The sequence below is a fragment of the Lygodium microphyllum genome, chromosome 4 (genome assembly GCF_053477565.2).
Source record: "Lygodium microphyllum isolate KBCC chromosome 4, Lygodium_microphyllum_v1.1.10, whole genome shotgun sequence".
NCBI classification, from domain to species: Eukaryota; Viridiplantae; Streptophyta; class Polypodiopsida; order Schizaeales; family Lygodiaceae; genus Lygodium; species Lygodium microphyllum.
In genome coordinates, this window is record NC_141138.1 from 24,617,033 (window position 1) to 24,689,121 (window position 72,089).

The following is a 72,089-nucleotide window of genomic DNA, read 5'->3' on the forward strand; positions in this document are numbered from 1 at the left end:
ATGCAAGATAAGAGACTTGAACGAACCCACTAATAGGAGAAGACCCTCAAATTTCAAACACGTGGCCAATGCTACCGAGTATCAAAAGCAATCCTCTTGGAGGGCAAGGAGATTGGCACGATAAGGGACTTAACTTACTTGAGTTGATTAGTTTGATCGATAACCTAGTGGACCAAGCCGACGAGATGTCAAGACCAAGCTCCAATCATGAAAATGACCAACTTGACTTGGGAGAGTTTCCAATCGATATCCAACAAATGATCAATCAATACAATTTACAAACCAAGATGGAGCATCATGGTAGGCTAGCTAAGGACATCATAACTGACCTTGAGGAAGAGCAGAGATTGTCCAAGAAGGTGATGTAGGGCATAGCTACTTACAACTAGGAACATTGAGCTCAAAGATGAGGCAACAAATAGAAATGTGAGAGGTCTAGTGAGTCTTAGCACTTGCCAATCAGAATAGGACAGGACCCAATGTGGAGAGGGAACGAGCATAGAAGCCAATCTCACATTCAGTGAGCTTCTCACAAAGAGACTTATAGACATCACAGTTGTAGAGCAAAGTGGAGCGTCCCTAACAACTTCATTGTTAGCAAGACAAGGAATCACTCCAAGTTCGAGGAGCCAACAAAAGATACCCGTAGTTGCCAAGCAACTCAACCATGCTCAGCATGCACAAGCTTTCAGTCTTTGTCTCAGAGATAAGGGATAGGCGTGGTATACTAGTATAGATTATGCTGAATGCAATAGCTTTAATACCCTTAAGAGTCTCTCCATCAAGAGATTCTCTGAGGTGGGTACTCGGATAACCTTATTGTTTGACTAATGAATGCCAATCAAAAGGAGAAGGAGGACATTAGAGATTACGTCAGCCACATGTAGAGTCTCTTTAAGAGAATCTGAGCCCCGTAGAGCGACCTAGTGAGGGAGAGGTCTCCATTGTATTCATAAGGAATTAGGAGTGAAGAGCTCTACAAAGCCTTGGTAGACAACTCGAATATGCAAAGGGATGTGCTAGCTAGGGGAAGAAATCGTACACATAAATGACCTACTCAAGGAGAGGAGATCAAGAGCCACAAGCTGAGATAGCACAGCCTCGAGCCTCAAAGAGAGCTATAGCCGATAGCGAGAGATCTAGTCAAAGCAACCAAGAGAAAGGGAAGAATTGGTGGATGTAAAGCTAGAGCTAGCTAAAACCTAGGATATGATTAGAAGACCTGTGCAACCTCACGTGCTTGTGAAGGGAACCACCTTCCAGGTGAGTGCACAGATCCTAGATCCAAACCTTGTGCCAACAATGATAGGTTTGGTCACAATACTGTGCATTGCCAACTACTAAATGTCCTAGGAAAAAACCATCTACTAGCTTAGCCATCATACCTTCTGTGGCCTTGGGACTGTTTGGAGTCAAAACACTTGATGGTGAGGCCACTCCCATCTCGTTGAACGTCATGACTACGACACAAATGAAGCATGCCGATATTTCATTGCTAGGACCTAGCAACCTAGATGTGGCCTCTATAGGAAAGAAGACTGGAGGAAAAAGAGGGCAAACACCAAAGTGACACTAAAAATGGATAGTGTGACCACACTAATGAGAGGAAAGCAAGTGAATAATGACCTGCTTATGACACTGCTCAAGATCGATGGCAAAAGAGTGGAGGGTAAGTGACTAATGACCTGCTCAAGATCGATGGCAAAAGAGTGTAGGGCAAGATGAAATGCAAGTGACGAATGATGTGCTTATGACATTGCTATCAGGTCTCATAACGTTGCCGATGGTGGATTTTCTTAGGCAAAGCCCTTCATTATGGTGAGAATTGAAGCAATGGGTAGAGGGATCTAATGAGCTAGGATTAGTCGACTCGCATGAGAATGACATAGCCATGCAGATACCAAGCCTCACATTGAACTCAGTGCCTAAGTGCTTGCATGTGAATGCTTTCTGGGAAGGCACGAAGATGCATGCAATCCTACTAGTGGCAACACTAGGAGATGTCATGAGGAAGGGGATTGTAGACATGGGACCAGGAGTTAGTGTACTTATCCATGCAGTTTTGCAAGTTTGGGGTAACTCGTCGGTGGAGTCTGTAAGGTTTAATGTCATGCTAGCTAATGGCATGAAAGGCAAGCCATTCGAAGTATTGAAGGACTAGCCCTTGAACATAGCATGTGTCCTATTCTCGGTTAACTTCATCGTTATGAGGGGAGTAGATTATGATATCTTGCTAGGTAGATCATGGATGAGGAACACACAGGTAATCAAAGACTAGGGTAATAGCCTCATATTCCAAGGTAATAGATCGGAAGCAACTAGAGTTGAGTTGGATACTTGGAAGTCCATGGCAATTGACTTAGAGGCCATCTCCTCTATCTTGAAAGGAGACACCCAAACTAGGAATGTTGAGAGATCGAGCTCCACTCGCGATATGCCAAGGTGACCGTTGTGCATTTATGTCACCGACTTGTCAGTTGCAGATGCGGTTCGTACACCGCCCATGAATAATAGCTAGACGACAACTATCCTTATCTACTCTAGTTCGTGGCTTAGTTAGTATGCCACCTTAGTTAGTTGTCTTTGGTTTAAGACCCATATATAGGGTTCTTCTACTTCTTTGTATAAGAGTTTTTTTGGCCTACACAACTAAGAAGAGGAAAACTGTTTTCAGCCTCCACCCTTGTGTGTATTCCCCCATTGTGCAAGAAAGAAAGCTACAAGTGAGACTCCTTCCTTCTGTCCCACAACCTTGACATGGTATCAGAGCCTTGTTCGTGGTAAGGAGCTCAAGAAAGCAAGCCAAGATCGCGGTGTTCTGGTTGAGACGCCCTTCGCGATGAAGCAAGAGGGCAGTATATGCTGCGGGAAAGGGCTTTAGCCCTTGGCAACCTTGTTTTTTTGATTTGAGGCCATTTCGGGGCCTGTTTTGGAGGCGGAAGTTTTCTGCACGCACTCAGGAAAAGGCCCAGTTTTATGCTGTGCGACCACTGTTCTACAGGTCGGTGAAAAGTTGCTATAGAAATTGCATCGTATGCTTGTGTGCAGAGACATTGGGAGTTACAGAATCATCCTTGTTGCCTGTTGATGCAAAATCGTCACTAGGAAGTGATTGTGTGGTCAAATACCACTTTCGTCAGTTTTGTAGATTAGCCCTTGTAAGGCTGAAGCTCTGTTCTTTGCAGTGACAGAACTTTTTGCAGTGTTCTGTAATGGCGTCTGATTCTCTCTCACAGATTGTCACTGAAAAGCTTGACAAGAACAACTTCCAAGCATGGAAGTTTAGAATGACGAATTTCCTTATGGGAAAAGGATATTGGGAATTTGTTGTTGGAAATGAAGAAGAACCAGTTCTTCTTGATGTTCCCAATCAACAGCAAATGCAGGCATTTAAAGCATGGCATGAGAGAGCCAGGAAAGTTATGTATTGGCTGTCTATCAGTATTTCAGACTCTATGATTGTGCATATTCAGGATGCAAGTACGCCAAAGGAGGCATGGGATACTTTGTCAAAAATGTATAGCACAAATACTCAAGCCAGGAAAATGCAGCTCAAGCAAGAGTTGCATAATGTGCAAAGAGAAAATATGAGCATCAATGACTACCACATGAAGGTGAAGAAGATTGCAGATGCACTTGCTTCCATTGGGTCGCCAGTGGAAGATGATGATTTAGTTTCTGTGACCTTGAATGGTCTAGGAAAGGATTATGCACAGTTTCGGACATCCATTTCAGTTCGTGAAATATTTCCTGATTTTGAGGAGTTGATTGCTCTTCTAATTTCTGAGGAGCAGAGAAATGGTGGTGCATCTTCTTCAGAAGGAACTTCAAAAGAAACTGTCTTCTACTCAAATGCTGGAAGAGGTAGAGGCAGAGGTAGAGGAGACCGATTTGGAGGCTGTGGCAGAAATCAGAATATGCAGCAAACTCAAGAAAACCAGTCCTATGGAGGAGGACGTGGTAACTCTAGAGGCAGGGGGAGCCAAAGAGGTCGTGGTGGATGGCAAAGAGGCCAAAATGCAAACAGTAGTGTTGAATGCTACTACTGTGGCAAAATGGGTCATATGGCTAAAGACTGCTATAAAAAGCACAATGACATCATGAATGGAAAACTCCAACAAGGGAATTATGCATCTTCTAGTAGACAGGGTGATGATAGAAATGAGCATTTGTTCATGGTGCAGCACATGAACAATTCTGTGACAAGTGCAAAAGAAAGCAATGATGTATGGTGTGTTGACTCAGGTGCATCAAACCACATGATAGGTCATGCAGAATGGATGGAGGATGCAAGGAAAATGGAAAAACCAGGATTTGTGGAGACTGGTGATGATACTGCACATCCTATTGTGCAGATTGGAAAATTTCCTTTGTCTATGCAGGATGGGAAAAAGAAATACCTGTCCGATGTATTTCATGTCCCGAATATCACCAAGAATCTAGTTTCTGTTGGTCAAATGGTTGAACAGGGCTTGCAGGTCAGATTTAATCCTCATGGATGCTTTGTTGAGGATATGAAAAATAAAGGTCGCTTGATAGCAAAAGGAAAGAAGAAGGGCAGAATGTTTACGTTGGATGCAGACATGTCTGAATTGAGTGCAGCAATGTTTGCACATGGGACCGGTAATGTACAGCGGCTTAAATCAATGCAGGCCCAAAATATTGTTGCAGAATTGCCCAAATTCAAGGTTGCAGAAATGCATAAGATATGTGAAGCCTGTCAATTTGGAAAACAGGCAAGGAAACCATTTCCTAGACATGTTCAAGAGAGTAAGAAGCCATTGGAATTAATCCACTCTGATGTGTGGACTACTAAAGCTGCATCTCTTGGAGGCTGTCATTATTTTGTCACTTTTATTGATGACTATAGCAGAAAAGTTTGGGTGTATTTTATGAAAAAGAAAAGTGAAGTTTTTGGGCATTTCAAAACTCTTAAAGCTATGGTTGAAAAAGAAACAGGTTTGCAAATAAAATGCCTAAGGTCAGATGGAGGGGGAGAGTACCTCTCAAATGAGTTTGCAAGGTTCCTGCAGGAGCATGGCATAAAGCAGCAATATTCATGCAGTCATACCCCACAACAAAATGGAATTGCAGAAAGGAAAAATAGGCATATTGGAGAGGTATCTCGTGCCATGCTCAATGAAAAAGACTTGCCAGATTTTTACTGGGCTGAAGCAGTTGCTACAGCAGTCAACATAATGAACAGGACTCCCACTACAGCAATACATGGGATGACTCCAGAGGAGAGGTATACTGGTAGGAAACCAGATATTTCTCATTTGAAAATTTTTGGTTGCATTGCCTATGTACATGTGCCAGATGAGTTGAGATCCAAGTTGGATCCAAAAGCTGAGAAGTGCATCTTTATTGGTTACTCTCTGCAGCAAAAAGGGTATAGATGCTATAACCCTTCTACTCATAAGTTTACAGTGAGCAGAGATGTTGTTTTTGATGAGATGAGTAGCTGGTATAAACCAGTAAATGTGATTGATGATGTAGATGCACAAAATGGTAATGCTGCACAGAATTCACAGCAGCAGTCACAAAATATTAGTGGACCTGGAGCATCCTCTAGCAGTGGTTCACATTCTTCGCCATGGACAGGCAGATTGAGATCAGAAGAATCTTCTCAAGGAAGTGCAAATAGTGGTATGCAGGTGTCACGAAAAGGAAAAGAGAAGGTAGATCAACCCATGTTTGATGTGAATGCAGGTCACTCTTATGTGGATGGTGAATCCAGTGGCTCAGAACAGAGCATTGATGATGAGTTGGGTATTCCTTCTATTGTTACACCTAGAGTAAGGAAGACCAGGGATGTTTTTAGAGTACCTGGGACTGAACCCACTTTGTGCAGGTCTACCAGAGTTAGGTATCCTGTGGATAGACTAAAATATGATGGATTTACAGCCATTCACTATGCATATATGGTCAAGGTGATACAGGAACCAGAACCCACTTCTTTTGAGCAAGCCATGGGAAAAGAAAAATGGGAGAAAGCCATGGATGAAGAAATGGATGCCTTGGAAGCAAATGCTACATGGGAATTGGTACCTTTGCCTAAAGGTAAGAATGCAATTGGTTGTAAGTGGGTTTATAAGGTGAAGCACAATGCAGATGGTTCTGTGAACAGATACAAGGCAAGATTAGTAGTCAAGGGGTATGCACAAACATATGGCATTGACTATGAAGAAACATTCAGTTCGGTTGCAAGGATGGCAACCGTAAGAGCAGTCATTGCTATGGCTGCATCAAAGGGATGGTCTTTACATCAGATGGATGTAAAGAATGCCTTCTTGCATGGTGATTTTTCAAGAAGAGGTCTATATGGAGCAGCCACCAGGTTATGTGCATGTTGTTCATCCTGAGTTTGTTTGCAGGTTGAAGAAAGCTTTGTATGGCTTGAAGCAAGCACCTAGAGCATGGTCTGACAAGATAGGACAATATCTTGTCACTATTGGCTTTCAGATTTCCAAGGCAGATTTCTCACTTTATGTGAGAAAAACAGAGAAAGATATTATGCTACTTGTTATTTATGTTGATGATTTGATTATGACAGGTGACAGTGATGAAGATATCCTTCATGTGAAAATGCTATTGAAGCAGAAGTTTGAGATGAAGGATTTGGGAGAGCTGCGTTATTTCTTGGGCATTGAGGTGATTAGATCACCAAGTGGGATACAGCTCTTGCAGAGGTAGTATGGATTGGACATGCTGTCCACATATGGGATGACAGGCTGTAAGCCTATTTCAGTTCCTTTGTTGCAGAATGTGAAGCTGAGCGCAGATGCAGGTGAGCTTCTGGAAGACCCTACTATGTACAAACGCATAGTAGGAAGCTTGATTTATATGACTATTACCAGGCCAGATTTGAGCTATGTTGTTGGATTCGTAAGTTAGTTTATGCAGGCTCCAAGGAAATCGCATTTGGATGCGGCTAGACGCATACTCAGGTATCTGAAGTCCACATTGCAATATGGACTATTTTATGAGACTGGGGTTCAGATACAGTTGCATGGATACACTGATGCTGATTGGGCTGGTAGCATTTCTGATAGACGATCTACCAGTGGATATGTGTTCTCTTTTGGGAGTGCTGCAGTCACTTGGAGCAGCAAGAAACAGCCTACAGTTGCCTTGTCGAGCACAGAGGCCGAGTACAGGGGTACAACAATGGCTGCATGTGAGGTAGCTTGGTTGCATAAGCTACTTTATGATATGCATCAGCCTACAGATAGGCCAGTTGTCATTTATTGTGACAACATGAGTAGTATACACTTGGAAAATAACCTAGTCTATCATGCTAGAACAGAGCACATTGAGGTGCATTATCACTATGTGCGAGAGAGGGTTTTACTAGGTCTTATTGATCTAGTTTATGTCAGCACAGAGGATCAGGTAGCTGACATATTTACGAAGGCATTGGGCGCAGAGAAGCTGCGCAAGTTCAAAGACGTGCTTGGTGTGCAGGAATTGGGATTGAGCTTGAGGGGGAGTGTTGAGAGATCAAGCTCCACTCGCGATATGCCAGGGTGACCGTTGTGCATTTATGTCACCGACTTGTCAGTTGCAGATGCGGTTGGTACACCGCCCATGAATAATAGCTAGACGACAGCTATCCTTATCTACTCTAGTTCGTGGCTCAGTTAGTATGCCACCTTAGTTAGTTTTCTTTGGTTTGAGACCCATATATAGGGTTCTTCTACTTCTTTGTATAAGAGTTTTTTTTGCTTACACAACTAAGAAGAGGAAAACTGTTTTCAGCCTCCACCCTTGTGTGTATTCCCCCATTGTGCAAGCAAGAAAGCTACAAGTGAGACTCCTTCCTTCTCTCCCACAATCTTGACAAGGAATGCATGTGGACCTTTGAGAATGTACATTCCATACCCAAAACGAGTGCGAGATTGGATGCACATGCTAGCCACCATTGACCTGTTGTTTTTAGATTACGAAGAAGATTATAAGCAAGCTGCAAGGATAGCCAGTGGCTCCCATAAAGCCACCGCACCTCAAATTCCAAGGGGTAAGACCCTACCACACTCCTTTCCATGTCACGTTTAACAGACTTGAACTCTAGGGGATTCTTAAGTATTTAATAAGGGAGTTAGCTGGTCACCCAGTCACTAACCTCAAGCCGTTCCAAGATCTGCTAGGAACTGAGATGGCGATGGACCAAAGTGCACGACCTAAACCTTATGTACAATTTGGGCACTAATCACGGATGGAAAGAGAAACAAGAATAGAGACCTAGATGATGACGAGCCATCAGATGGCAACAACTCAGATAATGAGTACAAGGATTGCTATTCCTCAAATGAAAACAATAAAGAAGAGGTTGAGATGATAGGGTATGACATTGACAGCTGAGTGATCAAACAAATAGGACTAGACTCTAAGCTACGGAGATCCAATGTATTCAAAATTGAAAGAGGAATCTTCAAAACCGAATGTGATTGCACTTGACTAGATCACTTAGGTGTGATGGACTATGAGTAGCAAGGCAGGGCTAGTCCTCGCACCTCTTCTTAGGATGGAGTTGATCTCAGAGAGCTGCAACCACTAGGGGAGACTCCATCCTCTAGCAAGGGTTGTGAGTTCAACTTAGAATTAGAGGTAAGCTCTGAGAGAAATCCAAAGAAACCCCAACCACCTAAAACGAGACTCACCAAAGGGGACATGCTAGTCTGCCTAAGGTGCAAAGGGTTGAAGGAGGAAAAGAGAGGACACCCAAAAAGTTTGGAAGTCAACAACAAAAAGAAACCCCAAGAGCTATCAAAGCACTTCACTAAATTCAAGAAAGGGGATAGAACAACAATGCCAATAAAACAACAACCTTACCCAATGAAATGAAGGAAAATATATTTTCATCTTGTGAGAGCCCTTGCAAGAGGGCAACATGGTAACCTAGTCATTTATGCTAAAGGTTTTAGGCTCTCAATTTATGTATGCTCCTTGACTATAGATAGTGCATGAATTTACTAAACAAGAAGGGCACCTTGTAGATGTCATAAAAAGAATGAACCCTTTGAGAAAGAAGCTCAAAGAGAAAGGTGAATGAACTAAACATGAACATTAAAAAGACTGATTAAAATATATTGGGTGGAAAATAGAATATTAAAATATCTCTCAACTTTCAAAAGTCATAATTAACTTCACTCCATCTTTATCACATCTTCTGTTAGATTTTGTAAGTAAATAAGAACTTTGAGACTACCAAAATATGTCCAACTTTAGAGACATTGGCTAAAAAGGTGGAGAGAATCACAAAATGAACTCTAGTTTCTCCAAAAAAGAGAAGATAAGAATACCATATTCTTGCACATCTGGCAAACTCTATTTGGCCCTTTTCTTAACCATATTATTAATAGAAGGGCATTTTTTGAAGCGTTTTTGGCTCCAATGTTGAACAAATTGAGAAGGAAGCTTTTGTCTTGTTAAGAAAATGTATTGAGGGTTGGTGGGATAAATATACCTTGTGACCCAAGGATGCATATGGAGGATACTGCCATGGAGACATCTATGGGAGCTTCTTGCTCAACCACCAAGACCCACGGATTACTTATTGCTTCAAGCGTTTCAAGCCAAGTGCAATGTGGCTACCTCTCATATAGTTGTATGCGCTCTCACACCTACGAGTGTAGTGAGTTTACCTCCATGCTTGATCGATTTGCCTCCTCCCTTGAGCACTCTGGTAGCTCCACGATCCAAGGTGCACGCTCAAGCAAGTTCGATCCTCAAGCTCCAAGCTTCATATTTCATTGTCTTATGCAAGATAAGAGAAGAGAAGAGAAGAAGAAGAAGAGAGGAGAATATGGAGAGCTTCTCCACACCACGGTCCCTCACCCTCACACACTCACTTCCTCACACACAATCTCTCAAGCACAAGCTCAAGCAAGCAAGTACAAAAAGAAGAAAAGAAGAAGAGAGCTAGTTTTGGCCACGCACAAAAATGGGCTTCTTAATTCGCTTTTTTCATTTTATACAAAACCCTAATCCCCTTTGAGCACTCATCCTAGGACATACCCAGGGAGTTTGTGTTCGCCCACGGTAGAAATGTCTCCCTAAGTCACACATGCACAACATCTCCCCTTGTACACAAATTGGGTCCTCAAGTGTGGGACAACACCGCAGGCTCTGACGCAACTCCAATCTCATTGGCAAACAGACACCATGCACTGCACGGTGAGGTAGACACACCCCCAAGTAGTTCATTTCCTTTTTCTTTTTTAGGTACACTCAAAAAATATAATAACCACCAACATTGGGGGCTCCCATTACCCACTCAAATCTATCCTTGACCTCCCCAATCTCTCATTCAATTTTTTGATGCTTATTCTCCATGTCCAATCTCCACAAAGCTCCATCACTGACCCACATGGCAAACCTTCAACCACCGGAGCCCTCATCAACAAATGCCTGCAAGTGCCATGGGACTGGCACTCTCAGCTCTAGGAGGGGGTTAACGTTAACCCCAATGCAAAGAAATCAAAAAGAAAATTAAAAAGACATGGGGAAAAGTAAAACAAGGTGGCCCAGTTGAAGAAATAAGAGGAAAAAATGCAAAAAGCTCAAGGACAATCTCAAAAGTTTAGGGTAGGTGCAAAAGAGGAAAGGCTCATTTTAAATATAAAAGTGCACTCTAAATCCTAGTAGAAGAGTGTCTGGCTCCCTCCTATGCAATTTGTAAATGTAGATGGGCATGGGTGAAGGTGCAATGAAAATATGAAGGGAATAGGAAAAAGGAGTACCTAAGCTAAAATAGCTAGGCAGGTTAACAGATTGTTTGCCATGCAGCATGTGTCTAAGAATGCATCTAGACAGAACATAGATGAGAGATGGTACATTGATTCAGGGGCTTCAAATCATGTGACACCCCATGGAGAATGGTTTGATGAGATGGTTGTAGGTTCACATGGTTATGTGTGTACTGGGGATGACACCCAACATGACATTCAACACACAAGAATTGTTCCCTTGTTGATGCCTGATGGCAAGAAACAGAGCATGAATGATGTACTATATGTGCCTACAATAACCAAGAATCTTTTGTCAGTTGGACAGATGGCGAAACAGAATCTGCAGGTGAGATTTAATAGAGATGGATGCTTTGTTGAAGAATATGGTAATGGCTGCAAATTGATTGCTAGAGGCCGAAGAGATGGCAGAATGTTTACTCTTGATGCTTCATTTCCAGAATTGAAAGTAGCCATGTTTGCACATGATGATGGTGCTATACGGGATGTTGAGATATGGCATAAGCCTAACATTTGACACTTGAAGGTATTTGGCAGCATTGCATATGTGCATGTTCCTGATGAAAAGAGGAATAAATTGGATCTTAAAGCTTTCAAGAGTGTGTTCCTTGGTTATACACAAGACCGGAAAGCTTACAAGTGTTATGTACCATCTACACATAAGACATTGATTAGTAGAGATGTTGTTTTTGATGAGCTGGCATCGTGGTATGGTAATCCAATTGCAGTGGCTACTGATGGATCAGCTAGCACTAGTAATGCTAAAAATACACCGACAGTGAGTACATCTATGAGTGGTCCTACAGGTGATGGGTCACCTAAAGTAAGTCCTTGGTTAGGATGCTTGCGGAATCGTACTCCTACATCCACTGACACAGATCCCCAGTGAGGGGGAGATTGGATAAGGGAAAATAAAATATGCTTGAGGATGTGACAGGTGCACTTACAGTAGGTTATGAGTCATCCAGCAGTGATAGTTTGGGTAGTGAGTTGGGCATTCTATCTGTTATGACAACTGGAGCAAGGCAGAGTCATTATGTACCGCCTCATGAGAGGCAAGCTCAGAGTGAGCCACAGTTACGGAGATATGAGAGAGTTAGAAAAATAATTGATAGGTTTACATACACTGGTTATTCAATCCATTATGTGCTGCCATGGATGAGGAGTATGCAGCCCTGGCTGAAAATGAGACATGGGAATTGGTTGAGTTGCATGAAGGCAAAGTCCCCATTGGCTCCAAATGGGTGTATAAGGTTAAGTGAAAGTGAGATGGTTTGTTAGAATGCTATAAGGCCAGGCTGGTTGCAAAAGAGTATGCACAGCAATATGGCATACAAAGGTTAGAAATTATGGCAAATGGACGTCAAGAATGCTTTCTTGAATGGTGATTTGGTTGAGGAAGTATACATGGAGCAGCCTGAAGGCTATGTTCACCCGGACTTTCCTACACATGTATGTAAGCTGAAAAAGGATTTATATGGCCTGAAACAGGCACATAGAGCGTAGAATGCTCGAATCATCAGTTATTTACAGCAACATGGATTTAGATTGGGTGATGTAAATCACAGTCAGTTCACAAAGAAGAAAGATCATGTAGATCATAGTCTGTTCACAAAGAAGAAAGATCATGGATATGTATTTCTAGTGGTTATGTAGATGATCTTATCATCGCTGGAGATGATGAAGAGGGCATTGCTGAAATTAAATCATGTTTACAGGGTGAATTCAGAGTCAAAGACCTTACTAAACTGAAGTATTTTCTTGGGATTGAGGTAGTCTCTATGCCTCAAGGTATATGGCTGCTATAGAAGCAATATGCTCATGACATGTTACAAAAGTACAGTATGGCTGAATGCAAGCCTATGGAGACACCTCTTGATCAGAATGTCAAGCTGTAGATTGATGTTGGAAATGACATAGAGAATGTGACCATGTATCGACAGATGGTGGGTAGCTTGATATACTTGACTATTACCCGTCCTAACTTAGGTTATGCAATGGGTTGCAAAGAGAAAAGGAGGCTATAAATTTTTGAAGAAGAAGTGATTTCGTAACATCTTATAGTATTATTTTGTTTGAGAGCCATGCTCCTACCAACATGAAAATTGTAACAACCAGTTGATACTTCAAAGTTATCATTTGTATTAGTCAATTTCCAATTAAAGTAAGAGGTCTAGAAGCATGAATAGAAGCTATGACCAGTTAGAAAGCCCACAAAAGGGCCAGGATGCCCAAGGGAAATGGGGAAACCCTAGCTCTAAATTTCTTATATAAAAAGGATGAGAACTAATGGAAAAGGCTATCCATGTGTGTGCAACTTTGTCTTCTTGTGATTTCTTACATTGTTACCTTGAGAGTGAGAGTGACTTGAGAGCTTGTAAGGGACTAAGGGAAATGGAGTATGAAGCTTTTTGCAATGCTATCTTCTCGTCTCCATCCCATCATGCTAAGCAACTCCATGCACCAAAATATGTATTGACGGTTTTTTTTTTAAAGTGTTTTTGGCTCCAATGTTGAACAAATTGAGAAGAAAGCTTTTGTCTTGTTAAGAAAATGTATTGACGGTTGGTGGGATAAATATATCTTGTGACCCAAGGATGCATACAAAGGATACTGCCATGGAGACATCTGTGGGAGCTTCTTGCTCCACCACCAAAACCCACAGACTACTTATTGCTTCAAGCGTTTCAAGCCAAGTGCAATGGCTACCGCTCATATAGTCGTATGCGCTCTCACACCTATGAGTGTAGTGAGCTTACCTCCATGCTTGATCGATTTGCCTCCTCCCTTGAGCACTCTGGTAGCTCCACGATCCAAGGTGCAAGCTCAAGCAATCTCAATCCTCAACAAGCTCCAAGCTCCATACTTCATTGTCTTTTGCGAGATAAGAGAAGAGAAGAGAATAAGAAGAAGAGAGTAGAAGATGGAGAGCTTCTCCACACCACGGTCCCTCACCCTCACACACTCACTTCCTCACACACTCTCTCTGAAGCACAAGCTCAAGCAAGCAAGAACAAGAAGAAGAAAAGAAGAAGAGAGCTAGTTTTGGCCACACACAAAAATGGGCTTCTTAATTCACTTTTTTCCTTTTATACAAAACCCTAATTCCCTTTGAGCACCCATCCGTTTTTTACATGCCTAGCTATTTTAGCTTAGGTCCTCCTTTTTCCTATTCCCTTCATATTTTCACACCCATGCTCGTCTACATTTACAAATTGCATAGGAGGGAGCCAGACACTCTTCTACCAGGATTTAGAGTGCACTTTTATATTTAAAATGAGCCTTTCCTCTCTTGCACTTACCCTAAACTTTTGAGATTTTCCTTGAGCTTTTGGCCTTTTTTCCTCTTATTTCTTCAACTAGGCCACCTTGTTTTTCTTTTCCCTATGTCTTTTTAATTTTCTTTTTGATTTCTTTGCACTGGGGTTAACATTAAACCCCCTTCTAGCCAAGACAGCCAGTCCCATGGTTCTTGCGAGCACTTGTTGATGAGGGCTTCGGTGGTTGAAGGGTTGCCATGTGGGTCAGTGATGGAGCTTTGTGGAGATTGGACATGGATAATAAGCATCACAAAATTGAATGAGAGATTGGGGAGGTCGAGGATAGATTTGAGTGGGTAATGGGAGCCCCCGATGTTGGTGGTTATTGCATTTGTTGAGTGTACCTAAAAAAGAAAAAGGAAGTGAATTACTTGGGGGTGTGTCTACCTCATCGTGCAGTGCATGGTGTCCGTTTGCCAATGAAATTGGAGTTGTGTCAAAGCCTACGATGTTGTCCCACACTTGAGGACCCAATTTGTGTACAAGGGGAGATGTTGTGCATGTGTGACTTAGGGAGACATATCTACCGTAGGCGAACACAAACTCCCTAGGTATGTCCTACCCTTGATGTGCCCTAAGTGTGAAGTGGGGAAGGGGCTAGGGATATGATTGTCCCCAGATGTAGTGTTTGTGGCACTCTAATGGTACATGAGAATCCTATTTTGTCATTTTCTTGTGCTTCTTTGTCTTTTCTTTTCCTTTTCTCCTTTCTTTTTCTTTTTTTTGGACACTTAATACATGGAGAGGAAGTATGCTAGGCATCATCCCTATACTCTTTAGGGGCTACACTATGAGGGGACCTAAGGGACTTGGTAATGAAGGGTCTACTCTACAAGTAGCGCTATCACGTAGCTATCAATATGTACGTTTACATTAAAAAAGAGTGGTGGGAGTTGGGCCTCTTCTGCCGTGGGCTTTTGTTTGAACAAAATCCTCAGTACTTTGGGCTTTTTGAATTGACATTGTAGATATTGGAAAAGGTGTACCTACCATGCATATTCAGGTTGTAATCTATCCCTATTCTCTGTGGATATGGCATGTAGGTAGGGTCTTTGTGCTCGTGTAGTATGGTGTTGCAGAAGGTGATCCAAGCATCAAGATTGGTGTCCCAGACACATTGCCGCCATTGTGGCTGGGCTTTATATCCACTAACAGTCTTCAAAATCTCCCAAAAGTTATATTGCCAATAATTGGTGGGCTCTCTTTGCCACCTTATGGGGCAACTTCCTCTCTCTTTGTCCATCTATTTCCTAGCCATTGCATGAGCGTGATCACTTGCTCCACCACTCTTACAGATAGAACTCTGTCTAAAGAATGAGGGTAGTGAAGGAGAGCTTGAAGGATCGGCTTTGGTTTTTCCATTGCTCCCAAATAGCTAGTTACTAGGCCCAATTTATAGGGTAGCATTCCTCTCTTTGTGGGACTTGGACCTCAGAAACTTGTTGTGGCCTTTCTTGGAGTTTCCTTTGTGCCAGCTCTACACCTGCTCTCTCTACCTGCACTTTCTTTCCACAACCCTCTCAAGGGCATCTTTCTCAATGTGGTGTAGAGGCGATCAATCGCCAAGACCCATAGACTGCTTATTACTTCAAGCATTCCAAGGTGAGCACTAATGGCTACCTCGCACATAGCCAACGTGCTATCCATCTCTACGAGTGTAGTGAGCCTCCATGCCCGATCAAGTTACCTCCTCTCCCAAGCACTCCAGTAGCTCCATGATCCAAGTGCAAGCTTCAAGCAAGCTCCATCCTTAAGCTCCAGGCTCCAAGCTTCTCGACCACAGTCCCTCACCCTCACACACTCACTCCCTCACACTCTTGCACTTCCTCTCTCAAGCACACTCTCACACTCCATCTCACCTTGTTTGTTTGAGGGTTAATACCTACTCTTCTGTGCGTGCTTGCGCCTGCTATGATAGGCTTGATACTTGTAACTATTCTTCTTTGTCTGGTGCTTCTTCTCTTCATGGTTCCATTGGAGTTGCAGTGGGTGGTTTAGCTGGTTGTTCTGGCTCTCCAAACCCTAACTCCTCCGGCTCATCCGCCATCAATAGCCTAGCCTTCCTCAAGTTATCATTTTTTCTCCGTGCTTAGAGTGGTTTTCTCTTCTAGCACTCTTTCATGGAAGCCGTATCCCAAGGCCCTAAACCTTTTAACTTCATCTTTTTCTTATGGCCCCTTATAGAGTATAGTAGCACTAGGTCATCGTGCTCAAAATCACATTGTTTGATATGTTTGTCAAAATAGCTTTGGCATCTTGCCTTTTTGCAGATTAGCACATGGGTAGCTAGGAGTTGGGTCTCAAAAAGGCATTCTAGCTCTATGAGGCATTTTTTCCATGCCTCTTTTCCATCCCATCTCTCTTTTGCACTACCACTCTCTCAAGATTGCAATGGAAAACTCCACTAGCAGGATCATTTTGGTCCTATAGATATGCTTGAATGGTGTTTTTCCTATTGACATATTGTAGGCTGTTCTATAGGCCCATAGCACTGCCATGAGTTTGTTGTCCCAGTTTGCTGCATGAGGCAAATACTATCTTAGTCAGTTGTTCACTGGGATTTTGTTCGTGGATTCTACCTGACCATTATCTTGAGGGTGGTGTAGTGATGATTTTCTATGGATGATCAAGAATGAAGATACTAAATGGGCAATCACTTCATTAATGAAGTGTGTGCCCGCCTTGATCACTAACTAGCTCAATTGGACTGCCGAATTGCGAGATCACTTGCTTTTGAAGGAACTTAGCCATGGTCCTAGTGCCATTCTTGCTGGTGGCCCGAGATTTGGTCCATTTCGTGAGATAATATGTTGCTACAACAATGTACTTTTCTTGTGAGTACTATGTTGTAAGGCTGATTGGCCCAATAAAGTTGATCCCCCACTTTTCAAAGGGTTGTCGTGCTATTATCAGGGTCAACTCCATCTTGTTCTTACAGATGGGTACTTTGGTCCTTTGACATTCATCACAATGCTTCATGAACTTAGCAGCATTGTGGAATAGGGTGGGCCACCACTGCTAAGATTGCAGCCTCTTGCATGTTATAGTATCTCCGTTGATGTGTCCTCCAGCAATTCCACCATGTGCCTTCATGCAAAGGTATGCGAGTTTCTTCATTCAATATATTTGAGAGGTAGGTTATCATAGATATTATGAATCTTATCCCATAACTGCCAGGTGGTCTACTTCTTGGAGACAACATTATAGTAGACCTACTTAGAGACTGACAAAATGATTTTAGATTTACATAACTCATCTAATTCAACCTAATCCTTTACACCAATGCATTTGGGCTTGACACCCTTATGTTTCAATGGATTAATCTGCAATTTTTGCACTAGAACTTGCAAAATTTGTGACTTTCAATAGCTATAGTTGGTGCCATCAAACTTGTCAATGTTGAAGATAGTACTATTATTTGACTCACCAACCATAATGTAGTAAATGAAAGCACGGTCCAAGATTAGCAGGCTGTTGTAAACAACACCAAAATAGTCCAAGCACCTCATACATTTTGTGCTCACATGCATGTTTGCAATAACCTATCTTGTTCCAGTCTATAGAGTTGACTGGCAATTAACTAATAGGGATGAATCTAAAGGACAAGATACTTTAGCCTAGCCTTCTCTATAGGTCTCTCAAGCAATCCATGATCTAGGACTTGGACTATGTCATCTACCCAATATGGCCTTAGATCAGCCCTGAAAAGGTCTCTCTCACTAGACATGCTAAACACGTGCACATCGGACAAGTTTTCTATGATGTTATGTCCACCAGCAGCTTCTCCTCTGAGTATATGGGACATATGGTCTACCATGTAATGTAGCTTACCCTTGCATACAACCACAAAGAAGTCAAATTTTAGAAGCAGAATCTACCACCTAGCTATGCATCATGTAGCACAAGTTTGTTCATTAGATAAACCAAGGCTTGATGGTTGATGAAGAAGACAAATGGCATAGCCAAAAGATAATGACAAAACTTATTTACAACAAATACCATAGCTATGCCTTTCCTTTCTACTATGGAGTAATTTATCTCCATATTTGTGAGTTGTATGCTAGCAAAGCTCATAGGATAATCAAGATGTTTATGAGGTTAACACAAAGCAGCTCCCACGATGAACTTCGGGGCATCAATGTGCACGTGGAATGTTATGTTCCTCGTAGGCATGTTGGCATTCCTCGGTCCCCTCAAATATAATCATCAATTTGTAAAGGGGCCTAGCGATCAATGCATAGTTCAAAACAAATTGCTAAAAGTACCTTATGTGTCCCAAAATCATTAAACTCCCTTATAGCTCATGGCTGATGGTAGATCAACAATGACTCTAACTTTAGAGAAGTCCCTCCAACTATACGAAGTTTTTCTACGCAAAGTTTTTCCAGGTGTTCCCTCCAACTGGACTGAAGGATAGATCATCAACATACACCTCCAATTATCGCCAAAGCATGTCTTTAAAGATGGTACACATGAGGCGCTGAAAGGTAGCTGATGCATTCGTTAGCCCAAATGGCATAACTATGCAGGAAAACATCCCCCATTATGTCGCAAATGTTGTCTTATACCTATCATCGGGGTGTACTTGCACTTTGTTATAACCTGAGAAGCCGTCTAGGAAATTGTAGGCCTCTTTTCCCACTACTATTTCAAGCATGTGCTTTTCGAGCCTCTCAAATAGTCTGTCAAGTGCGTAACAATAGCATCCTCAATCTTAATTGACCCAATGCACCTACCATACTATAAATAATAGTAAATATTTTTAAATAAACATGGAAATTAGCTCACCTCATACTTTAGCCCTTACCTCTTTAGACTATGCACTCTGTAGTCCCCGTAGGAAGGAGCTAGTCAACATTGCAAAGGACTATCTTAATGCAGTATGAGAAGTTTGCAACACTTATGATTAATGCTCAAAAAATATCAAAGAATTTGAAGGTTTGTGGCCTGCTTTGGCTGGGCACATCAAGAATTTTAGGAGCTAACATCCAAGAACATGCCGCTCATAAGCAGCTTGGAGGAGTAGTTACTTGGTCTCTAACTAGTTCCTGTGCTGCAAGTACTTCATTCAAACCAATGAAAATTCAAAAATTTCAGTGCTTTCCAAGATTTTTGACAATTAATTTTTAGTAAACAAAATCATCCAATATCTTCACAAGAACAATCTCAATTGCAACCTTGTTAAGCACACTATCTTCACGACAAACGATTATTAGCAATAATTTAGTAAGAAACAAAACAACCAACATGTACTCTTGATTTCTCATGAATATTTTGCATTCAAGACTGAATTTTTTAAACTAAATTTATTGATGTAAGCTGTCAACCCCGTTCGTTTTGTCAAGCATGTATGTTCTAGTCTTCTAAGACTACTCACAATGATTATGATAAGATTATTTGTGCTCTCTTGCTACCCTTTCTTGAATTCTTTCCCAAATCATAGAATACATGTATTTTCAACAAAGAATATCAAAAAATCTCAATGACATACCAGCAATACTCATGTTCTTTACCCTTTTCCAATTATGCCCAAAAATCACTACAAGCAAGTAATGCACCTAGTTATTACAAGTGTAACCGCTTTCATGTGCTTCTTATGTCAAGATCCAAAATCAGTAAAGTATGAATTAGCTATAGATAATCCCATGTATTTTCATGACCTTTGTATGTGTCTTTCAGCCCCAATCATGAATAGTATTGATATGTGCAAGCAAGAGTCTTTACAGGTAATCGGGTGTTGACCACAACTAGCTAGTTGCTATCGGACTCCCACCTCCTGCCATGCAATATGCCAATGCATCCCTGTAATATTTCAAAACAAAAAAAGTTAGTTAGTTAGTTTGAAAGTTAGTTAGCAATTTAATAAGTTAGTAAGTTTACTAACTAAAGACTAACTAAGGTAAAAACTAACTAACACTAATAATTAAAGATTTTTATTTAATTAAAAATATATGTAAAAATTTGAGAGTCGTAAATCTGATATTTTTCTCGGATTGACAAAGACCATAGCCACCCTTCACGTAAGTTACAATGTGAACGAGACTTTTGAGCTATATTAATTTCTAATATTAATGTGTATAGTTTGGATGGTCCCAAAATTTTAGATTTTGGGCAAAACTAGTATATTTTAGATATTTTAGATATTATCTTAAACTTCGAACAAAGAAAAGAAGGAGTGAACTAAGAGCTTTCTAATCAAGTATTTTGGGGTTTTACCCCCCTTTCGGAGCCAATGGAACCATCAAATTTATGATCTGAGCATCAGATCACTGATCTTTCCAAGATCCCCCTCCACAAAGAGCTCCACTTCTTAGCCACAAGCCCTCTTCTCTAATCCAATATAAATATGAGGCATGGGGAGGCACAAGAAGCAGGAGACCCCGAGAGGCTGCGAGAGAGAGGTAGAGAGAAGGATACTCTCCAAGAGATTGTGAGAGAGAGCTTGAGAGAGAGAGAGAGAGAGAAGAGTTACCCCGAGAGACTACTCAATTACCTCTATTCCGATACTCAACTTAACCATCTTCTTTTACACTCGCCCATCTCGAATCTATTCCGCCTTCTTAATCTCTTGAGTCTACTTGCGGATGATGGCTCTCAAGCGAAGAATGTCACGTGCGGATGGCAATCCCAGAACCAGCAACGAAGCTTGGGGCAAAGGCATCACTGTCAATCCAACTGTGGTTCCGATCATAAGTAATGTATTTCCAAATTGATAGATGCTTGTTTTGATTCTCGTATGAGATACGTTAGGTCCCATACTATGATGCATGAGTATAGGTCATCGAAAGGGATAAATTTTATCTCACATATTCAAAAGATCGAGCTTGCAAAGTGCATGTATTAAGGAAAGCTAATTGCACCTAGTTGCATATGACTTGTTTGTTGATAGAGCAATTACAAGGAGGAATCGATCAAGGGTTATGAATGGCATAATCATGACATTAAAAATTATGCATACAAGTGTTAAGTAAATTTTACATAGAATCGCTCTTTGATCCCAAGGGGAAGAACATATATGCAATGGTAATGTTATTGCGACTATTCTTGCATTGTTTGGCAAGAATACAATTGGTTTTTTATTGGTTGATCTAACAACATCCTAAATGCTTTTACATTCAACTAGTTGTTATTTTGTTGTTTGGATGATTGTTCCAAGTGCTTGTGATTTATGCTAAATGCATGGTAAGGGTCTGTGATGACAAGTTGCCATGGGGATAAAGGAATGTTTTCCTAGAAAATGATATTAGGGCTGAACGCCTTGTTGTGATGGATTCCTAAAGGATTTAATTAAGGAAGGATATATTGCACAGGTGGATCACCTCCATGATTGCACCGCAGATTAACCCAAAGAGGGCACTACTCGATTTATGGGCCAAAGGTCGAGTGGTGAAAAGGCCAACCACACGGGAATGATGTTTCGCTCCTAGATAGCTTATGGGTCAGTTGGAGCTCTGGACACCCCTTGCTAGGTGTAGAATGGAGTTGAAGACCTCCGTGGCCCCAACATCTGGGCATGTTGGGTGATCCTATTCTAGATAAAGGATTGAGTTTGTGGTGCCATGTGATTTGGACCAGTTACTTCTACAGGGTAGAAGAGATACTTCTGTTGGACAAAAGGGATACATAATTTCTCCTGTATGGGCGGGAGACAAATATTAACTTGAAGATAAGTTAAGTAACTTATTTGAACTTGTTTGTCAAATAGATTGCTTGCTCTGTTTTTGTGTCTGTGGTATAAGTTATGTGAATGAACCATGTTCCCTAAAAGGCTTAATTAATGAAGCTAGCTTTAAGTGTCACACATAAATGTGGTAGGACCTAATTAGAAAACTAAAGCTATCAAGGGAAGCAGGTGGGCGGAACCCCCAACGGGTCCGTCCTACGGTAGGGTGGTCCCAGAGAACTGGGAGGCTTCTCACAAGATTTAAGCATCATTCAACCTTTAGAAATTGTTAGGATAGAATCCGATTCATGCCGTTTTAGGGGACCAGAATGGGACTATGCCCTACGGGCAAAGAGGTTGAGCAGCACACCCCTCTCATTTTCCATTCTCTTCGAACCAAGTGCGGCATGGGTCTGCTTCGGCTTGGGTATCTCTGCGTAAAGTAGGATGTCTAGGATCCAACGCTAGAATGGTGATAGGAGACCTTGGTCACTGGGAGACCCAATTTGAGGTCGATCCTAATGGGTTTCAGCCATGAGCGTTCCGTTGCCTGGCGGATTTAGGAAACCCTAGGGGAGAAAACTCGGAACATTCCATGGGAGTGCCAAGCAACGACACTTAGATTCGTTTCTCGATAGACTGCTAAAAGTGTGCCTGGACAGCCGATGGGCGGGCACCTTACAATCCCATGGTAAAAATTAACAAAAATTAGTAAAATTAGAGTGGAAACCTGGAATTTGGTGGCTTTTCAATCCATGAAGCACATTCAAGTGATGGATCACTTGTTGTTGCCTAGAACGTAAGATATGGTGGTTACATACAAGTGAGAGTAGCTTGTGTTTTTTGTTTTTTTCTAAATTTTCTTGAGTTAAAAATGTTTTTTCTCTAATATAATTTTTTTTCAAAAATCCAAGTCTATCCTATGAAAGCAAAAACACATGTGCATTCCATGGACTACCGACCCGTCCATCCTAAGTATGGCACACGACGTTTCCGCATCGAACCCATCATGGCAAGAAAGCCCACCTTGCTTGGATTTGGTGTATTATGCTCACCGTCTATGGTTGGAGACTTGTCAAGACAGATTTTTTCATATCCCAGTAAGGGAACCGAAATGTAGGGTCACCTTGCCTATGTGTCGAATCTATACAAAAATATGCATATCAATCATGCGTTCCCTCAAGCCAAGTCTACTCATAGTCTCTCACCCTATGAGGTTTCCTACCATCTTGCTCACTCACTTAACTTGTCACGGATGAGAATCCACAACCCATCAAGCAAGAAAATAACCAAAGAAAAATAGTCAATGTAAGGGAACTCACCATATGTAGTCTAAATGTCTGTATAAAGCTCCCAAGCTTTAATGACTCCGTTGGCACATGCTACCACAAGCTCTACAATTCTCGCTCCATCGTCCTTCGTACACAAAGAGTCGATCTCCATCACTTGTTCCTCCAAGTTTAAAACCAAGAAGTGACATCTTGCCTTTTGGGTCATTAACAAGATGGGGACAATAGGGGCAGGACAAGTAAGCTATGGTGTAGAAATTGAAGTATGGAGAGAATAGGATAGTATAAACTCTTCTCAATTGAGGTGAGTGGGCTGTTGATGAGCAATCTACTTAAATACAAGAGTCTAGCACCTTCTTTTAGTCCTCTCCATTAGTTTAGATTTAAAGAATTGATTATGATATGGAGTTGTGGAGGGATGTGATAGATTGAGCTTAATTACTATTCACTAATGTTCACAAAGGACTTAACCCATTCTTTGGCTCTAATTGGGTCTCTTTTATAAGTTATGGATTGCTATTGGCTTGCTTTAGATAGAGATGTGAGGCTAAAGATAATAAAATCCGACAAAAGAGAGAGAAAGGCAATCAATTCTTGCCATTGACATCAAGCTTTTATAAGTTTTTTGTAAACTGTCTTATATATACAATACACATCTTTCATATTTAGCATATCCGCTTTGTTATTTCCTAATTATTTACTCCCTTTTTAATCAATCTTCTCTCCCTAGCATATAGAACTCATGGGATGCTTTCTATTGCTCAAGAATACTAATATTGTATGCCTAGATAGGGGCTAGATAGCTCATTTTATGGATATTTGATAGTTAGCCTAACACGTACTATGAATTCTCATGTAAATAATGACATTAAACTATTGAAGAAAAGGCATACAACTTATAAAATAAATTTAGGGATTGTTATAGAGGTCAAGAAGGTTAAAAATAATCATGGATATATTTGTATTGAGTTTGGGCATGGGTACATTATAGGCTGGTGCTTTGCAAGCTTCCATTAAAGTTTGATAGTGTGCCCAATGCCTTGAGGGCCTAGAGCTCAATGCTACTAGTCAATTTTATGTTGAGATGGCAAGCCAATGCATGCAGTATTGATGGTGGACCACCTAGCCAAACAAGTCTGCATGTCTACACGTAGCATGGTGCTAGGTATCATGACCCCTCATGGATATTTGACAATTAGCATAACACGTACTATGAATTCTCATGTTACCTATACATAAATGTTGTATCTGAATGAAACGACGTTAGAACTAAGTGAGCATTTGACTAGAGAAGAATGAAAGGATAGAAAGAATGGAATGCCAAGGATTAAAAAATAATGTATTGATTATCTATAGTCATCGATAAATGCATGTTGGGATATATAAAAAATGTAAAGAATTCACATATAGATTGGATCACCTCCAAAGATATATTCACTGTAAATACAAATGCAAGGAGATTCAACTCAAGAGGCAATTGAGTACTTTGAGAAAGGAAATATATATTCTTTGTAAATACATACGCAAGGAGATTCAAATCAAGCAACAATTGAGTACTTTGAGGAAGGAAATATGTTGGTACTATTACAAATGACATGGTGGGGGTACTTGCTTGAGTTGTTGCACATGCAAGAAGAACCTTAGTCAAGAACACAAGAAGATAGATGGAGGCTTAAATATTTTCTTGCTAGCTTTTTGTTCCTTCTTCCTCCCAAAATAAAATGTACAAAAGTATAGATAAGACACAACATAAAAGTAAAGTGCCCTATTAAGTCAAATAGCACATACTTGGCTATATTAATCAATTGAAACTATAACTATGCTCGTGTAGGTAGGTGTAACTAACCACCAATATGCCAAGTGTAAATGTACAGATCCATCTAACCAGGTGGTCCATCATTAATATTTGCACATGTTGAGCTTTCCATTTCAACATTACCTCTCAAGCTCAATTACATATTTCTAACTCCAAGTAAGCTTTGAAATCCTCGAAGCTTCCTTGCACCTAAGTCTTGATAATGTTAGCTGCATCATCCTATGTACTAATACATACCAAGGCTATCTCACTTGCAAGTACCTTTTCTCTCACAAAATGTTAATGCATCTCAATGTGTTTTGTCTTAGCATGGAACACAAGGTTCCTAGCTAATTGTATATTGCCCATGTTATGATAGTGAATTACAAATGGACCATCTACCTATATATCCAAATCACTAATGAATTTTGTAACCAAATCACCTTATATGTTGCCATAATAGCACCTCTATACTTAGCACTTATACTCAATAAAGTAATTGTTGGTTGCTTTTTGCTACTCCAAGTAATCATTACACTACTAAGAGAAAATATGAATCTACTAGTAGATATTCTATTGGACATGCTACCAACCCAATTTGCATTTGTATACCCAAATATTTGTATATCCTTACCTGCCTTATAAAAAAGTCCATAATGCAAGTTAAACTTCACATACTTCAATGTACGTTTGATTACACCCAAACAAGGTTTTCTAGCCCCTTTCTAGGTACCTGCATAAATTGACTTACAAGTCCAATAGCATAGCTCAAGTTGATTTCATGTGATCGTCATATAGATTAAACTCCCTACTATTCTCTTGAACACATTAGTTTTTTCTATCTCATCCCCAATATTAGCACTCAAGTTTACATTTGATAACCCCTTATTTTGAGCTATTTTTACACTATTTTTTATGCAACTTCGATGGTTTTGGCTCTATAGTATGCAATATTTTTCATAAAATTTAAAACGAATTTAGATCGTAAAGTCATATATGATAACACTAAGATGGAGTTAGAAGTGGAGAGAGTTGAGATATTTTAGACAAGAAATGTTAGAGAGCGAAAAAATAGTAAGTAGTAGAAGGCGGATACGATGAGAGATTTTTAATGGGAGCGGTAGACATTTTGGAGACAGAAGAAAATATAAGTATAAGTTAGCATGTATGTATAGAATTTGGGTCAAGAAGCCATGGGTGGGAACAAAAATAGGCTGGAGATGTAGAAGGGTGCCAAAAAGAACTAGTTCAAGTGTGAAACCTATACATTTTGAAGAGAGGGTTAATCAAGAAGTTGAGTGGAAATGTCTTTTGAATGGGATGATGAGCAAGAGAGGAAGAAAACACACAAAAAATGGGTGCCATCATGGAAGGAGAATGTTGATGAGTTGATGCAGCAAATGACAAAGATTTTCTCATGTATGAGCAGCAAATGAGCACTCCTTCTCTCCTCTTTCATCTCATCCCATTCTTGAAGACTATTTCATAATGTAGAGAGGGAGATTTTCAACAAGATTAAGAGCAAATTAGCAAATATTAGTGAAGAACAAATGAGATTAGAGAGTTTTAAGATTGCTGAGTTTAAAGGAAGAGGAGAAGCAAGCACGAGCATTGTCAAATACGGCCAAAGATCTTTCTTTCTTCTATTAACTGGGTACTTTCGTTTCTAATAAACAATGAAGTAAAATGGATAGTCTGAATGAGGTTGGTGTTAAAAGCATTGTTCTTTTGATCTTTGAGTTTTAAATCAATAAAATCAAGTTCAATTCTTGTATCATATGAATCAAAATGATAAAGTAATGATAAAAATTAGGTCAAAAACTACATTTTTAGGCTCTAATTAGTGGATATCAAGAAATTTGAAAACTATTTATGAAAACTATATTGAACAAAGTTAAGACGTGACAAAATGCATCTAAAAATGAAATTTCACCTTTAGATAAAGAATTTATTGAGAGATGTTAAGTATTTTAGTGGTTAAAAGGATAGTTTTTTATCATAATTAGTGATAATTAAGAAAATTAGAAAGATAATAATGATGATCTATTGAAAAAAAACTAAAACATGATTAGAGGGACTTGTTTAGAAAAGGTTAAACATGGATCTCTAGATTTGAAGATAACTAATTTTTAAGGGTTGAAATTGCAAATTTTGAGTGTTTTTAGTATCGAATTAGTGAATATTAGGAGAAAATAATTTTATTCAATGATGAAAATTAGTATGAAATATAAGTTTGTTATGGAGATTCAATGGGTCAGAGGGTTTGAATTTTTTGGTCTAAGAGTAATTATTATGAATATTTTTATTTTTTGCCAAAAATATAGGAAAATTAATAAGTTGAGATAAGGAAGGAATCTGTCAAAAGTTTGAAAATATATTGTAGATTATTTAGTTAGAGTATGTACTAAACTTTTGTTGCTAATGGAATTTATTAGAGGATGCTTCCTTTGTAATACGAAGTTAAGAATAAGAATAATCATTAGTGAATATTAAATATTTATCATAGTATTAATAAAATTGAAGAGTTCATTAGAAGTTTTATCATATATTTTTCTTTGATTTAAATATAGAGAGAATTGGACTTAAATTATTGATAGTTTTAGTTCAAAATAGAAAAGTTAATGTGTGAAATTTAGAATTTTGAGAGATTAAAGTAAAAATCTTGAACTAAATTAAGGTGGACTACATGTGTATGATGAAGCTGTTGTTTATATGATTAATTAGAGGTCAATAAGACTTCTTTATTCCATTTCTAATCCTTGATTAACACAACGACTTTAGGCATAGCTATTTTGTCTATTTATCCAAGGGTCTCTTAGGGGGCCATCATTTTTTGGTACATTTTTCGGGAGGGGAAAACGTGTTACTTAAGGAGATGAGGAGGTGGTCTATGCTATTTAGTAACTTAAATATAATTCAAAGGTATTAATTTGTTAGTGGCAAAAAAGTTACATTAGTAAGGAATAGAAACAGAGGGAAGATCCATAAGATCTTCCAATTATCTAAACTAAACATATTCCAAAGTTCAGCATCCCTGAACGGGGCCAAATAATAAACCACCACAAGCATGGCAGGAGCAACATATGAGGAGTCTTCTCTGAGAGATGAGGAGAAGCTATAAAGCTTAGGATTAGAACTTTATACCTATTTGACCTACCCATAGGACTTAATTGGTTATTTTGAGACTTAGCAAAAGAATTATCAATATAAGTGAATGAGACTCTAATGAGCTGTTACAATGAGGCTTTCCTACGAGCCTTCTTTTTCCAATTGCCACAGGATATTCAACAAATTATCGTAGATAAGGAAGGGAAACTAAGGTGGTGGATGGATGCAAATACTTTAGACCCTAATTGTGGGTCAATGTCAAACAACTATGCACTAGGAATTGGATATTCCAAGATGAAGAAAAGGGGATTGTACTATTAGCATTGCACTTTAAGTTAGTCAATGAAATTCAACTTAATACCATTAGTGTGAAGCACCATTATGATTGGATTTATAAAGAAGCATATAAGTCTTTTACAAGAATAGATTGGACTCACGTGCCTCTGTGGGTAGCAATTACTAAGGGCATGAAATTAACATTTGATACAAAGGAATAGAGGGAAGTGGCAAAGATATTAGATTTAGTACAAAAGCTCGATGATGATATACCCTCTAGGGTTAAAGAGAAGGAGTTACTTGACATCCTTTGAAAGTTGAGTCTACATAAACAAGGGCGCCTATAGTAAAGGGTGAGGGAGGATGTGCATGATAGAGAAAGCTGCCAAGTACAAGAGTGAATGAGTAAAAGCCAGAAGTTAGCACGAGATGAGAGAGCAAGAAGAAGATTGGAAAAGATAATTGAGCAAATAGTGGAGCAATTAGAAAATTTCAACATTGAGCTACAGAACACCTTGCAAGGTAGACTAGAATTGTCATTAGAAACTAGAAAAGTCACTAGGGAGACTTCTTCTATTGGAACTGAGTCAAATTGTGATTGAGAGGTAAACATGAAGCTCCGAGGGAACGAGTGGTACCAATAAGAGTAGCTTGAAGAAGGGGTCAACTGCTAGTGAGAAGAAAGAAGATACAAAATAATAGGGTCGCAACAGTGATAGTTTTGTGGGTTGTGATTATGTTTCCACTGAAATGGTAGGACATAGAACAAATGAAACCCCCATTCATCATATAGGAGAGGACAACAATATAGATAGCCTTTGAAAATATTGGGGTCTTAGTAGATTATTTGTTGACCCAAAAAAGGGGATTCCAATCTTTGAAGATCTAGAGGAAGTACTAAGAGTGTTATGTATGGCTGTGAGAGCACTTGTGCAACTGACAGATTTTACACAATATTCTTATCACTAGGATGACGATCCTGACATGCATATCCACCAGTTTGAAGTGATGTGCACAATGAATGAGATCATTGATTATGATAAAAAACTTCATATATTTCCAACGCCTTTGAAGAACAATGCAGCCTTGTTGTATGATAACCTTCCTATTGCCACAAGGACGAGTTACGTAGTATTAAGAGAGGCATTCTTAACTAAGTTTAGGTGGCAAGGGTTTTTGGACCGTTTAGGTTTAGAGTTTGACCATCTCTATCACAAAACTCAAGAGAAACCATGGAGCATTACATAAAAAAGATGGGGACATTAATTAGGAAAATGGGACAAAATGCTCCCTTAGAGGATAAGAAAAAAAAGAAATTTTACTGAGGGATTGCAAGCAGCTGTTAGGAAACATGTAAACCTTAATCAACCGGGTAATTTTGTAGATGCAAAGATAGAAGCATGATGGTGGGAGAAAGTGCAATTAGGAGAATTGAGGAGGAAGGGCTTATAAATTAACCCTTGATTAGTTCCCTCAAATATTGCAGGGATCCTGACATTCAGGTGGAGTAGACCCATCCAAATACACCATCCAAGAATGGTATGGTAGAACATATGAATTGGACCATGCTAGAGATGGCCCGATCGCTATTGGAGCATCGAGGATTACCTCATTCCCTTTGGGGTGAGGTGGTGGCAACTATGGTTCAGATTCACAACCGTTCTACCTCAGCTTTGCAAGACATGATTCCATATGAGGCTTTCTTTGGACAAAAGTCATCCGTATCTCACTTTCGCATCTTTGGGTGCAATGCCTTTGTCCATGATGTGGACAAGAAGAAGACAACAATTAAGCTCGACTATAAGTCGAGAAAGCTCATCTTTGTGGGGTACAACACTACCACAAAGGGATATCAACTTTGTGATCCTACGACACAAGATTGAGGTAAGCAAGGGTGTGATCTTCCACGAGACTGTGGCCTCCGAGGATCGGATTGATGGTTCTAATGCAGGTGATTCTTCATCGATTTTCCCTCCCCCGCCCTTTGTACCTCTCCTCCCCCCCCCCCCACGTTACCTCTCCGCACCCCTCCTTTGTCATTCGCTCCTCCCCCTCCACCACCACCTCCTTCTCCTCCTCCTACTCCAGCTTCCCTACCACTGCCAACGAGTTCCTTTACTCGTTCGAAGAGTACCCTTACCCCTTCTATCTCCCCTCAACCTTTCAAGGATGCACAACCATCAACTAGGGAGCCTCCTTTGGATGAGAAAAATGTACCTTCACTTATTGAGGGGGAGTCCCTTTCCAAATAGGTGCTTTGCAAGTACCAAAAGGCTCCACAATCTCTCTCGCAACATGATGAGTCTACCACCATTTCTCGATGGTATCAATGGCTCATGGAGGATGCAAGTGTTACCCATTTTCCTACTACTCCTACAAGTCCATGCAAATCAACTCGTTTACAAGCCTAGCTGGATAGTTTACTTTGTGTGAACTATGCTCTTGTGACCCAAATTTTGCATAATAGTGAGCTTGCTTCCGTTGATGAGGCTCTTGCACAGAATGTTTGATGACAAGCTATGCAGGATGAGCTCGATTCTATCAAGTGAAATCAAACTTGAAATTTAGTTGTGAATCCTCAACAACGAAAGGTGATTAGTGTGAGGTGGGTCTATAAGACCAAGTATCTTGTGGATGGTTACTTGGAGAAGCATAAGGCACAACTTATTGCCAAGGGTTTTGCACAACAAGCAAGATTTGATTATTTTGAGACCTTTGCACCTACTACTGCTCATATGTCTACCATTCAAGCTATTTTGGCTCTTGCAACCATCACCATTGGCATGTCTATCAAATGAACATCAAGTCTACGTTCTTGAATGGCATCCTTGAAGAGGAGATTTATCTCTCAGCCTCTAGGTTTTCTTATATAAGGAAAGGACTAGGTTTATCGATTGAGAAAGGCCCTCTATGGCCTGAAGCAAGCTCCAAGAGCTTGGTACCAAAGGATTGATCACTTCTTTCATGACAGTGGCTTCCAGAGATCAGCTCATGACCCTAATCTTTACTATAATGTTGAGGGTGACATGTATGTTTTGATTATCTTATATATGGGTGATATTATCATCATAGGGAGCACTTCTACGAAGGTTGATCAGACTCAAGATATTCTGAGACGAGTTTGAGATGACGGATCTTGGGATCCTACACTTCTTCCTTAGTCTGGAGATTTTATCAGATGCCATAGGGCATATTTATCTAGCAACACAGGTATATCTCCAAGTCACTTTTGGAGTTTGGTATGGCGGAGTGTCAATCTATTTCATGTCCCATGGACCATGAGTCCAAGATTTGGCAACAAGAGATCCCCTTTCAAATGTTACCCGCAACAGGTGCCTTGTTGGCTCCCTTATCCAGCTTCTTCACACTCAATTGAATATTTCTTTTGAGGTGGCTCTATAACCTTCTTTTATGAAGACTCCTACATAAGACCATTGGAGAGCATCCTTGCGTGTTCTTCGGTATTTATAGGGGACTTGATCCTACGAGATCATACATGGAGAGGGGGTTTACTTTTTCTAGATGGAGTGACTCTAACTGGGGAGGTGATGTGGATTGAAGACAATCCACTACGGGTTATGCCTTCTTCCTTGGATCAGGAGCTATCTCTTGGAGCAATAAGAAGCAACCTACTATGAAGCTTTCTTCTACAGAGACTGAGTATCGTGCCCCTATGTTCAACAGTTATGAAGGCAATTTGGCTCCATCATATGTTGGCAGAGATTGGCTTTCCATAGACATGACCTATGGAGCTGCGCGTGGACAACCAAAGTGGCCTTGCTCTAGCAAAGAACCTAGTGTTTCATGTCCGCATAAAACACATTGAGTTTCAATATCACTATGTTCGTGAGCCACGTATGAAGCTACGTGTGGACAAACTACTATCCCACAAATGCAATGACCTACTATCCCACAAAGGACAATGTGACGCATCTCTTCACGAAGCCTTTTCCCAAGGCTTCGATGCTTCATCATATGAGATTGTTGGATCTTCAAACACTCCCAATATCTGAGGGGTTGTTAGCTTGCCTTATTTAGTCATGTCAAGCTGTCATCTCCTAGTTGTGAGCTCTTATCAACATCTAACGGAGACATCGAAGCTCTGACAATTTAATGTGTATTTTTATGCATTTCCTCTATTTTAGGCACATTTCTTGTGCATTTCCTTTGTCTGTCAATTGGATTCCACCCCCTTACAAGGCCTACCTAGTGCATGACTACTTGAGACATTTGTCATTATTTTTCCGTTTTTAATGTATTATCGAAATGCATTTATTGCAATCAAATCTCCTATTTCAATTATCGAAATGTATTATCGAAATGCATTTATTGCAATCAAAACGATTATCCTTTCATTAAAGATTTAAAAAGGAATTTGACCGATTCAATTTGTAGAATCAAGGGAATTGGGCCAATTCAATTTAGAATGTTAAGATTTTAGAGGAGTTTGGCTATATATAGCCACAACCCACACTTGGCTAATCACTTCTTGCAAATTTCAACACTTTGGCTCCCAAACACTCTCCCACTTGGTACTTCCATCATCTCTGCCTGATTTGGTGCCCTCACTAACGCCTTGGCCTGCATGCAGGGACTGACCGATCCACATCATTGTATTCAACATTTAACTTCAGTCCGTGCAATATTTTTTCCTTCATATTCTGCTTTCTCTCTCTGTGTGTTCATGTTCCTTCTTCCATTGCACACTCACATTATCCTCCATCAGCTAGCACTTATTTTCCACTACTGTCCACACCCCTCTCTGTGAATATCTGAGTTCTTGGTGTGTTGTCCTAACTCCTCTCCATTCTGGAAACCTGATCAGCCCTACCCTCCAGCCTGCATTTGTTGATCGTGACCTGCCTTACCCAGAACATCTAGTAGCTGTAACATCAGCAAGAGCTGGATGTCATCATTACAGCTACTTCCCAACTTGCAAGAGTGCTCAGCCTTCAGCATATTGCCACCCAGCCCATCAGGCACCTAGAGCCATGTCACGATTAGCTCTATTTTGCTGGCAGCCTACACACTCAGATCAGCCAATCAGCATTTTCAGCTTTTTGCAAGCCACCCTGTTGCGTACTTGCTATATCAGCCTGTCCAATCACCGCAACCTGCATTAACAGCATCCCAGCAACTGATTAGTCACACAACCTGCCTCCTGCATTTTGAGATCTATTCGAGGTATGAGACACTCTCAAATTTGTCAGCAAGTTCTCTTCCAGCTCATCTTTGCCCCAGTCCAACCGAGACATAAAGTTTCAAGGTTCATTGTATTCACATTAGCATAGTCTGTTTGTTCACAGTCATTTTCATTATCTTTGAGTTCTCTTCACCTTTGAGTTCTAACGGAGGCAGTCAGAGGCCTAGAAAGTGGCCAACAAAATGGATCTTCACAAGAGTCAGCAATACATTATAGGGCAAGTCACTCCAAGGATATCATTTTGTGCAGGTTTGGCTAGCCTAAGTCAATAGCACGCGGTCTCAGAGAGAGCCCAACCCAAATCATTGGCAAGGAAGAAGGCAGCCTGTAGATTTTGGGGTGGACGCTCAAAGTCATCTCCGCACACTTATGCCGCACTTCTTGAACCATAGCAATCCATTCTCACCTTTGTCAACCTCGTCAAAGAGACATAGAGGCAATCAAACGGATCGTGCAACCACAGCCTACTTGTGTCTGCTACGCTCGAGAGAATACCTGAAAGGAATTATGAGTGAGCGTGCCAAGAAGACGGCCATCATTGAGCCTCAAGCACAGCTTCTTTGCAGCACCTGCTTGCTCCTCCTCTGTTAAGAGCAGTGATGAGCAGCTCTGTTGACCCGGACTCTAGCGGGCGAGCACACACGAGCTGGGCTCACCAACAGGCAACTGTTGATGAATCGCCCACCACTTGCAGGAGGAATAAAGACAAGGCTGCAGGAGAATCCGGACCAACCACCCCTTTTCCCTGCGGGACATGAGAGACGAGAATAGCAGATCGAATAACGCGTCTTTGCGGGAGGAGCTCCTACCTGGAGCGCAACCGTTTCCGGACACATACAGAACGTGTCATAAGAAGCTAGAATATCGCCGGCAGACGCGCTCTGCGCCATTGAGATCGACATCAAAAGTCCAAACAGGCCGGCAGAAGATCGCCGCCAAACGCTAAGGGGCCGCGCTCTCCGGCTCAGATTCCACAACCGAAGCTTTGAAGATTTGAATAGGGGCCGCGCGAACGCGAGTCCCCGCTACCACAAAATATGACGTGCACTCTCCCGCTCAGGGGAGATGCTAGCGTGCGACCCCTCCACAGTGCAATGGGGAGGCCGACCCTAAGCCCTCGGCCTCCTTGATCGCCGATTGACCCCGCCCAGGTAAGTATGCTTCCCCCAGTCCCGGGCTTCGCCTTAAGTAGGCAGTCAAGTCGCTTACCCAGCCCCCCTGCTGCTCTCTACCACCTAAGGGAGGGGGCTGCGACCGTTAACACCAGAGACGTTCTAGTTCTAGTTAGACAATTTCTTTCTTGTTAAAAATTTCAATCAGACTATCTTCATCGGCTGGTTGTTGTCCCTCTGGATTGTGCATTGACAACAATTAAGGGGGTGAGTCCTCCCCTTCTTCTCCTTTTTCTTTTGGGGTGAAAGGGGGGGAGACATGTACATGTAAGGAACCGTGCTACAAATAGGTGTGGCAAAGCTCACTAAGCGAGTGTCTTGGGTGAAAAGGGCACTGCGCCCCATCCAAGGTACCATCCTGAGAGCGATGCCCGAGAGAGGGAGAAATGTCTAAAGGGCCATCCGCACTCATAGGAGGGTGTGCCCCCCAAGGAAGGGGACTGGCCATGCGGCATCTTGGGTGACTACCCATGTGTGCATGATAAGGCGATGGGACCTTCGCACGGTACCCGTAGGCCCTCAATGATCTCTAATTTGTGTGAAACAAGGTCCTGAGGATTTGTGGAGGTTGCTTCTATATGGAGGGGGGGTGACCTACAATCCAATCACAACAGGGCCGCTCGAGGGCTTATCTATGAAAGCATCCAGCACAATGTTTGCTCTCGCCCTCGATTCTCGTTATCATCAAGAGCAGCAGTTGTCGACTTAGCTCGAAGGATATTCAACTCCATCACGCTATGAGATTCCCACCCTTGTTTTAAGAATAGATATGATTAGAAACTCTGCACCTTCGATAGCCTCAATGCAATGATTTTGGGTACGAACCCAAAATCTGCGTTTCAAAGAGATACAACGTTGGCCAAAGAAGGTACCATAGCAAGCATTCTTCTAAAACATCTCACTTGGCCCTCAAAATAGGGCAAAAACTGATTATGATGTAGAAATGGGAAAGAGCAAGCATACTATTGACTTTTCTCCAAAAGACTGCCACCAGCTCATCTCGAAAACAACCCTGATAGAAATCTTTCGTAGGGCACCGCGCGAAAGAGGAGTCAAAACCTACAAGGGCCACATAAAGCCTATCAAACTAGTCCTCGTTCCAAGCGCTCTTTGAATTGTGAGGCGACAACGAATATCTTGGAGAGCGAAAGCACTAGTATTTTCCATCCTCCAGGTTTGAGAGTCTTGCTTCGCATTTTGAAGTCCCTCAAAGTGATGATTTTACCCAAAATTCGTATGTCAAAACAGAAACACATTTTGCATTTTGAAATTCCTCAAAGTGATGATTTTGGCACCAAGTATTTTTCCAAAATAAGTCATTATAGCACCAAAAAAATTATGGTATAGAGACAAGAAAAAGGAGCCATTAACTTGTATCCAAAATATTATACAGACTCAAATTGAGAACGACCAAAATAGGGGGGAAAAAAGTTCACGGCGACATGGTAAAAGATAACTCAATTCATTGCCTAATACGGTATGATCATTTTCTACATTACCTTTGCAACAATCTGGTGTATTCATGTGTACATCATTGCAGCCCTATTATGTGTTCTGCATAGATTAGGAGGGTGTAACACTTTGGTGATCTTTCCATTGTCATCATGAACATCTGATTTGAAGGAATTAGGAGGGTGTTTCCATTGTCATCATAAACACCCTCCTAATCTTCTAATTTGAAGTTAAACAAGTGAATTAGGTTCCAATATAGATTAACTTGGACTCATAAACACAATCTTGTGTAGGACATTGATAATGATAGAGATACTAAGTGCAAGTACCAAGCATCATGATATTGTATTCATTTCATATGAAAGTGATAGTCAAGTACAATGCTTTATAGAAGTTGGGTTAGTCCACTCTCCTTACTGTGCATATGGGATTCAGGACAGCTCTTCATGGAGCATACATCATTTGTCATTTCTCAACACCCCCTCAAATGATGAGTCCCTACACTTACTAGCTTTTCTCCCCCTACAGATAACATGGCCCGGGAGACTATCTCATAGGCAGCCTAATCGAGTTAAAGCTTGAGGCTTTACATCTTTGGCAAGGGTTTTTACAAAGCAAATCCACTATGGGAACAAATTCCTTAGAACAATCTGTCGTCAGAGTTGTTGATGGTAGCGAAAGCATCTTCTTCTTCTTCTTCATTCATGAATTGGTTTTGGTGATGGTCATTCAGCATCTATTGTGCTATTTTCTTGTGGAAACATTCACTAGCAATATGGCCAATCTTACCACAATAATGACATGTCATCCGACTTTTGTTGTCGATGTTGAATCATTGACCTCTTTCTTTGGGTCCAACAGCTCCTTTGGTGTATAAGAGATTTTCCCTTGAGCTGGTCTCTTTTACATATTTTCTTTTAAATTTGCTTTCTCCATCAAGCAGTGAGTGCTCAATGTCTTTGAGTGAGAGACTGGGGACATTACTTAATGTTGAAACAAGGTTCTCATACGGTTCAGGATTAACACTAGCAAGTAGCACTGCTAGTGCCTCATCCTCATTAATGTTCTTTTTAAGAGTTGCTAGATGAGTTTTAAGGCTCTTGAACTTATTGATGTGCAGAGTCATAGATGAAGTGTCTTTTACATCCAACTTATAAAACTGTATAAGTAATTTTACCTTTGAGTTCTTTGCTTGTGTACCAAAGATTTTGTCAAGTTCTTCCCATGCCTTCTTTGCATCCCTAATGCCATAAATATGATGTAATACATCATCGAATAGACCCCAGGAAATAATACCTAGAGCTTTGTTGTTCATCTTGTTCCATGTCTTTGTTTTAGGCTGGTCTTCTACATCATCTTCCTCTTTAGCATTGTCATCTGCATCATCTTCCTCAAAGAGATCCCAGAGGTCTTTCCTCATGAGATGGTACATGGTTTTCTCATTCCACGCGTGAAAACCTTCACCATTGAATTTAGCTATTTGTTCAAGCTCTACCATGTTGACAAGCTTTAATTAACCAACAAAAAAGTTGTATTTTAATGTGTCAAGAGACACAAGAAGATCAGTGTCAAATTGACACTAGTTAAGTATTAATGAATAATAGTCGGTGCTTGATCTGCTTGCTCTCACGAATTTGTGGATGACTTCTGAACTTCCTCGGGCACTTCTAGAATGATAATGAACTTCAAAGAGTGTTTCTCAGTGATTAAAATCACGGTTGATAACTTCAGTGAGAAGAAACAATGAAAAAGATCAAACTTTGAAGCTTTGGCTATGGCTACCCACATGAATGACAATTAGGGTCTCACTGATTGTGATGGATAGAGAGTGAATTTTGGGAAGCCCTTTTAGGTTGAGAATGCCCACTTGGGGGACTTCAAATGCCCCACAAAGATCTGGAGGATTGCGTGTCGTGCTGCTCGCTGGGTCAAGTTGATTCTCTACCTATGAATTTTGTGCCTATTTCATGTTTTCTTGCAAATCTGGGTCTTGTGGAGCATAATATTGACTTTTAATGTGACGAGAAGAAGCGTCTTTAGTCAAGGAACAACTCTCTTGAAGAGAGCAAGGGTTGAGGTGCCTTAGTTTGCTCACACCACTTCCTCCAAGGTCAATAGGTATAGCAGTTTGTAGACACAATCAGGGTACCAAGAAGTAGTTTGTGCAATGTTGGAGCTATAGTTGCCCAATGTCAATGATCGATGTACCAAGAAGAAGCTTTTGAAGCATACAATCACTTCTTCAGAAGGAATTTCGGAGAGATTTAGCCTGTGGAGAGAGATATGAGAGCTTCAAGCTGACAGGGAGTTGTTGATTATGGCTGCTTCAAATCATGTGACACCCCATGAAGAATGGTTTGATGAGATGGTTGTAGGTTCACATGGTTATGTGTGTACTGGGGATGACACCCAACATAACATTCAACACACAAGAATTGTTCTGTTGTTGATGCTTGATGGAAAGAAAAAGAGCATGCATGATGTACTACATGTACCATAATAACCAAGAATCTTTTGTCAATTGGACAGATGGTAAAGCAAAATCTGCAAGTGAGATTTAATAGAGATGGATGCTTTGTTGAAGAATATGGTAATGGCTACAAATTGATTGCTAGAGGCTGAAGAGATGGCAGAATATTTACTCTTGATGTGTCAATTCCAGAATTGCACATGATGATGGTGCTATACGAGATGTTGAGATATGGCATAAGCGGATTGGCCATGTGAATGTACAAAATCTGAAATCTATGTAGCAAAAAGAGATTGTGCTTGGACTGCCTAAGTTCAAGTATCATGACTTTGGACATGTATGTGATGCATGTCAGTTTGGAAAGCAAGCACGATTTCCATTTATGAGACATGTATGGAATAGCTGAGGACCCTTGCAATTGGTACATTCAGATGTATGGGGTCCGTCTCATAATGCTTCATTTGGTGGTGCTCGTTACTATGTATTCTTCATTGATGATTTTAGCGGGTATACTTGGCTTTACATATTGAAACATAAGGATGATGTGTTTGATGCATTCAAGGACTTCAAGAAGCATGCTGAAAATGAGTTGAGTTGTAAAATTTCATATCTTAGATCAGATGGAGGTGGAGAATATGTCTCTAGTTAAGGAAAAATAGGGTAATGATGGAATAGGCAAGAGCTATGGTGAATGAGAAGAGTTTGCCAAATGGTTATTGGACTGAAGCAGTAGTGACTGTTGTTTATGTGTTGAATAGAACCCCTACAGTAGGGATTCATGATGTAACTCCATATGAGAAGTTGTATGGTCATAAGCCTAACATTTGACACTTGAAGATATTTGGCAACATTGCATATGTGCATGTTCCTAATGAAAAGAGGAAGAAATTGGATCCTAAAGCTGTCAAGAGTGTGTTCCTTGGTTATGCACAAGACCGGAAAGCTTACAAGTGTTATGTACCATCTACACATGAGACATTGATTAGCAAAGATGTTGTTTTTGATGAGCTGGCATCGTGGTATGGTAATCCAATTGCAGTGGCTACTTATGGATTAGCTAGCACTAGTAATGCTAAAAATACACCTATAGTGAGTACATCTATGAGTGGTCCTACAGGTGATGGGTCACCTACAGCAAGTCCTTGGTCAAGGTGCTTGCAGAGTCATACTCCTACGTCCACTGACACAGATATGCCAGTGAGGGGGAAATTGGATAAGGGAAAAGAAAAGATGCTTGATGATGTGATAGGTGCACTTACAGTAGGTTATGAGTTATCCAACAATGATAGTTTGGATAGTGAGTTGGGCATTCCCTCTGTTATGACGCTTGGAGCAAAGCAGAGTCATTATGTACCACCTCATGAAAGGCAAGCTGAGAGTGAGCCACAGTTATGGAGATCTGAGAGAGTCAGAAAACCAATTGATAGGTTTACATGCCATGGTTATTCAACCCACCATTATGCATATATGGCTAGTGTGACAGGTTACAAAGAACCTACAAAGTTTGACGATGTAGTTACAGATGATAACTTGTGTGCTGCCATGGATGAGGAGTATGCAGCCCTGGCTGAAAATGAGACATGGGAATTGGTTGAGTTGCCTGAAGGAAAAGTCCCCATTGGCTCCAAATGGGTGTATAAGGTTAAGTGTAAGTCAAATGGTTTGTTAGAATGCTATAAGGCCAGGCTGGTTGCAAAAGGGTATGCACAGCAATATGGCATGCAAAGGTTGGAAATTATGGCAATTGGACGTCAAGAATGCTTTCTTGAACAGTGATTTGGTTGAGGAAGTATACGTGGAGCAGCCTGAAGGCTATGTTCACCTAGACTTTCCTACACATGTATGTAAGTTGAAAAAGGCTTTATATGGCCTGAAACAGGCACATAGAGCATGGAATGCTCGAATCAGCAGTTATTTACTGCAACATGGATTTAGATTGGGTGATGCAGATCATAGTCTATTCACGAAGAAGAAAGATCATGGATATGTATTTCTAGTGGTTTATGTAGATGATCTTATTATCACTGGAGATGATGAAGGGGGCATTGCTGAAATTAAATCATGTTTACAGGCTAAATTCAGAGTCAAAGACTTTAGTGAACTAAAGTATTTTCTTGGGATTGAGGTAGTCTCTATGCCTCAAGGTATATGGTTGCTATAGAAGTAGTATGCTCATGACATGTTACAAAAGTACGATATGGCTGAATGCAAGCCTATGGAGACACCTCTTGATCAGAATGTCAAGCTGCAGATTGATGTTGGAAATGACATAGAGAATGTGACCATGTATTGATAGATGGTGGGTAGCTTGATATACTTGACTATTACCCGCCCGTCCTCACTTATGTTATGCAATGGGGCTGATTAGTCAGTTCATGCAGAAGCCTCGCAAACCACATCTAGATGTAGTCAGGAGGATCATGAGATATGTAAAGGGTACTACAGATTATGGATTGTTTTATGCATATGGAGCATCCCTTGACTTGACAGGGTTTGCTGATGTTGATTGGGCTGGTTGTGCCTATGACAGGAGGTCAACCAGTGGTTATGCATTTGGATTGGGCAGCAGTATGATCAGTTGGCAAAGTAAGAAATAGCCTACTGTTGCATTGTGTAGTACAGAAGCTAAGTATAGAGGAGCTGTCTTAGTGGCTTGCGAAGCAGTTTGGTTGATGAAATTGTTGAAAGACTTGGGAATATAGCTAGAAAGCAGAGTGAGATTGCATTGAGACAACCTCAGTAGTGTTATGTTGGCTAGCAATCCTGTCTACCATGCTAGGTCCAAACATATTGAGGTTCACTACCATTTCATCAGAGAAATGGTTCTTACATGGCAGATTGACTTGATTCATGTGAAAACTGAAGACCAGGTAGCATACATATTTACCAAGTCTCTTGGTAAAGAAAAGTTCATATACTTCAGACAGCTACTTGGAGTTTATCAGATGGTTTGAGCTTGAGGGGGAGTGTTAGAATATCAAGCTCCCGTTACTCTTCAGTTAGTATCTTTATGTGTGTGATCGACATTAGTTGGATACAGCTGTACACGTGTGTGACATTCAATAAGTTGGTGTAGTCAGTGACTTAACCACAATTAGTCTTGGTTAGTCATATCTATGTGTGTAAGTCTCTTTGAGTTAGTATGATGGAAGAATAATGGAAGATCAACAACAATGAGCTAAGGCTCATCTTCCGCTCCACTCTGTCTCTCTCCCTCTCTTCCAACATGAATCAGTATATCATGGTGTGCACAAATTACTACACTAAATGGGTTGAAGCTTATAAGGTATTAAGGGATAATAAAGTAGCAAGTGTGGCTCAATTCCTTTATTCTAATATCATGACTAGATTCAGTTGTCCTACTGAGTGATCATGGTAAATATTTTTTGAATGAGGTTATTAGGGAGTTGACTTCCAAACATATGATAGTGCACAAGAAGTCAACACAATATCATCATTGAGCTAATTGCAAGCCAAAAGTTCAAATAAAATCTTACTATGGATTTTGAAAAAGATTGGGCTTCCTTGGGTGCTTGCAAAGCTTTGAGTTGTACACTAGCACTAGGTCTCTTTATTTAAAAATGTTCTTTTTCACATAACGGTTAACCCAAGCTTGCCTTTGTGAATGCACTATTGGTGATATATAGTGAGCAATAATCATATCTTCTTCCAATTGCATTAATTGCTATAGCATATGATGCATTGATTCTTCAGGGGATAAACTATGAGTGACCGCCATTCTTAGGCTAGGAACTATGAACTCCATAGACCATTGCTTCAAGTCCATAAACCAGATTGAATGGAGTTAAGCATGTGGTGACTTTGTAAGCTGTTTCGAAAGACCATAAAGCTAAGTCCAACTTAGTTGTAATAACCCCCCCATGTCCCATAGGAACCCCCCTAAAGAATTAAAATTATTTGATTTTTTTTAACTTTCCCCTGTCAACGTCACCAGCTCACGGGAGGGAGGGAAAGTAGTAGAAGACGGCGTTGATGGCAAAGGTGTCGATGAAGACAAAGATGACAATGATGATGGGGAGGAGGGGCACACATGTGCCACCTCCCTCCCCCCCACTATCTCTTTGTCCCCCCCCAGAACATAGGCTGCATGGTGCGGGCCTCTCTGGCCGCCTAGGTGGAGGAGAGGGGCTCCGTCATGGCCCCCCCCCTCTCCCCATAAATAACCCTCCTCCTCCCTATAAACCCCCCCTCCTTGAAACAAAGATCAATGCCACATGCCCCCCCTCTGTAAGGCTACGTAGGGTGAGAGAGAGAGAGAGAGAGAGAGAGAGAGAGAGAGAGAGAGAGAGAGAGAGAGAGAGAGAGAGAGAGAGAGAGAGAGAGAGAGAGAGAGAGAGAGAGAGAGAGAGAGGAGGAGGAGGAGGAGGAGGAGGAGGAGGATAAGAAGAAGAAGAAGAAGAAGAGGATTTTAGGATTTTCCTCCCTTCCTCCTCTTGGGGGGGTCCTAAGTACCCTCCCTCCCTTGCTATTCCTGTGATTTTTCCATCAACTACCCCACTATTTGGTAAGAGGTTGCTCGGAGTGTAGGAAATTCCTACAAAAAGGAGTGCACCAATAAGAGAGAAGGTGGGAGATCGTTTGGTCAAGCCCCGCATTCCAAGTTCAAGAATGGCCCCAAAACGTAGATTCTCCCAAGGTTGATTGTGGATTGACTACAATACTAAGTTGAGTAGTAGGCACAAATTTACTGAATGCATCTTGGATTACTGATATGTAAATATACAAGCTCGTGCAAAGGATTGCAAAGGATTTAGGTTACTCTCAACTTGTAGGAGAGATGAATGAAAGATTTTTGTCATGAAATCTTGAGGGAATGAAACCCTAGGGCAAACTTAGGAACCCTGATAAAGTTTTAAGGAAGTAAGTGGTTACCAAATGATCAATTTGGATCTCAGATTGAATCATCTAGATCTTGTGATCTCAAGACAAGAACCCTAATCTAAAAGTCAAAAACTAGGAAAATTACCATCCGAAAACTAATGGGTGATGCTAATTGGATGTAAGACCAATTGCGTGAATTCTCGTTCTTATTGCATAAAAATGAGGGACGAAACAAGGGTATTCCCTATCCCCCCCCCCCCAAAGAGGGCCATAATAGTTGACACCAAGGCAAGAAAAATTTGAGGGTTGAATATTAAGTGTTCAAAAAGGAATTCCACCTTAGCAGGTGATTTGAGCACTCACCCACATTATTGTTTGTGTTTGTAATTTTAGGAGCACTATCTCTGAAAGGATTGTTTGACCCAAGCTTTCATAAGGAATTGGTATAATGAATCAGGGCAAATTCTTAGAGGGCGTGCCAAACCACCCCTAGTTGGCTGCCAACCCTATCCAAGGGGTTTTAAATAACCGTGACGGGAACATGGACCGAACCCACCACGAGAGGTCTCTCCGTGGATTAGTTTGAACGTAGGAGGACGCTTGGATGCAAGGGGGGATCTGGCTGTAAATCCTCTGCCTCTGTATCCTAATCAAATGGTTTGTGTAACTCGAGATGGATTCGGGAGGCCCTGCTACTAGTGCAAGGAAGAAACTTGGAGGAAAATAAGATGCATCCTCACGGATTACGAGAATCATCCTTTTGGACAGGACTTGTATCTTAGTTGAAATGTTAATATAAAGTTTACCTTTCAAGGATTTTGTCCGAACTATTTTTTTGCCAGTGCATAAAATTACGTAAAGGAACATGGGGCTAACGAGCTAATTAAGGAAGCTGCTTGTATGTGTTACCACTAATGTGCCTTAGGTAAGTAGAAACTAAAGCTATCAAGGGGAGGGGGTGGACAGAACCCTAATGGCGATCTTGTCCTACGGTAGGGTGGTCCTAGAGAAGTAGCAGGCTTCTCAACATTCAAATTGTGATGACGTATTAACCTTAGATAATATAGGGTAGAACGCTGTCTCATATCATTTTAGGGGACCGGAATGAGATTTTACCCTACGGGTAGAGAGGTTGACCGATGCATCCCTCTCGTTTCCCATTCTCTTTGAACCAAGTGCGACATGAGTTCACCTCGGTTTAGATGCTCTGCGCAAAGTAGATCATCTGAAGACCGATGCTAAAAGGCTGACCGTGTCCCAAAAAAATTTAGGTCGATCCTAACAGGGTTGGTCGATACCCTTCGTTGCGGAGTAGACTCCAGATTTGCTATTCGACAAACCCTGTGACATTCCATGGGAGTGCCAGGCACTATCTTTTAGATTGGACTACTAAAATGTATCAAGGATTGGACACGTTACAGTTGGTATCAGAGCAAACCAACAAATAAAATAATTAAGATAAGAATAAATCAAGAAGAGTGAAGTGATGTTTTCATTAGAAAATAATATTTTTTTCCTTTTACTCACTTCTGGATTGTTGCTGCTTCCAAACCCACAAGGCATGGAGCAGGTTTCTCATATTTCATATCATGTTCAGGACTGCTATGAACTCTTCAAGTTATCATAGAAGAATGGACATGATGGGGATCCTAGATTGGCTTTACAACCCTTATCGCCATATGCAAAAAGGTATTGGACTTGGACTGCAGGTTACTGCTACATAGATGCCAACTGGTTGGAGGACTTGAAGGTTATTAAGTTATGTATCTTCCATGAGGCACATGTGAACTCGATCCTACACATCGGGTGCTAGCAAGTAGAACAGACTCACTACATCTATGAGGAGGTGGTCAAAGTTATGCTAGAAAATAGAATTAAAGTAATGGGGTGAAACAAAAGTCATGGCTATAAAAAACGGGGATTTCCTGAACTTCCCATGAGGTACCACTTCTTGAGAATCCATTTTCCAAACTCATATTATTATTTTGTTCCTGTAGCTGAATCCAATAAGGAATTGCTAGCCTAGCACTGATGTATCTCTCGAAATAAAAATCATCCCAGCCTATCTCTATCTATCCCAGAATAATTGTACTTGAGGCTTATGCTTCTTTATGGATAAATAAGAATTTTATGATTATATATCTTCTTGCACAGTATTGATGAAAAATAATCTGCGCATTAAGATAAGTTATGAAGAGATGTGTAAATGCAATCTTAACTCGAAAGTTTAAATTGAAACCATATACAACCCCAAACACAGAATCAGAATTTTATTCCCGCATAAAGGCACAAGAGAAGAAGTTTCTTCTCAAAAAATCAAACCACCAAAATTCGACGAGAAAGGAAAGATTGTTGAAGCCGATCCCAAAGTATGGATTGAATCCATGGAGGATTACTTTAGTGCAGCAATAATAGCACTTGCAAACCAGGCTATGATTGCCAAGCTCAAACTCACCGGCGAAGCTAGGCTTTTGTGGAAGTAGTGGTGTAAAGATCAAGCAATCCTGGAAAGTACGATAACTTGGGTTAAACTAAAAGAAGCAGTACAGGGAAGGTACATGCTTACATGGTAGCTGCATACGAAACTCAGAGGATGAATGAGTTCTTTAAGTTGAACAGTTGGGCCTATCTTTGGAGGCATACTACTCAAAATTTGTCTCCTTGCTAAAATACACCCCGATATGAGTATTTCCCAACAAGTCTTGGAGTACTATGATGGGTTGAATCCACCAATAAACACTCGATTGGAATCAATACGTCCTTCGTATTTACAAGATGCATTGATAAGAGTGGGACCCATTGCCTAAGAAGTCCAACAGCCAAAGTCCAGGAATAATAGACTCTGGTCTCACAAAGACAACAATCTAGGGATGTTGAAGGCTCAATATAAAAGGGTGCAAGTATAGATTCAAGGCCAACGGAAGAAGTCAAAGGCAAATGCAATTAGTGACTTTGTCCCCACTGAAAGAAACGATCAAAGTCTATGTTTTTTTTACTACAAGGAACATGAGCACTTCAAAAGAGAATGTCCCAAACTTGGCAAAGATCATCATCAAGGAAAATTTGATGGGCAAGCCAGGGCTACCCGTGGCCGAGGTTGTGTAGCAATGGGAAGTGAAAAAACTTCCGATATCACCATTAAGGAAATCAACGAAGAAGAAGACCCGCCGTCCATGGAAGCTGAGATTGAGAGGACATCAGTTCATACCGCTCTCTATAAAAAGGGGCCGAATCGCAAATTTTCGGTGATCCAAACTCCATGGGATTACCAAGGTAAGAAATTCAAAACCCTGATTGATTGTGGCAGTACTCATTCTTTCATTTCACCAGCTTGTGCAAGAAGGTTAGGGATAGCCACTGTAGCTGCACCTACTTTTCTTGTCAAACTACTAACTTGGCGAGAAATTACTTGCACACAAGACAAATTGCCAAGGTGGAATTTCTCTTCAAAAAAGGGCCCACATCTGTTAAGTTCAAGGTAATGAATTTAGGGGTCCATGAGTACCTACTCGAGATGGATTAGCTAGTCCCCAACGATACTCACATCCATTATGGGAATGGCCAAGTCTCCTTTCAGAATCCTAAATGCGAGTTAGTTACAACTCAAGGAGAAGCTGGTAAACCAAGGATCCAGCTAGCCAAGGCAACGCGGATAGCTCAAGGGATAAGAAAATGATTACTCGTCTATTTGATCAAACTAAACAAGCCGAAACAAGTAGAGGACTCCAATGAAGAACTGTCATGGTTAAAAGAGTATGCAGATGTATTCCCAAAAGAATTGACAGAATTACCACTACCTAGGGAAGTGGATCACCAGATTAAGCTAATACCAAGTGCTGCACTAGTTGCAAAAAGGCCCTACAAGATGTCCATTCTTGAAGCTATTGAGTTTAAAGAACAACTCAAATAGCTATTGGACCAAGGGTACATACGCCCAACAGTTCTCCTTGGGGGGCTCCAATCTTGTTCTAGAAGAACAAGGATAGAGCACTCTGCCTTTGCATTGATTATAAAGGACTAAACCAAGTAACCATCAAGAATAAATATCCTATCCCAAGGATAGACGAGTTACTTGATCAGTTGCAAGGAGCAAAAATCTTCTCTAAAATTGATTTGAGGTCAGGATACTACTAGATTCGTGTCAAGGATGAGGATATTCCTAAGATGACATTCAATACCAGATATGGTCATTTTGAATTCATAGTAATGTCCTTTGGATTGACTAATGTCCCTACCACATTTAATAGGCTAATGCAATACATTTTTAGACCATATCTTGATGATTTTGTACTTGTCTTCTTTGATGACACCTTGGTTTATTCTAAGGAAGAGGAGGATCATGAACCCCAAGATCACATCATCTGTGAGACCATGAGGACACACAAGCTCTATGCTAAGAAGAAAAAGTGTGCCTTCCTCAAGAGACAAATGAAATATCTTGGATTTATTGTGTCAAAAGAAGGAATCTTTGTAGACCCTACAAAGGTCAAGGATATTCGAGAGTGGCCTCCGCCAACCACTGTCAATGAAGTGTGTAGTTTCCTTGGCCTAACAGGATGGTATAGGATCTTCATTAAGGACTATGCCTTAATTGCAACACCCCTCACAAACCTACTAAAAAGAAAGGTTTCCATAGTGTGGACGCTTGCCGAATAATCAAGTTTTGATCAACTCAAGCATAGCTTAGTGACAACACCAATTCTGAAACTCCCTGACTTGAGCAGGGAATTCGAAGTTGTCATGGATGCTAGATCACTTGCACTAGGCTGTGTACTAATGCAAGAAGGTCATCCTATAGCATATTCTTTGAGGAAGCTAAAAACCCATGAGAGGAATTATATTACTCATCACCTAGAGCTGCTAGCAGATATTCATGCTCTCAAACTTTGGTGACACTATTTGCCTGGCAACAAGCTCTCTTTGGTCACGGACCACAAGAGCCTCAAATGGATCATCACCTAGGCTGGACCTCAATATGAGACAACATCAATGGATTGAGGTTCTGCAAGAATATGACTTTAAGATTAGGTATAGGCCTTGTAAAGAGAATGCGGTCTCGCTGATGCTTTAAGTTGCAAGGCATTCCTCAACTCTCTTATTATGGAGAAACCATCAATACGGAATCATTAGCAACTATGGTGTCAATTTCTAGTAACCCTATCCTTGAATTAGCTAAGGAAGAAGCCAGCACCCAGTATGTCTGAAGATGATAAAGGAGATTTTGGAAAATGACCAAAACCCTAGACTCAAGATCAAGTATCAAGAGTTCTCTGTCAATGGGGGACTTTTTTATTTTAGGACAAGATTATGCATTCCCTCAAGCAAGTAACTCAAATAGAGAATACTCTGGGAAGCACATGACTCCCCTTTTTTAGGCCATCCCAAATATGTTAAGACCCTCAACACAATCAGGAAGAGCTACCATTAGGAAATATTAAGGGAGATGTACTCAAATATGTCACAGAATGTTTGTCTTGCCAGTGCATTAAGGCAAAGCATGTCAAGATGCTTGGGAAGCTGCAACCTCTTGACATTCATCAAATGAAGTGGAAATTTATCGGCATGCACTTTGTTGTTGGGTTACCTTCAGTTCAAGGAGGACACAATTCAATTATGGTTATAGTAGATATGCTCACCAAGGTTGCATATTTTATTCCAGTCAAGACAAACTATTAAGCTTCAGACATTGCCAGATTATTCATCAAGGAGATAGTCAGACTCCATGGATTGCCCAGAAGGATCACTAGTGACCATGGCTCCCTATTCATAGCTCACTTCTAGAGAGGGATATTTGAGGCCATTGGGACTCAACTCTATTTCAGTACAGCCTATCACCCTCAAATTGATGGCCAAATGAAGAGAGTCAACCAAGTCATTGAATATATTCTTAGAGCATATTGTTGTCATGAACCCAAGAAATGGATCCAATATCTACCATTGATAGAGTTTGTATATAATACTTCTTACCAGCAAAGCACTCAGATGACACCTTTTCAAGCACTGTATGGGCATGAGTGTCATATTTCGTTGAATTTTTTAGATCCTATCTTAAGGGTAGAGGATTCCAAGAAAATGCTAGAGGAAATGGATGAGCAGGTCAAGGCCATCAGACAAGACATTAGAGCCACCAAGGTTAGGCAGAAATCCTATGGATATATGAATAGACAAGAGCGGCTCTTCAAAGAAGGAGAGAAGGTTTTTATTTGTGAACGTCCCAAGAAGGTCTCCTTATCATTGGGAGAGTTTAAAAAGCTAAGTTCAAGGTATTGCGGGCCCTATAGGATCCTTAAGTGCCTAGGGCCCAATGCCTACAAACTCCAACTCTTCGAGAATGTAAATGTTCTTAATGTATTTCATGTTAGCCTACTAAAGAAATATGTATCCAATCCTAGCCATGTACTCAATGATCAATAAGTTGTAATGCCAAGCCAAGGAGTCCTTGAGCTCTGGCTAGATAGAATCCTAGACATTCGAGAGAGGTGATTGAGGAGTAGAACTCTCATAGAGTACCTCATCCAGTGGAAGGACCATCCATAAGAAGATGCCACATGGATTGATGAGAGTACTCTCAACTAACAATACCCCCAATTCCTTTCAAGATGAGGACATTTTGATCCCTTAAGGGGGGGAAGGATGTAATAACCCCCCTCGTGTCCCATAGGACCCCCCTAAAGAATTAAAATTATTTGATTTTTTTAAACCTTCCCCCTGTCAAAGCCACTAGCTGGTGGTAGGGAGGGGAAGTAGTAGAAGATGGCATTGATGACGAAGGCATCGATGAATACAAAGATGACAATGATGATGGGGAGGAGGGGCACATGTGTGCCACCCCCTGCCCCCAACTATCTCATTCTCCCCCCAAAACATAGGCTGAATGGCGGCGGGCCTATCTGGCCTCCTAAGTGGAGGAGAGGGGCTCCATCATGCCACCCCCATAAATAACCCTCCTTCTCCCTATAAACCCCCCCCCTCCTTGAAACAAATATCAATACCACCTGCCCTCCCTCCGTCAATCTACATAGGGGGGGAGAGAGAAAGAGAGAAAGTTATGTTAACGTCTTCTAAAGACCAAAACTGGCCTATGAGACAAACTGTGATACAATTGATGAGGTCCAGCTATCCAAAATAAATGTGCTGAATGAAAAGCTAAAATTGGAAACTGAAAATACGGTGCTGTGAGTGTGATAAGTGTCGTGTATGTGTATGTGTATGTGCGTATGTAGCTCTAGTACTCCAGATAATGGCTACAAAAGGGGAACAAATGTCGGCTGTGATAGGGGAACAATTGTCGGCTCTGATAAAGTGGTGCGATGTGTATATGTAACAGATGCAGGGAGATATACTATCCTGCGATGTAGTAGCAGTCGTCGAAGTCGCTAATAGCAGGTGATCCCTCTTGGATGCAGGATGTGGTACATCGGCGGTGGAGAAAGAGCAAATTGGAGATCTGAGATCCAATGTGTCGAGTGTCGTCGGATCTCAGTCTGCTGTCGATGTAGATCAAGAATCCTCCGGATCTCCTGTCGGTGTGGCTGTGGGGTCCGAAACCCACGGATCCTCGTGCGGCATAGGGTACGCTGGTCCTCAACCTGCTGTAGTGTGAGCCCGGAAGTTTGGCTGGAGGCTGGTACAGTAGCTCTCACTCTGTCTGTCTGAAAGAACTATGTAATAGTCGTCTAGGTGGGCCCCTCTCTGATTGGGACCCACTGTATGCTCTGCTCTCTGATGTGCCATGCCTCTCCCAGAAAACAGCCAAATGATGTCTGATCCATATCAGTCATACATCCCTGAAGTGAGCTGCTCAATGTGTATCTAGATCTCAACTCTGAGTATGCCGGGCATCTGAGAACAAAATGCTCCTCACTCTCCACCTCTGATCTGCAAAGGGGGCATATCCTCTCCTCCCGCGGGATGCCACTGGCTCTTCCACTCTCAATCATAAGCTGATGTGATGATACCCTGAGCTATCCAATAAGAACTCTCAATTGATGTGGCATATAGATCTGCATATATCTCGGAATCTCTATGAATCCCTGCTCTGATATCCTCAAAAACTGTGTATAATAATGTGCCATCTTCGATGGCAATGTGGCTGTGCAGGGCTGACCCATGTCCTCTGTATATAAATATGCCATATCTCCTGTCTGATGACTCTGTTCCTCTCAGAGAGAGAGAGGGCGTAAGTGGGAGCTTGAGTATCATATAGAAGAGGTGGGAGTCTATCAATGTCCAGCCCATGTCTGTCAAACCAAGCTCTAGTCTATGCATACCATGATGTGGTATCCCCCGCTCGAGCCATCTCCTAAGATGCCATATATGCTCTATATGCAATGCGATCTCTGTCCATATCCTGAAATCTTTGTAGGAAGCAGACTGTCTGAAATAATGCCTCGACTAGCATGGGCGGTGTGGCAAGCTCTGCTTGCACAATGTCGTCTGGGACTGAGGCCTTGCTGCGAATCAATCTAGATATCATGATCACCTGAGGTCTCTCCATCAATGTCCATACATAATCGGCAAGGCCTGGCCCCCATATAGCTGCTCCATACATCAGTGCTGGAGTGACTAGAGTATCAAAGAGCCACCCCTTGGTGCGGGGCTCCTGGAAATGTGCCTGATGACACTGTCGCTCCATAAGAGCCAATGCTGAGTATCCTCTAGTGAGGCGGTCACGAGCTGCCTGTGTCATCAAGAAAGTCCCTGAAGCTACTGTAAAGGTGACTCCCAAATATACATATGATCCAGTGACCTCAATACTCCCTCCTGCTGCCATGAAAACACTCTGTCTGCGTATCTGAGCTGATGTATGGAATATAAGAACCTTGGTTTTACCAAGGTTCACTATCATGCCTCTCTGTATGCAAAAATCATCCAATGCTAATAAATGCTGCTGTAATCCCAAAGAGAGAGAGAGAGAGAGAGAGAGAGAGAGAGAGAGAGAGAGAGAGAGGAGGAGGAGGAGGAGGAGGAGGAGGAGGAGGAGGAGGAGGAGAAGAAGAAGAAGAAGAAGAAGATTTTAGGCGGAGGAGGAGGAGGAGAAGAAGAAGAAGAAGAATTTAGGCCGGTACAACTTCCCCACAATCTACAAGGCGAACTATACTAAGCCTGAAGAGGCCCTTATCTTCACCCCAAAAAATCTGTATGACTCTATAGTCTTTTGTAGATGATTTCTCCTCGTGCCCTAATCTTGTATACATTACTGCATGTAATTACCTTAGGATACTTAGAATACTACTTAGGCAAAATCCCACTCCACAAGAACGCAACCTTCCACCCCTCTACTTTGATCCCAACACCATAGACAATTGCGCCATGGCTCGACTGATATGCACGTTGCTCTTCTCCATTTGTTTTCTTTATCCCTTCTAGAAGATATGAATGATAGCTGCTTTACGTGTTACAATCATCCATTTCTCTCTACCACCACTCTGCAAGTCTGCCTGAACCTCAAAGGGGTACTTGCACAGTTGGCCATTCTTGAATAAGTCTCTTAGGCCCTCTTCTCTACCTAACTCGGATGACAAAGCTTAGATCTCGTCCTGCCTATGTAATCATAAAGAAAAAAAAAGTGAAGATGAAGAAGAAGAAAAGAAAAGAAAAGAAACTGAATGAGAAAGAGAAAGAAAGAAAGAAGAAAGCAAAGATAAAAAGAGAAGAAATCACAATGAACAGTAGTTTATCCCACACCCCTCTACGTGGCAAGAGGTTGCTAGATTCAAAGCAGAGTGTAGGAAATTCCTGCAAAAATGAGTGCACCAAGAAGAGAGAAAATTTGATCAAGCCTCGCATTCCAAGTTCAATAATGGCCCCCAAACGTAGATTCTCCCAAGAGGCTGGGAAGGCGCCAACCATAGAAAGGGGTTCGGGCAAAGATTCCACCGCTAACACGAATGAACTATCAAGTATAAATACCAACTCGTCACTCCAAAACTAGGTATGACTACGGTGTCTTCTCCCGTGAATGGAACGATAGATCATAATTATCATGGAAAAGAATCATAGTTTTGCATTGTATAAATTGTATAAATTGAAAGGTAGATGTATAGGTTTGAATCTAATTCATGATGGTCATGTTAAATTACGAGTTGATTAACATTTATGGATTGATTGCACAAATTTAGCGAATGCATCTTAGATTACTGATATGTAAATATACAAGCTCATGCAAAGGATTGCATCTTATAAACCATTAAAGGAAGTTATCTTGTATTTACATGATGCATGATGGATTCATGCACTTCGCACTTAAAAATGTAAGGGGGAAATGTGCAAAAGTTTTTGGCTACGAGGAATCGACAGCAGCACCAACATGATGATGCGGATGATGATGACTAATCAGACATGCCACCTAAAATCACACCTTCCAAGAAGAGGGAATCCATTCCTAAAGTTGGTTAGAATGCTTCAAGTGAGGAAGGTGAGTTGTCTACACCACTAGTAGATTCCATACTTCACATGGACACTTCTAAAGCCAATACTAGAGGTTGGCTTTTGCAAATAGGTTTGTGAGATTTGAAGAACTTTCATGGGACTCGGGGCTAATAACCCTCATGCCACACAATAGTTAGCTATTCTTCGTAACACATGGAAATTTGGTGGAAAACATGGTATTAGTCCTTCTTTGTTGTATGAGGTGTTTGCATTGGAATTGAATGATGATGTAAAGCATTGGAGGTGCATAGAAGAAGCAATGCAAGCAGAGTTTGAGTTACCAATAGGTACATGAAATCAATATGTTTTGCAGAATGTGGACCCCAAAAGAAGACAACATATAAAATAGTTCATGGTGGAGAGGTTTCTTCTATTCATCAAGACAGATACTATCACTCAGGATATGTATGGTATTTTGTGGTATGGTGAAAATAATGTAGTGTCAAGTTGGGTAGGCACTCTTCATGACAAAATGATGCAAGGAGTGTATGTTTCGACTATGAGGAAGAAACAATAGAAAAGCCAGATTGGATCTATTCTTGCAAGTCTCTGTGAACATATGTGGTTGTTTTGTCCCAATGTTAGGTCACCTGTATGGGATGCTTCAAAAGAGGATAAACATCATGCTTCTAAGAAGACCAAGTTGGTCGATGGATTGGTTATTGATGTCTAAGACAATGATGCAAATCATAAGAATGCATTGGTGGATAGGGAAGCAAACCATGTATGCAAGCACTTAACTCCATTGGGTATAGCTTTTAGGATGCATGAAGAACATCAAGATGATCACCTTGGTTCTAGGATGCATATGGAATTTTTGGATTGGTTGAATGATGAAAACAAGCAAGATACACATAATGAAGATGTTGTGGTTTTGGGCATGCAAAAGAAAGTTAAATTCTCCAAAGTAAATCTAGAATCTATGCCTAAGAAATAAGGTGTTGTGCATGATGAGGACTTTATACATGATGCAAAAAAACCTACCGTTTCAATTCATGTACCACAAATTCTTAATGAAGCTTGTTCTTTGATGACTAGTTTGCATAAAACTTTGCTTGATATGTAGGTTAGTGCTGTAGTCAAATTGGATGTTGTAAATGCTTTACAATAGTAGTAGCTTGTAGATGAAAAGGATAGTAAGAATGTTATGCTACTTGAGATGTAGAAAATGAGAGATTTACATTGACAATGAAGCGCAGGACTTGAAGAGATAGGTTGATGAATATGGTTTGATGCTCCAAATATGTGAAATTTCATCATCAGCCTTTTAGGAGTGGACTTCTACAATGTAAGAAATATTTTAGCATGAAATTTCTGTGGTTGCTCAAGAAAATTGATATTGAGGGATCAATGCTTATGCAAAAGGATCTCAATGCAATGAAGAAAATTTTGGTCAAGTGCATGCATGATCAATGGATGATGTTCATGAGCCTCATAGCTCATGAAATGCTTTGGCTAAAGCATTAATTTCTTTTTGTATCCCATCATTTTAATGATTGTATCTTATGCAAATGCATTAAGGGGCTATGAATATCCTATTGGAGAAGCTCTACTCATGATTTCTCTATGTGGCTTACTTCAAGGTAGAAGGCTTTAAGTAAGTCATCTCATTATCTTGCTCATTAGATATGTCTAGTTTTGGATAAGTCATTTGGCATCTTATGACATGTGAATGACTCGAGTCGTGGCTCTGCAAATTATCCATTGAGCTATGCTTGTCCCAGCCATCCACCGAGCTGTGCTAGGTGTTAGCCATGGCTTGGTACATTATGCTCACCCTTATTATGGTCTATACTTAGTCTTTGATGTTTCTTGATGGGAATAGACTTAGCATGTTATATGAAGTGTAGTTACTTATGTTGTTATAGGTGTGGCCTAAAAGGGTGTCTTTTATATGTCCTTTCTGATCATTTTACGAGTTGATGTATGATGGGATTCCTCTCTAATATAAAGTTTCTAATAGTTGGTGCCAGGGACAAACTCTATATTTCTTTCATTTCTTATTCATATTCTTTGATTTTTATCTTCATTATGTTGTTATGGTTCATTTATGATGTATTCTTATAGTTTTGTACCATTAGAGTTTTCTGTTCATTCCTTGATATGGTATGGCCTTTTCTTGCATTGCCTATAGAAATATGTTATATTCTTGTATACAACATTGTAGCCTTATTACGTGTTCTGTATAAATCAGGGGAGCTATCATGGGGGCTGTAACAAGACCCTAGCGCCACAATCCCAGGTGCATCAAGGACAAGTCATTCTATGGATTTCTTATCACCCTAAGAATAGGATAGCACCACAATCTCTCAACAAGTGGGTTCTCAAGTGTGGGACAATATTCCAAGATTTCTTGGAATTTGACTCAACTCCTAGTTTCATTTGCATGCACACAAACCACTACACAAGGTAGATATACCCCATTGGAAGAGCATGAGTGACTTAACAAGTTTTGTGAAGCTCTTCAAGACCCATCAACATCAATGGCCCATAACCATAATGTCCCCTCCAATATTGGCCATCACTACTTCTTCTCTCTTCAAGAAATCTATCAAGCATTAATTTTTTCAACACCACTGCTATGTGCCTCCTCCTTAGTTCTTTTGAAATAACACACAATCCCTTCTTACCAAGACCCTCCTAGATCCTCTTGCTAGTAGTAGCAACATACCTTGGGTGTAACTGCCATAGGATTGGCACTTAGAAGGGGGGATAATGTTAATTGCAAAGAGAAAAGGAGGCTACAAATTTTTGAAGAAGAAGTGATTTTGTAACATCTTATAGTATTATTTTGTTTGAGAGCCATGCTCCTACCAACATGAAAATTGTAACAACCAGTTGATACTTCAAAGTTATCATTCGTATTAGTCGATTTCCAATTAAAGTACAAGGTCTAGATGCATGAATAGAAGCTATGACCAGTTAGAAAGCCCACAAAAGGGCCAGGATGCCCAAGGGAAATGGGGAAACCCTAGCTCTAAATTTCTTATATAAAAAGGATGAGAACTAATGGAAAAGGCTATCCATGTGTGTGCAAACTTTGTCTTCTTGTGATTTCTTACATTGTTCCCTTGAGAGTGAGAGTGAGTTGAGAGCTTGTAAGGGACTAAGGGAAATGGAGTGTGAAGCTTTTTGCATGCTATCTTCTCTTCTCCATCCCATCATGCTAAGAAACTCCATGCACAAGAATGTGTGAGTTGAGAGTACGAGAGTGTGAGGGACGTGGAGCAAGAAACTGTCTTCTTCTCTTCTTCTCCTTGAGCTCATAATCTTTTCTCCAAGTGATGATTTTGGTACAAACCCAAATTTGTATTTTGGAAAGGAAAAACATGGGCTAAAAAGAGGTATTGTAATAAGCATTTTCCCTAAACAATTCATTTAGTCCTCCAAATAGCACCCTAACAATTGTAGCATGGAGATGTAGAAAAGTAGCTATTTACTTGAGCCAAAAGATTAGTAGAATCTCCTATAGCAAAAAACCAAAATAGATTTTTTTTTTCAAGACATTGTAAAGGAGGATGCAAAAGCTATAACTACTACATACTGCCTATCAAACTAGTCCTCACTTCAAGTACTTTGAATTGCTTAGTTAAAAGCATGTTAAAATGTGTTTGAGTGAAAAAGTACTAATATTTCCATCCTTAAGTTCAACAGTGTGTTTTCTTTCCAAAACTAGAAGAACAAGTTTCACCAAACATCATTTCATGTGGTTGGACTTGGTTTTTGTGTTTATTCCTGCACTAATAACATATCCAAACAAGAAGAAGATGCAAAGAAAACAATACAAGTGGCACAACGAATGACCTCACAAACACATGAGTTGCACCAAGTGACCACACTATCTTGAGGTTGTATTTCATGCACAAGGGAGCTCCATGACCCAACTAGACCGCCAAAATAATCCCAGCAAGGAGACCGAATATGTAGTGGGAAGCTCCAAGATCTAAAGGGTCAAATAATCCCCTACGAGTAACTATAGAATTCAAAACAACAAGGGGGAGAGAAGTGCTTACCTAAGTATGAAAGCCTCAAGCTACCAAGACTATTACAAAGGGATCATATCATAACATGCATAAGAAAAGAATGTTCCAAGAATGAATCCACCTCCAACTTGTTGTAGCTAAAGTAGTCAAAGGAACATGCTTGGTAAGGCTAAGGAAACTTTAGAATGGCAAAGAAACATTTTTAATCCTATTATTTTCTTTTCATATATATTTTTCTTAAGGCCATATCCTTGTATGTAGAATGTAGTATTTGGGGTAAAGACCAATGTGATTGGTTGCCCATCACTAACCTCAACTATACATATATACACTTTTTTGTTATTTGAGTGATAAGGCAATAAGGTGTTGCTCATAAGGGAAGTATTGGAGGCACCACAAACATAGAATCTTCTCTTTCTCTTTCTCTCCATCTTTGTGCAATTTCCATTCTCCTTGCAACTCCAGCAAGTAGTATCAGAACATAAGTGCGTCTCTAGCCAACAACAATAATATAAATCTTCATGATTTGTTGATTTGGAGTTTGCTATTGTAAATTATATATTTCACAATTTTGGAGTTTGTTGTTAGCTGCTATTGTATGTAGCAAGTGCTACTAGAGTAGGGAATTTGATGTGTATGCTGTAGCCATTCTTGAGCTATATATACTGCTATATTATCCATGCATATCTACACATGAATGAGCAAGATTATTATTCTTCGATGTACTCTAGTGGTTTCAAGGAAATTAGTCCATTGGTGTACTTCTGAATAGTTGGATGCTATGATCTTATTGTATTTATTAGTAAATATTGATATAGTAATACAATGTTTTGACTATATACAATGATTTTTACAATGTTTGGACAATGCTATATGCAATATTGTTACGGAATGGTTCTTTTTTTGTCCTCCGAGTTTTGGTTATATTGAGAGCATGTGTTATAGAAACTCTGTCAATTTTGTGGTGCAGTTTGTTGATTTTTTGGTTGATATTACTCCATAGTTAGTTGCTGTTTTGCAAATGGATTCATCCAAGTTTGCAATAGACAGGGAACTATTTAACATCAAGAAGTTTGATATAGTACTAACTTTAATTTGAGAAAGTAGGAGATCCAAGATTTTCTTATTTAGAAGAAGTAGTTGAATCCACGATTATGCTACACTTAGTAGAATGTGTGTATTTTACAGTTCTGAATGGCACAGCTAATGAAAAACTTATTTGAGTTGTAGATGAGGGAGGGTATTACTATCACTTGTCACTTTAATGAATTCAAATAGTCTACTAGATGTAGTTTGAGTTGACTTTCAAAGATGACATTAATGCAATATTCTTATTATGCTCATTGCCTATATCATGAGACACCTTTAGAATAGCCCATCAGTAATCTAGCTCCAAATGGTGAGCTAAATTTTAGTGATATAGTGGGTAGTTTATTGGTTGAAGAGATACGTGGAAATCCATGACCAAGGCAAAAATGATTAGGCATTGGCAACTTAAGAAGAAAGAGGTAGAAAACAATATAAAGATAAGAACCGGGACTATAGATGGTCACACAACGAATCCAAGTCCAAAAAAACATTGGATGCTTCCATTATAGCTTTAAAAAAGGTCATATCAGGTGCTATTAAATATGGAAGTAAGAGACAAAAAGAAAAGAAGAAGGATATTGATAGGAAAGAAGGTAAAGGAAAGATAAAGATTGAAGAAATAAATGCAGTGATTGTGCATAATGATGATGGTGAAACTCTTTACTTTTTTCTTTGTGTACATATTCTAGCATAATGATAATTGGCTTAAGATTAGGTTCTAGCACATTGGTTGAGAAATGTGCAATCACATCCACCATAGCCTCTTTGTAAGGAACAAACAAGGCGAAGAAACACATCGCAAATAAAGCCTTAGACTAGGACATGTATGCATGGTTTATTAAAACCACAGTTGGTGAATACCATGATCACTTTCCACCTTTCTCCACCTACCAATACCACCTATTGTAAGCCTATAAAAGGCACTCATCCCCACACTCATTTTATCAATCATTATCATTCAGTTGTACTTGCTTTATGCTTGGATAATATTAGTTGTTATTCTTTGTCAATGCTTATGCCTCATTATGATTGTCTATTTGCTCATCATTGATCCTCCATAGCATGCATTCTCAATATTTTAACATCTTTTCATTTGGCTCCTTATAAGGAGTGGTTTTGTTCACATGACATCAATAGAGGCATGGACCAATCCATCTTGGTAATGATGATGTATGTGACATAGTTAATGTAGGTGATGTGTAGTTTGTTTTTAAAAATGGATCTACCTTTACTCTTTAGAATATATGCCATATGTCCAAGATTACCAAGAGCTTGATATCTACTAGCTAGCTAGATGACTTTGATACTCCATTAGTTTTGGCAGTTAGTCATGGAAAGTCACATGTGAACACTTGTTATAGCTAAAAAGCCAAATGTGGAACTTTGTATCCCCTTCATATACTTTCTATCAAAAATCATATAATTCCAATAAGTAAGCAATAAAATGCATCATGGATCAGGATAGATGTCTAAAAAACAAATGGAAATGCTATCTCACTTTATTTAAGTTTTTCTTATGAGCTAAACATCCATGCTTTCTAGATATACAAGGGTCACAAAAAGGTCAGAAATGAGTAAGGTACTTGACTTAGTGCATAATAATATATGTGGGCCTATGCTTAGGGAACTTGACAAAGTCAATGGACTTGTCCTCTATCACCTCTCTAATGAACTGATAGCACACCACAGTGTGCTTTGTCTTTGCATGAAGATTGGATTATGGGCCAACTGAATCAAACTCGTTGAATCCAAATGCAATGTAAGAGTTATACTTATACCAAGTTCTATAACCAAATAGCCTAACCATAGGCCCTTCTTGCAAGCCGCCTCAGTTTTGACTACAATGTACTTGGCGGTAGTACTAGACAAGGCCACACATTTTTTCACCTTGGACATAAGAGATAGCACCCCAACATCAATAAAGACATACCCAGACATGTACTTCCAACTGTCTACATGTCTTGCACAATCTGAGTCAGTGTACCCATGGCTCATGTATGCTAGCTGTCTATTTTCAATGCCTTTCAGGGTATCACATGATATTCTTCATGGTGTCCCCATATTGCCTACCAAGTGTAGCTATATAGCATGCCACAACTTCCACTACAAATGCTATGTTAGGATAAATGGCTATCATGGCATACATTAAAGTACCTACTATGGATGCATATGGAACCTTGACCATCTTGGCCCTCTCATCATTTGACTATGGATAATCAGCTTGACTAACCTTCACATGAGAAGGTAAAGGATAGACAAGAGGCTTACCATCATGCATATGGAATTGTTCAAGTACTTTATGAATGTACTTATTTTGGGACAAGTAGAGAAGTCCCGTAGAGCGATTACACGTAATATGCATACCAAGTATCTGTGAGACATGTCCCATGTCCTTCATCTCAAAGATCTTCTTGAGATAAGTCTTCAAGACATCTAACTCATCATTAGCATGTCAAGATTGTGGGAGAGAAGGAAGGAGTCTCACTTGAAGCTTTCTTGCTTGCACAATGGGGGAAGACACACAAGGGTGGAGGCTGAAAACAGTTTTCCTCTTCTTACTTGTGTAAGCCAAAAGAACTCAAGTACAAAGAAAATAGAAGAACCCTCTATATGGGTCTCAAACCAAACTCAACTAACTAAGGTGGCATACTAACTGAGCCACGAACTAGAGTAGATAAGGATAGCTATCATGTAGCTATTATTCATGGGCGGTGTACCAACCGCATCTACAACTGACAAGTCGGTGACATAAATGCACAACGGTCACCCTGGCATATCACGAGTGGAGCTCGATATCTCAACACTCCCCCTCGAGCTCAATCCCAATTCCTGCACACCAAGCAGGTCTCTGAACTTGCGCAGCTTCTCTGCGCCCAATGCCTTCGTGAATATGTCAGCTACTTGATCCTCTGTGCTGACATAAACTAGATCAATAAGACCTAGTAAAACCCTCTCCCGCACATAGTGATAATGCACCTCAATGTGCTTTGTTCTAGCATGATAGACTGGGTTATTTGCCAAGTGTATACTACTCATGTTGTCACAATAAATGACAACTGGTCCATCTGTAGACTGATGCATATCATAAAGTAGCTTATGCAACCAAGCTACCTCACATGCAGCCATTGCTGCACCCCTGTACTCAGCCTCTGTGCTCGACAAGGCAACTGTAGGCTGTTTCTTGCTGCTCCAAGTGACTGCAGCACTCCCAAAAGAGAACACATATCCACTGGTAGATCGTCTATCAGTAATACTACCAGCCCAATCAGCATCAGTGTATCCATGCAACTGTATCTGAACCCCAGTCTCATAAAATAGTCCATACTGTAATGTGGACTTCACATACCTGAGTATGCGTCTAGCCGCATCCAAATGCGATTTCCTTGGAGCCTGCATAAACTGACTTACCAATCCAACAGCATAGCTCAAATCTGGCCTGGTAATAGTCATATAAATCAAGCTTCCTACTATGCGTCTGTACATAGTAGGGTCTTCCAGAAGCTCACCTGCATCTGCGCTCAGCTTCACATTCTGCTCCAAAGGAACTGAAATAGGCTTACAACCTGTCATCCCATATTTGGACAGCATGTCCAATCCATACTGCCTCTGCAAGAGCTGTATCCCACTTGGTGATCTAATCACCTCAATGCCCAAGAAATAACGCAGCTCTCCCAAATCCTTCATCTCAAACTTCTGCTTCAATAGCATTTTCACATGAAGGATGTCTTCATCACTGTCACCTGTCATAATCAAATCATCAACATAAATGACAAGTAGCATAATACCTTTCTCTGTTTTTCTCACATAAAGTGAGAAATCTGCCTTGGAAATCTGAAAGCCAATAGTGACAAGATACTGTCCTATCTTGTCAGACCATGCTCTAGGTGCTTGCTTCAAGCCATACAAGGCTTTCTTCAATCTGCAAACAAACTCAGGATGAACAGCATGCACATAACCTGGTGGCTGCTCCATATAGACCTCTTCTTGCAAATCACCATGCAAGAAGGCATTCTTTACATCCATCTGATGTAAAGACCATCCCTTTGATGCAGCCATAGCAATGACTGCTCTTACGGTTGCCATCCTTGCAACCGGACTGAATGTTTCTTCATAGTCAATGCCATATGTTTGTGCATACCCCTTGACTACTAATCTTGCCTTGTATCTATTCACAGAACCATCTGCATTGTGCTTCACCTTATAAACCCACTTACAGCCAATTGCATTTTTACCTTTAGGCAAAGGTACCAATTCCCATGTAGCATTTGCTTCCAAGGCATCCATTTCTTCATCCATGGCTTTCTCCCATTTTTCTTTTCCCATGGCTTCCTCAAAAGAAGTGGGTTCTGGTTCCTGTATCACTTTAACCATATATGCATAGTGAATGGCTGTAAATCCATCATATTTCAGCCTATCCACAGGATACCTAGCTCTCGTAGACCTGCGCAAAGTAGGTTCACTCCCAGGTGCTCTCAAAACATCCCTGGTCTTCCTTACTCCAGGTGTAACAATAGAAGGAATACCCAACTCATCATCAATGCTCTGTTCTGAGCCACTGGATTCACCATCCACATAAGAGTGACCTGCATTCACATCAAACATGGGCTGATCAACCTTCTCTTTTCCTTTTCGTGATACCTGCATACCACTATCTGCATTACTTTGAGAAGATTCTCCTGATCTCAATCTGCCTGTCCATGGCGAAGAATGTGAACCACTGCTAGAGGACGCTCCAGGTCCACTAATATTTTGTGACTGCTGCTGTGAATTCTGTGCAGCATTACCATTTTGTGCATCTACATCATCAATCACATTTACTGGTTTATACCAGCTACTCATCTCATAAAAAACAACATCTCTGCTCACTGTAAACTTACGAGTAGAAGGGTTATAGCATCTATACCCTTTTTGCTGCAGAGAGTAACCAATAAAGATGCACTTCTCAGCTTTTGGATCCAACTTGGATCTCAGCTCATCTGGCACATGTACATAGGCAATGCAACCAAAAATTTTCAAATGAGAAATATCTGGTTTCCTACCAGTATACCTCTCCTCTGGAGTCATTCCATGTATTGCTGCAGTGGGAGTCCTGTTCATTATGTAGACTGCTGTAGCAACTGCTTCAGCCCAATAAAAATCTGGCAAGTCTTTTTCATTGAGCATGGCACCAGATACCTCTCCAATATGCCTGTTTTTTCTTTTTGCAATTCCATTTTGTTGTGGAGTATGACTGCATGAATATTGCTGCTTTATGCCATGCTCCTGCAGGAACCTTGCAAACTCATTTGAGAGATACTCTCCCCCTCCATCTGACCTTAGGCATTTTATCTGCAAGCCTGTTTCTTTTTCAACCATAGCTTTAAGAGTTTTGAAATGCCCAAAAACTTCACTTTTCTTTTTCATAAAATACACCCAAACTTTTCTGCTATAGTCATCAATAAAACTGACAAAATAATGACAGCCTCCAAGAGATGCAGCTTTAGTTGTCCACACATCAGAGTGGATTAATTCCAATGGCTTCTTACTCTCTTGAACATGTCTAGGAAATGGTTTCCTTGCCTGTTTTCCAAACTGACAGGCTTCACATACCTTATGCATTTCTGCAACCTTGAACTTAGGCAATCCTGCAACAATGTTTTGGGCCTGCATTGATTTAAGTCGCTGTACATTAACATGACCAATGCGTTTATGCCAGATATCAATATCTGCAACTACACCGGTCCCATGTGCAAACATTGCTGCACTCAATTCAGGCATGTCTGCATCCAATGTAAACATTCTGCCATTCTTCTTTCCTTTTGCTATCAAGCGACCTTTATTTTTCATATCCTCAACAAAGCATCCATGAGGATTAAATCTGACCTGCAAGCCCTGTTCAACCATTTGACCAACAGAAACCAGATTCTTGGTGATATTCGGGACATGAAATACATCGGACAGGTATTTCTTTTTTCCATCCTGCATAGACAAAGGAATTTTTCCAATCTGCACAATCGGATGTGCAGTATCATCACCAGTCTCCACAAATCCTGGTTTTTCCATTTTCCTTGCATCCTCCATCCATTCTGCATGACCTGTCATGTGGTTTGATGCACCTGAGTCAACGTACCATACACCATTGCTTTCTTCTGCACTTGTCACATAATTGTTCATGTGCTGCACCATGAACAAATGCTCATTTCTGTCATCACCCTGTCTGCTAGAAGATGCATAATTCCCTTGTTGTAGTTTTCCATTCATGATGTCATTCTGCTTTTTATAGCAGTCTTTAGCCATATGACCCATTTTACCACAATAGTAGCATTCAACATTACTGTTTGCATTTTGGCCTCTTTGCCATCCACCACGACCTCTTTGGCTCCCCCTGCCTCTAGAGTTACCACGTCCTCCTCCATAGGACTGGTTTTCTTGAGTTTGCTGCATATTCTGATTTCTACCACGGCCTCCAAATCGGCCTCCTCTACCTCTGCTTCTACCTCTTCCAGCATTTGAGTAGAAGACAGCTTCTTTTGAAGTTCCTCCTGAAGAAGATGCACCACCATTTCTCTGCTCCTCAGAAATTAGAAGAGCAATCAACTCCTCAAAATCAGGAAATCTTTCACGAACTGAAATGGATGTCCGAAACTGTGCATAATCCTTTCCTAGACCATTCAAGGTCACGGAAACTAAATCGTCATCTTCCACTGGCGACCCAATGGAAGCAAGTGCATCTGCAATCTTCTTCACCTTCATGTGGTAGTCATTGATGCTCATATTTTCTCTTTGCACATTGTGCAACTCTTGCTTGAGCTGCATTTTCCTGGCTTGTGCATTTGTGATATACATCTTTGACAGAGTATCCCATGCCTCCTTTGGCGTACTTGCATCTTGAATATGCACAATCATAGAGTCTGAAATGCTGATAGACAGCCAATACATAACTTTCCTGGCTCTCTCATGCCATGCTTTAAATGCCTGCATTTGCTGTTGATTGGGAACATCAGGAAGAACTGGTTCTTCTTCATTTCCTGCAACAAATTCCCAATATCCTTTTCCCATAAGGAAATTCGTCATTCTAAACTTCCATGCTTGGAAGTTGTTCTTGTCAAGCTTTTCAGTGACAATCTGTGAGAGAGAATCAGACGCCATTATAGAATACTGCAAAAAGTTCTGTCACTGCAAAGAACACAGCTTCAGCCTCACAAGGGCAAATCTGCAAAACTGGCGAAGGTGGTATTTGACCACACAGTCACTTCTTAGTGACGATTTTGCATAAACAGGAACCAAGGATGATTCTGTAACTCCCAATGTCTCTGCACATAAGCATACGATGCAATTTCTACAGTAACTTTTCACCGACCTGTAGAACAGTGGCTGCACAGCATAAAACAGGGCTTTTTTCTGAGTGCGTGCAGAAAACTTCCGCCTCCAAAACAGGCCCCGAAATGGCCTCAAATCAAAAAAACAGGGTCGCCGAGAGCTAAAGCTCTCACCCGCAGCATATACTGCCCTCTTGCTTCAGCGCGAAGGGCGTCTCAACCTGAGACAATGCACTCCTGCAATTTCCGGCTGTGCTACCTGCAGAGATCTGCTCCCAAAACAGAAAATGAAAGCAACACTGCTCCTCTTACCAGAACACCGCGAGCTTGGCTTGCTTTCTTGAGCTCCTTACCACGAACAAGGCTCTGATACCATGTCAAGATTGTGGGAGAGAAGGAAGGAGTCTCGCTTGAAGCTTTCTTGCTTGCACAATGGGGGAAGACACACAAGGGTGGAGGCTGAAAACAGTTTTCCTCTTCTTACTTGTGTAAGCCAAAAGAACTCAAGTACAAAGAAAATAGAAGAACCCTCTATATGGGTCTCAAACCAAACTCAACTAACTAAGGTGGCATACTAACTGAGCCACGAACTAGAGTAGATAAGGATAGCTATCATGTAGCTATTATTCATGGGCGGTGTACCAACCGCATCTACAACTGACAAGTCGGTGACATAAATGCACAACGATCACCCTGGCATATCACGAGTGGAGCTCGATATCTCAACATAGCATTCATATTAATAAGCATATCATCAACATAAAGTACCAAGGTAATAAGGGTATGATCACAAGCCTTCTTTGTGTATAGACACAAATCTATATCATTGCTAGAATACCCTTATGAGTGCATAAAAGCATTAAAATTATGGTACCACTCCTTAGGTGCTTGCTTAAGCCCATAGAGGCTCTTCTTCAATTTGGACACTAGGTGTTCCCTATCTCTTTCCAAAAAGTCCTTAGGCTGTTGTATATAAATGCCATCATGTAGATAAGAAAGTTGTCTTAACATTGATATGATAAAGATCCAACTCTAATTGAGCAACCAAGGCTAAGACCAAGCACAGGATAGGCAACTTGACAGCAGGAGAGAAGATATCATCAAAATCACCCCCTTTCTCTTGCTTAAAGCCCTTATCAACCAATCTGGTCTTATATGCTAGCTTAGGGTGTCAAAGACTTGCAAGTGTAATAGGAGGGAAGTTTACTAGACTAGACCTCCTCTATGAACTATGTGGATGCTACACAACGCGGTCATGGCTGTTGAAAGGAAGAAGGCCCACTGCTCTCATGCACCCAAGCACAGTGGTCAAAGTGCAGATGGATGCACTCATGAGGAGAATAGTGGTATCGAAATTGCTTTCTATTTTTCAATGCCACCCAAAGTAGAAGAGATGCTTGCGGGCCAAGTACTGCATTAAATATTTTAGCTTAGAGATGTTGAACAATGTGGATCAAATGCTCTTGGAATGAGTCCCTTCTCAATTGAAGATTATAGTGCAACTAATATAAAAATTTACTGAAATTTCCATTCATCTCTGGGCTACAGTTGTTGTGGGATGACAAATTTGTTGCAAGACAATGGGAAACAATCGTATAAGCCTACATGGCAGCAGAGGGATAACTCAGGTATTTATGCAATCTCAGAACTAGGCCTATGTTAAATCATTGTGCTGTCAAGATGGTGTGCATAGCAAAGGATGTCATAGACTAAATAGACAAAGCAACTAATTAGTGTGTTGAGAGATACCACAGAACAGTTAAAACAACAAGCAAAGAAGGTAGAAGTAGCATTGGCTGCAAATGCACAAGAAATAGTAGAAAAGGACAAAGAAAATGTAAATTTACATTGTTGGAAATGCTCCAGATCCAATCAAAGATATTGATGCTATCTCTACAAAAAGGTTTTCAGCTTCTCTAATGGACATAGTCTTCTAGTTGCAAGACCTGAATACTTGAAGTTATTCAGATTGTAAAGCTTGTTCAGCTTGAGAAGCTTGATGCATTGCAACTACAGTTGAATGAGTACAAAAGACAGTACGACTGAGAATGCAATAGTGGTTATTGCTGTAGTTTCACAGTAAAAGTTGGTTGCATTACAGGGTATTGGAGTACATTTCCTACTGGCATTTTGGAAAATTGACTAGTTTTGTAAAGGTGGAATGTTTTGAGCATTAAATACTCAGTTTTTGAACTGATTTACTACAACTTTTGTAGTGGGGCTGATTGTTAACAGTTTGTGGCAAGTATATGTGGCATTGTTGCCTAAGGAGCTAGACAAGCATTGGTGCTTTGCCACATGTTTGGAAGTGTATGATATCGGTGTGAACTAAAATTTACTGGTTTTGCAAACCTGAAGACCTTGAAAATGGCAAACACATGAGAGAAGGATAATATCACTCAAATAGTTGGACTACAACCATTTCGTTCTATGGAAATTCAGAATGTCTAATTTCTTAATTGGAAGAGGCTTTTGGGACCTAGTCATAGGTCTTGAAGTTGAGCCCAAGCTATCAGAGGATAGACCTCCAACACATGATCAGTTAAGGGCACACATGACTTGGTTGGAAAAGGCTAGCAAGGTCTTGCATTGGTTGTCATTATGTGTGTCAGACACAAAGGCTATGCAAATTGCAAACTGTACTTCCCCAAAAGCTGCTTGGGACTTATTGATGAAGAATTATGGGCATGTCACTCATGTGAGAAAGACACGACTAAAGCAAAAATTCAGCCACATATCCAAGAATGCAAGGTCTATTGAAGTCTATGTCAGTGAGATCAGATCCATTGTAGAACAACTAGGCTCAATTGGAGCTGAAGTTGAGGATGATGATTTGGTGGCTATTACCCTCCATGGACTTGGACAGGAGTATAAGCAGTTTGATACTTCCATTTCAGTGCGTCATGAGCAGCCTGACTTTGATGAACTTGTGGTACTTCTATTGCATGAAGAAGTGAAACTTGGACTCAATACAAGTTCTAGTGGGTCTGAAAATAGTAGGGACAGTGTCTTCTACTCCAATCAAATGGGTAGAGGTGGAAGAGGAATATCAATTTTTAGAGGAAGAGGTGCTGGAAATGCATATGCAACCTGTGGACAACAAGCTACTAGATGGCAAAATAGATAGTCTCAAGCAAATAGAGGTGCCTTAAATGCTTGTGGAAGAGGGGGTCATTCAGCTAGAGGAAGAGGCACTTGGCAGCAGCCTCAAATGAGTCATGGACAGCAATCAAATGCAAATAAGGATTGCCATTATTGTGGCAAATACATGCATGTAGCTAAGGATTGCTACAAGAATCAGAATGATCAGAGAGCAAGAGGGAAACAACATGGTAATTATGTTTCTTCTAGTGGTATGCAAGAGGATGACAGGTTGTTTTCTATGCAACATGTGAAGAAAGGGTTGCCTCCACAAGGCAAAGTAGATGATGTATGGTATATAGACTCAGGGGCATCTAACCACGTGACTCCTCATGGAGAGTGGTTTGAAACATTGGTAGAAGGTGCTCATGGATATGTTTGCATAGGGGATGATACGCAGCATGACATTATGGATACATGTACTATTCCCTTTATGATGCATGGTGACAGGGAAAAGAGTCTCTATGATGTGTTACATGTACCCTGAACTAATGGACAAATAGAAGCCACTAACAGTACTATACTAGATCTTTTACGTGCTTATACTATTTCTAAACCACAGACATGGGACACACACTTGCATTTATTATAGTTTGCATATAATAATACACCACACACATCTACAAAGAAAGCACCGTTTGAAGTGATTTATAGTTATAGATTGTCTACACCTGTTGCATCTTTGTCAAATAGAATTCAAAGTGCTGATGATATTGCTAGTATGCACAATACTATTTTTGATGAGGTTAAAGCCATGATTGCCAAAGCCCAGGCAATCATATACCAAACAAGCCAATAAGAAAAGACAAGCAATGAATTTTAAAGTTGATGACTATGTTTGGTTGAGAATCGAAAAACGTAAATTACAAAGTGTAGATAGATACCCAGTTGTCAAATTAGCACCTAGATTCTATGGACCATTTAAGATCATTCACAAAATTAATGACAATGCATTCAAGTTAGAATTACCACCTCACTGGAAAATTTACAACACATTTCATATTAGTTTATTAAGACCCTTTAGAGGCCAATTACCTGTACACCCTGTTTATGAAAACCCACCTTGTTAGAGAAAGAGACTGAAATACTGGAACCTAAAGCTATCATAGATACTGACTTTATGACCACTAGAACTGGCCAAAGATATTCTAGATATCTAGTCAAATTTAAGAACCATCCTGTAGAAGAAGCACGATGGATGCACGCTAGAGACTTAAATGCTTTCCCCACTCTGTTAGCTCCACATTGAGCTAATAGCAATTGAGGTCAATTGAGGGTATGATGCTAGGAGGCATATTTCACGGTGGATTCCGTGCCACGGCGGATTCCGTGAGGTTTTACGATGGATTCCGTAAACTTTGATGACCGGGGCTCGTACACAAAGTGGATTCTTTGTGCGAGAAGTTGATGGGGACGCCTATCCTTTTCGGGCGTTTCATTAATTTAGTGTGTACATGGGTGATTCCATAGCGGGTGATTCTGCAAAATGCATATTAAATTAATAAATGTTTATGAGTTTAGAGTGCGCACTCATAATAAATTAAGGTTAGGATTGATTTCTAACCAGTTGATTTATTTATGTAGCTGAAGATTGCTAGGTATTCACTTTTGTCGGTTTAATTGTATTATTTTACTAACGATTGTGAATGCTTCAGTTGATGTGTAGAGATAGCAGCAATGGCGGAGGAAAGCATTGGAGGATAGCGAGTATTCGATTTATCATTTATATTTTAATGGGTGCATACCTTAGGCATGGCGCCTATATTTTGTCGCGCCTATATAATGAGGCGTTGGATATTTATTTATTATTTTGTATGCGGATGGGTGTACGATTATGTTATTTGTACTTGGACATTGTATTGGGTATACTAGACTCTTTGGGCATCGCCCGTTAGCTTTATTCCTATTTTGTGCTAAACCAAACTCAAAAGCTAAAAGCTTACTATTTTGTAATTTGGGCTATTATTTGAGCTTGAAGATGATTAATACATAAAATACATACTTTGTGGAGCGCTCACACAAGGCATGGGGGGAGATTGCACCCAATTGGTCTCTTGTTCATGTCGTGCATGCTTTCTACCTTGAGTTTTTTTGTGCAAAAAGTAGAGTTCTTTTGTTCTTGGGGACCTTCCGGCATTCACTACGCGAGCGTACAACATCCGATCTATGCACCAACGTGGATGAAAAGAGGGCACAAATATTACTTCTACTACTAGTGGAGGAGCAAACAGGGATATCTATTGAGCAGTAGGCTAAGAGTCCTATGATATCTTAAGAAGAAATACTAGAGGCTAAAATTCTTACTCCAAGTTAGCTTATTGTATTATATACAGCTACTCGTATCTCTCGTCCTCTCATTTTAGCCTAGGGTCGACTATGTGATGTTGACATATTGAAGGGAGCCATCTTGTTATAAAGAGGCCATGAGTCATGATGATAAACTTAAGTGGGAGCTAGCTATGTGTGTATAAAGAATTGGACTTGGGCATCGGTTTTATTGCAAAAGAAAAGAATGATTTTCCACCCAATGATCTACAAGTTGAAGGTTACTATTAACCCCAATGCAAGACATAGAAAAAGGAAATGAAGAAATCGAGAAAATTCAAAATGCATAGAAAAGTGAAAAAAGGGAGCCTGACAAAAGGATAAGAGGAGAAAAGGCCAAAAGAGCAAGGGCAACCTTAAAAGTCAAGGCAAAGGCAAAGGTGCATTTTAAAATGTAAAAGAGCCCCCAAAATGTTTTAAAAGAGCACCAGGTTCCCTCCTATGCAAGTTGTAAAGAGTAGATGGGCAAAGGTGAAGGCAT

At 40.6% G+C, this 72,089-nt stretch overlaps 1 non-coding gene across 1 annotated transcript; it reads right to left on the bottom strand.

The window, feature by feature from the left end:
• Positions 1–34,402: 34,402 nt before the first annotated feature.
• LOC148036890 (U1 spliceosomal RNA) lies at positions 34,403–34,564 on the bottom strand. The gene has a single exon (XR_015690808.1). It is a non-coding gene; the product is annotated as a U1 spliceosomal RNA (small nuclear RNA).
• Between the last annotated feature and the right edge of the window lie 37,525 nt (positions 34,565–72,089).